At 43.1% G+C, this 72,089-nt stretch overlaps 1 protein-coding gene across 1 annotated transcript; it reads left to right on the top strand.

Moving 5' to 3' along the window:
* Positions 1-14,175: 14,175 nt before the first annotated feature.
* On the top strand, positions 14,176-51,396 carry MARCO (macrophage receptor with collagenous structure). The gene is made up of 16 exons (XM_036023629.1): positions 14,176-14,340; positions 26,980-27,081; positions 27,901-28,122; positions 29,445-29,480; positions 34,051-34,095; positions 35,284-35,328; positions 35,626-35,733; positions 38,964-39,062; positions 39,179-39,214; positions 39,684-39,782; positions 39,878-39,940; positions 47,534-47,578; positions 48,435-48,533; positions 49,072-49,116; positions 49,775-49,951; positions 51,137-51,396. Exons 1-16 carry the CDS (start codon positions 14,232-14,234, stop codon positions 51,265-51,267), a joined length of 1,461 nt encoding a protein of 486 aa, XP_035879522.1. The 5' UTR covers positions 14,176-14,231; the 3' UTR covers positions 51,268-51,396.
* Positions 51,397-72,089: the final 20,693 nt, after the last annotated feature.

The following is a 72,089-nucleotide window of genomic DNA, read 5'->3' as shown; positions in this document are numbered from 1 at the left end:
TGTTGGAAGCAACCTAAGTGCCCATCAGCAAATGAGTGGATCAAGAAACTGTGGTACATTTACACAATGGAATTCCACCAAACCTAAATTTAATATCTGATCTAATTGATGTTTCAAGCTCCCCTTAAAATTTAGCCTTAATCAACTAGTCTGGAATTTTCTGGTCAACACCAGTGAAGCAATCTGTCACACAGGCCCTCTCTTCACCCCCCACCCCCTAGACAAGGAAGAGACAATCTGCATGATAAAAACTCTTACACTTTCCTTCCCCCCAAAAGATGTCCTCATCCAAAAATGATCCTTTATTTTCTTTTGTTAATAACTCCTTTGCCTCACCCTTTTTCCTATAAAAGCCTTCCAATTTAGACAACCCTCAGGGTGACCTTCTGGTTCCTGGATGGGAGGCTGCCTGATTCATCGACTGCTTAATAGAGTCAATTAGATTTTCAAATTTACTCTGTTGAATTTTGTTTTTTAACACATTTTATAATGTGGTAAATCTGTGAATTAGATCCTCCCTCATCTACAAAGTTTCTGGAGTTTCTTTTGTTCATTTATTTTTTATTATTGTTGTGAGGTGTCTCTCTGCTGAACATTTCTTCAGGTCTTTTCTGAACCTGCCCCTTTCTCTGTCCAGGGTTCCTAGCACATAGCTCCTAAAATGCCTGTAATAAGAACACTAGGAGCACCTACTGTTCTAACATTTGTCTTTGACCCTATTTCTGACCAGGTTCATAAAACCTTTGTAAATTCCTAAGTGATAAGAACAGTAGGAACACATTCTTGTTTTATTGATGCAGCTCTGAGTGGGCTCCTGGGTGGGGGATTAATAACAAGAAAAAACAAGCCAAGATTAGAAGGGTGGAATTTTCAGTCCCACCCTTCATCCTCCAGAGACAGGAAAGAGGCTAGAAATTGAGTCAACTGATCATGACTACCTGAGGAAGCTTCCATGAAATCCCAATAATATGGCAGAGAGCTTCCAGATTGGTGAACACATCCACATCCCAGGAGGGTGACACCCCATGGGGACTGAAGTTCCTGCACTTGGGACACCCAAGACCTTACCCTATGCATCTCTTCATCTGTCTGTTCATCTGTATCCTTTATCACATCCTTTAATAAGCTGGTAAACATAAATAAGTGTTTCCGTGAGTTCTATGTGCTGCTCTAGTAAATTGATCAAACCCAAGGAGGGGGTAGTGGTCTTTGGAAACTCTAATCTAGCCAATTGGTCAGAAGCACAGGTAATTACCCAGGCCTGCCACTGGCATCTGAAGAGTATGTGGCAGGTGGGAGGGTGGGGGGAGGCAGTACTGTGGGACTGAGCTGTTAACCTGTGGGATCTGATGCCACTATACCTCTGGGTAGATAGTGTCAGACATGACTTAAATTGTAGGACACTCAGCTAGTGTCCAAGAGAATTGCTTAGTGTGGAGACAAACCTCCACACATTTGCTGACCAGAAGTAAAGTGTTTGTGTGAGTAGTAAAGAGGACTCACAGAACAGACAAAGACATAGTAGTGGGGAAGGAGGCTTGCCCCTACTAAGGAGGTAAAAAACTGACTTTCCTTTTACACCTGGACATGCTTTCTAAACTCCACCATATATTGGATTGTTTTGAGTGTCCAAAACAACAGGTGATATTCCTCTAATTAAATCTCTTGGATGCTAATTTAGCTGGTGAGTGTTGAAAAAATGGCATATAGCCTCCATGCCTTCTCCTCAGTAATATGAAGTAGAATTCATAGCAAAACACAGAATCCTGATATTTAGAGGACAAAGTCTTCGTTGACTCTTCTGGCTCCAGCAGATCATGCCAGAAATGTGGGTTGCTGTCTCAAATGCCTGCTATGTGGCTGAGGGCAGGTAGGAGATGGGTAGCTGCTACCATGCTGATGGCTGAAACTGATAGAAATTAACTGCAATTTAGCAGCCAAACTGTTTCCTGGAAGCTGTCTTTTTCAAATAAACTTCAGAGTTACAAAATGCAGTAGTCACCTTAGACTGTTTATGCCATTATAATTGCTGTCCAGCTGGAGAGATAGATTCCTGCTACTCTCTACTTTACCATCTTCCCTAACGTGACTCCTGACTTATGTCTTAAAAGAATAACTTTGGCTGCTATATTGAATGTGGGCTATATGGTAGCAAGGATAGAAATATGGACACCTATTAGAAAGTTATTGAAGTAATTAAGATGAGAGGTCATAGTGACTTGCACCACCAGAGTGATAACAGAGAAATGAAGAGAATTTGCAAGTTCTGTATATATTTTGAAAGTAAAGCCAAAGGATTTCCTAATGCATTGAATGTGGGGAGATAAACAAAGTGGGGGAGATAAAGAGAGTGAGAAAGATAAAGGAATCAAGGTTGACTTGACAATTTTTGATTGACATCCATCAACTAAGATGGAGGAAACATCAGAAGTTCAGTTTTAGTGTAGAGCTTGAGATGCCCACAGGCATGCCTTGGAGATATTGCAGGTTCAGTGCCAGACCACTGCAATAGAGCAAACAGCACAATAAAGTGAATCACAAAAAGTTGCTGGTTCCCCAGTGTGTATAAAAGTTATGTTTACACTATATTACAGTCTATTAACTCTGTAATAGCATTACTTCAAAGAACAATGTACATACCTTAATTAAAAATACTTACAAAAGAATTAAAGAAAAAAATCAACCAGAACAACTAGGCCTGTAAGGCAGTGGACCTCGCAGGCTGACTCAGAAAAACTGAGGGGACAGATCACGAGTGCGGGGCTGGTTACTGAGCTCGGTGGGCTGTGTAGGAGGGGGTGATTTAAGGGGAACACTGAGACTCAGAGCTGACTGTGGACTATGGCTGGGGTTGCCACTGTGGGAGAAACCCCCAAATCCATACGAGAGTTTGCTGAAAAGTGCACTAGAGACAAGCAGGCAAGGTTCATTGTTCCCTCTCTGACCCCTCCCCCACAGGCAGCACCTCAGAAAAGCAGGGAGGATTGCCCTGCCTGGGTGAGCACCTAAGGTCCTGCCCCCTTACAACTTATTAGGTGTGCTAAGACAAAGAAATACAGCCCAAATGAAAGAACAGAGCATAACCTGAGAAAGAGAACTAAACAATGAGGACATAGCCAACCTGTCTGATGGAGAATTTAAAGCCCTGGTAATCAAAATGCTCACAGATCTGATTGAGCTTGGTTGAAAATGAAAAAATGAATGAAGGATACCCAAAATGAAATAAAGCAAACTATTCAGGGAACCACCAGCAACAGGAAAGAAACCAGGACCCAAAGCAATGATTTGGAACAAAAGGAAAAACTAAGTATCCATCCAGAACAAAATGGAGAAACAAGAATTCAAAAAAGTGAAGAGAGTCTTACAAACTTCTGGGAAAACCTGAAACATTCCAATATCTGAATTATAGGGGTGCCAGAAAGAGAAGAACAACAGCTAGAAATTAAAAACTTATTTGAACAAATAATGAAGGAAAACTTCCCCAATCTGGCAAAGGAAATAGACTTCCAGGAAGTCTGGGAAGCTCAAAGAGTCCCAAAGAATTGGGACCCAAAGAGGAACACACCAAGGCACATCATCATTAAGTTACCCAAGATTAAAGATAAGGAGAGAATCTTAAAAGCAGCAAAAGAAAAGGAAAGAGTTACCTACAAAGGAGTTCCCATTAGACTATCAGCTGATTTCTCAAAAGTAACCTTGCAGACAAGAAGGGGCTGGAAAGAAGTATTTGAAGTCATGAAAGGCAAGGACCTACATCCAAGGTTACTCTATCCAGCAAAGCTTTCATTTAGAATGGAAGGGCAGATAAAGTGCTTCCCAGATAAGGTCAAGTTAAAGGAGTTCATCATCACCAAGCCATTATTATATGAAATGTTGAAAGGGACTTATCTAGGAAAAAGAAGATCAAAACTAAGAACAGTAAAATGACAACAAACTCAAAACTATCAACAAGTGAAACTAAAAGAAAAGAAAAACAATGAAAACAAAAAACTAAGCAACCAGGACAGGAACAGAATCAGAGAAATGGACACCACACAGAGGGATTTCAGTGGGGAGTGGGAAGGGAGGAATAGGGGGAAAAGGTACAGGGAAGAAGCAGCATAATTAGTGGGCATAACATAGACAGGGAGAGATAAAAAATGGTATAAGAAACAGAGGAGTCAAAGAACTTATATGTACAACCCATGGACATGAACTAAGGGGAGGGGAATGCTGGAGGGTTGTGGGGGGGCAGGACAGAGAGAGAATAAAGGGGGAAAATGGGGAAAATTGTAATAGCATAATCAATAAAAAATTCTTAAAAACAATTATAATAATTATAACAAATATAATACTAATTAAAAAGTTGAAAATATTGTTATAATTAACCAAAATGTGACACAGACATGAAATGAGAAAATGCTTTGGAAAAATGGTGCCAATAGATTGGCTCAATGTAGAATTACTGCAAACCTTCAACTTGGGAAAAAAGTAATATCTGTAAAGCAAAGTGATATAAAATGAGCTATGCCTTCATATGACATATATGTAGAAATATAAGTCTGAAATTCAAGAGAAAAGCCTGATCTAGAAATAAAAATTCATGAGCAGTGATACATGGGGGAATTTAAAACCATGAGACTATGTAACACCACCAAGGAAGTGAATATAGAGCAAAAAGAGAGCAAAAAATAGAACCCTGGGGTACTCTAACATCAAGAGGTGAGGAAAAAGAAAAGATTCAGCAAGATAAAAAAGAGTGACTAGTGAGGTAAAAAAAATATGAAGACAGTACTGTGTCTTAAAAGAAAACTGAAGACTTTTTTAAAAGATTTTATTTATTTATTTTAGACAGAGGGGAAGGGAGGGCGAAAGAGAGGGAGAGAAACATCAATGTGTGGTTACCTCTTGTGCGCCCCCTACTGGGGACCTGACCTGGACTGCAACCCAGGCATGTGCCCTGAACAACCCTTTGTTTCACAGACCAGCACTCAATCCACTGAACCACACCAGCCAGGTGTGACATCATTCAGCCAGGGCTGAAGACATCATTTTGCAGAGACAGTGAGCAACCCTATAAAATGCTTCTGATAAGTAAAATGAGGACAAAGACTTGACCATAGAATGACACCATATAGAGGTCATTGGTGATGTTAATAAGTGTAATTTTGGTTGTGCAATGGGGATGAAAGTACCACCAGAATGGACTTAAAAGAGGAGGGATAGGGAAAAGTTGAGGCAGTGGGTAGAGACAATTTTTAGGGAGTTTGTTACAGAGGAATGCAAAAAAAAATAGGTAGCAGGTTGTAGGAAGTGGGCAAGTGATTTAGAATGGGAGAAATAACTGTAGTATGTTTATCAATTGGAAATAACCCAGCAGAGACAGTAAAATCGAAGTTGTAGAAAACAGAGAAGACCTGCTGCTGGACAAATGTCCTTGAGTAGGTGAGAGGTGATGAGATTTAGTGTATATGTTGAGGGACTGGCTCGTCATATGATCTTGGAAAGTTTGTGATCCATAGCACAGGAAGGCAGGGGAATCCTCAGTGCAGATGCCAGTGGTGGCGGAAGTCTGAACAATTTTCATTTCTAATTGCTTGATTTTTCTCAGTAAAGAGGTGAACAATGTCATCAGCTAAGAGTGAAAACAGATGAAATAAGTGAAGACATGTATGAAAGAGTTCTTTGGGAGAGTGAGTTGAATAAAGAACTATATACTACAACTGTCAGACGGGATTAAAGTTCATTTGCCATTCACATCACTAGATTAAAACGGGATCATTGGGTTGGGGGCTGGGTGGAAAAATGAAGGAATCAAGCAAAAAAAAAAAAAAAAGACCCATATATAGACAAACAACAGTATGGTCATTACTGGAGGGAAAGGGGATGGAGGGAGGGAGGAGAGGGTAAAGGTGAGATAAATGGTGATGAAAAGAGACTTGACTTGAGGTAGTGACTACACAATACAGTATAAAGATGCTTCATGGTAGAATTGTACTCCTGAAGCCTCTATAATTTTATTAACCAAATTCACTCCCAAAAGCTCAATATAAATAAATAATAATAAATAAATAAATAAATAAATAAATAAATAAATGTTATGTAAAAAATAAAAAGACCATCAGCATGATCACATTGCAAGGTTATTAATTGGCCTAATTTTAATATTCTTGTGTCTCAGGGAGTAGGGAGGCCTGAGGAGAGGGAGAGAGATGGGAAAATGGATGCCTCCCAACAAAACTGGCTTTCTTCAGTTACATTCAGTTGAATGGAGAGTTGGATCTAAACTGCATTGTAGTTTTTGTCAAGTGAGTACAATGAAGCCAAAGAAGGGTAAAGGAGATGAGGATGTGTGCAAGGGGGTAGTTAAATTTAAGTTGATCAAGGAGGAGAGAGATGACATGGTAGTGGACTGTGTAATAGAGGCAGGACAACAGATCAGAAACCCTGGAGGCAAAGGATTATTCAAGATTGTTTACTATAGGGAAAGAGACAGCAAGTGTGGCCAGAGAGTGAAATGGATGAGTGATTATGGAGAATTTAGAATTGCTAAAAATGACAAGGCAGGGCATGGCCCCAGGAGCCTGTGACTAAAGTAGGATAAATAACAAGCTCATTGGAGAGAATAAAGGTCTGTTTTCTTTTCTTTTTTTTATTGTTGTTCAAGTACAGTTTTCCTTTCCCCCCCACCTCCCTCCCCTGTTTCCACCCCCCCTTGTTATTGTCCATGTGTCCTTTATAATTGTTCCTGTAAACCTTGCACCCATTTCCCCCTTTATCCCCTCCCCTCTCCTCTCTGATCACTGTCAGCCTGTTCTCAATTTCAGTGTCTTTGGCTATACTTTACCCCGAAACACCAATCCAAAAAGAACTTATGCACACCAATGTTTGAAATATGGTTTATAAACTACATATACAATTTATAATAGCCAAGTGCTGGAGGCAGCCTAAGTGTCCATCAGTAAATGAATGGCTCAAAAAACTACAGTACATTTACACAATGGAATTCTATGCAGCTGAAAGAAAGAAGGAGCTCCTACACTTTGTGGCAACATGGATGGAACTGGAGAGCACTATGCTGGATTAAATAAACCAGACGGTAAAAGACAAATACCATTTGATCTTACCATTAACAAGACCTTATTAATAAAATGAACAAGCAAGCAAAGTATAGCCAAAGACACTGTTTTCTTTTCTTACCAGCACAGATCTTGGGACACAGTAGGCACTGACAACTGACAATCATCTCCACAGCAATTTTGATTAACATTTTATCTTCCTTGTTTCATACCATTTGCTCTTAGCCCAGGATTGCTCAGGCAAAATTGTTTTAGATAAATGAGAATTAGCACAGGTGACTCTTGGCACAACAGTACAACCTGCAAAATTCCTAATAGTAGCTCTTGCTTATCTTTCTTTTTTAAAATTAGAGTTGGTATCTAATATTATATTGGTTTCAGGTGTACACAATAGTAGTTAGACATTTTTATATAACTCACAAAGTGATCCTCCCAATAAATCTAGTACCCACCTAGCACCACACATAGTTATTACAATATTATTGACTATATCCCCTATGCTTTGCTTTACCTCTGGTGACTATTTTGTAACTATCAATTTGAGCTTTTTAATCCCTTGCTCTTTTTCACCCAGTCTCCTAAACCCCCTCCCATCTGGAAGCCACTGATCTGATCTCTCTGTATCTATAAGTCTGTTTGTTTTTTCCTTTGTTCATTTATTTTGTTTTTAGATACACATATAAGTAAAATCATATGGTATTTGTCTTTCTCTGTCTGACTTTTATCTCTTAGTGTAAGCTGTCACAAATGGTAAGATTTCTTTTTTATGACTGAGTAATATTCCACAATGTGTTTTCAGTACATATTTAAAAACTTCTTGTGCAGAGACTCTGAGAGTCCTGGATGGTTCCATTGTCTCCTGCTCCTGCAATGCTCTAAACCCCAAACCTGCTCTGGGACAGGAATAATATTGCTCATTTTCACTTAAGAATGAATAAGCCACTGTTTTCTCTCCTAAAAAATAATACACTTTAATGGAGGGAATTAAAGGTTTGGCCCCTGTGGAAACATTACAGGTCTCAGGAAGGCAAAGCATAGTTACTAGGGGTCAGGAGAACTCATATTCATGAAGTCATACCACGGAGGCACAGCTGCCTTGTCAGTCTTTGTCTTGGGTGGGCCCTGGGTCAGTGGGAAAGTCTCACTATAGACCAGTTTGCTTCCCTTTTCTCTCCTGTTCTGAGAACACAGCCTGCAGTTCTGACACAGCAACCCCAAAATGCAAGTAAGGATCCCAACAGGAGGAAGAAAGGATGTGGGCACTTCATATGTGCTGCCCTGGAGGGGAAACACCCCCCTCCCCATTTACACCTGTTGCTGGGAGGCTGGCACCACCACCTCCAATGGCTCTCAAAAAAAGAACTTCTGTGAGTTAGACCAAGGTCCAACAATAATGATTTTTTCATCTTTTTCCTGTAATTTCTGTTTTAATTAATTTTATTGACATATAGTTTATAACTGTATCAATTAACTTTTTTGAAATATGATTTATAAACTATATACATTATATATACATTTCAAGTTCAGTCCACTTTGTAACACCCAAATCAAGATATAGACTGTTGCTATCACCCTAGAAATTTCCCTGTACTCACCTGTGGTCAGTTCTCCCCTACCACCACCCCAGGAAACCATAGCTCTATTTTCTGACACTGTGGGTGAGTGTTGCTTGTTCTGGAACCTCATATAAATGGAATCATATCATCTGTCCTCTTTGAGGTCTAGCTTCTTTCATTCAACACAATGGCTTTAAGATTTGGCCAAGTCTCAGGGACTTCTAGCCAAGATGGAGGCGTAGGTAGAAACCCTTCGCTTCCTCAAACAACCAAAAGGAGGATAGCAACCAACCTAAAATCAATAAACAACAAGAAGTGCCAGAAAATCAAACTGCATGGAACTCCAACAACCAAGGATTTAAAGAAAAAATTCAATCAGAACAACCAGACAGGTAAGGCGGTGGATCACATGCACTGGCAGTGGAGAAAAACACTGTGGACTTTGGGGGAAGGGCAGGCTGCAGCAAGGTAGCAGGCTGCCTGGCCTGTGAAGGCTGTGAGGGGGAGGGATGAGCTAAGAGGAAATGGACTCAGAGTTGATACCACAGTTGCTACATTGGGAAAAACTCCCAGGCTCACATAAGATTCCAACAGAAAGTGTGCTAGGGACAAGCAGGTGGACCCCGCCATTCCTTCTCTGGCCCTTCCCCCACAGGCAGCACCTCAGCACAGCAGGGAGGGTTACCCTGCCTGAGTGAGTGCCTAAGGCCCTGCCCCCTTACAACTTATTAGGTGTGCCAAGACAAAGAAATACGGCCCAAATGAAAGAACAGAGCATAACCTGAGAAAGAGAACTAAAAAATGAGGACATAGCCAACCTGTCTGATGGAGAATTTAAAGCCCTGGTAATCAAAAATGCTCACAGATCTGATTGAGCTTGGTCAAAAAATGAAAAAACAAATGAAGGATACCCAAAACGAAATAAAGCAAACTATTCAGAGAACCACCAGCAACAGGAAAGAAACCAGGACCCAAAGCAATGATTTGGAACAAAAGGAAAAACTAAGTATCCATCCAGAACAAAATGGAGAAACAAGAATTCAAAAAAGTGAAGAGAGTCTTACAAACTTCTGGGAAAACCTGAAACATTCCAATATCTGAATTATAGGGGTGCCAGAAAGAGAAGAACAACAGCTAGAAATTAAAAACTTATTTGAACAAATAATGAAGGAAAACTTCCCCAATCTGGCAAAGGAAATAGACTTCCAGGAAGTCTGGGAAGCTCAAAGAGTCCCAAAGAATTGGGACCCAAAGAGGAACACACCAAGGCACATCATCATTAAGTTACCCAAGATTAAAGATAAGGAGAGAATCTTAAAAGCAGCAAAAGAAAAGGAAAGAGTTACCTACAAAGGAGTTCCCATTAGACTATCAGCTGATTTCTCAAAAGTAACCTTGCAGACAAGAAGGGGCTGGAAAGAAGTATTTGAAGTCATGAAAGGCAAGGACCTACATCCAATGTTACTCTATCCAGCAAAGCTATCATTTAGAATGGAAGGGCAGATAAAGTGCTTCCCAGATAAGGTCAAGTTAAAGGAGTTCATCATCACCAAGCCATTATTATATGAAATGTTGAAAGGGACTTATCTAGGAAAAAGAAGATCAAAACTAAGAACAGTAAAATGACAACAAACTCAAAACTATCAACAAGTGAAACTAAAAGAAAAGAAAAACAATGAAAACAAAAAACTAAGCAACCAGGACAGGAACAGAATCAGAGAAATGGACACCACACAGAGGGATTTCAGTGGGGAGTGGGAAGGGAGGAATAGGGGGAAAAGGTACAGGGAAGAACCATAATTAGTATACATAAAATAGGGAGAGATAAAAATAGTATAGGAAACAGAGGAGTCAAAGAACTTATATGTACAACCCATGGACATGAACTAAGTGGGGGGGGATGCTAGAGGGTTGGGGAGGTAGGGAGGAGGGGGGATAAAGGGAGAAAAAATTGGGAACATTGTAATAGCATAATCAATAAAAAATACTTTTAAAAAATAAAATAAAATAATGAAAATTCTGGCAGAACACCAGTTTAAAAAAAAAGATTGGGCCTAATCTTATTTCTTTAAGAATTGCTTATTCTTATTATTTCTTTCTATGCTGATTAGTATCCTGTTGTATGGATATACTACAACATATTAGTCTTTATCTAGTTGCCTGTTAATGGTCATTTGTGTGTTGGGTTTTTTAATTTCTGAAATGAATCAGCAGTTAAGCTTCATTTGGTACCAGACACTGGGCAAGGCCCGAGGACACTGACCACCACTGTCATGCACAACTGACAGCAAAAATAGAATTTTAAACATTTGTCTTCTATATATTCTCTTTAGCACAGGTTCTTCTTCCATCTTGTCCACTAGTGAGCTAGGGCAGATGGAAATGGGCAGAGGCAAATGGCCAGACAGCTAGTGAGGTATGACAGGGGCTTGAGGATTGCCATGGAGGCTTGGCTAGCCTGCTTGCTGTGGGGTTTTTTTTGTTTGTTTTGTTTTAAACATTAGGGTCTGTGTCAGTGGTTTTTATATAATGCAATAACCAGGTTGCCTCAATTTTAAGCTGGAATGGGGTCACACAGGAGTTCTTGATGATCTTCCAGATGGCCCAACAACTAAACTAGTTTTAGACCCATGAGTTCATAGAGTCAGGTTCTACAGAGGCCACCAGGAGTGGGGCCACATTGGCCTGGAACTCCAGCCCCATTTTCCCATCTGTTAAAGCACTGTGAACCATGTGACTGTCATTCTGGAAGACATCAGAGTATGATATAACTACACCAGAGCCACTCTGAACACACATTTAAATTCTCCAACCCAATTATATGTACTCTGCTAGAAGAGTAAAGCCCAACCCTACATTTCTTGAACAATGTGGGCCCCAAATGCAAGTTGACCACTTTGACTGATGCTCAAGGGATATAACAGCCAAATCCTTGTTCTCAAAGATAAAATTATCTGAGTGGGACTTAGGAACAGACTGCACAATTATCCCAAATTGTGTGTTTTGTACTTTATGGAAGATCTAAAGGATTTTTAAGGGTAACGTGGACAATGCAGGCATTTCACATTATGAATGCAGCTTGATAGTAGATGCTATTCTACTGGAGCCCTTTCATTTACAAATGTGCTTACAGTTCTATTATTTTGTTTCATCCTCACATCCACCCTGTGGGCAGACACAGTGCCTATTGGCATTCCATTTTGCAATGAGAATGCTGAGGCCCAGGGTAATGAACAGGGCTGGGACCTGGTCGAGTGAGAGACCAGTAATTTGCAAGTGCAGCATGGGATCCTGTCTTTATTTAAAATGTTGACGTTTTGTTCACAATGGGCTTTTTGCATTAATTGTCAATTTTAAAAGATTGTGTTCACATATTATTTACCTTGATTACTGAATGTTTTGCACCCCATGCTAGTACCTCATTTGCCTCACTCTAGTCCTGGCCCTGCAGCTGGGTGTTTTCGCTTGCATCCTATGAAGTGGTTGTTTTATTGTATGTCAAAAGGGATCCAACCTAGTGGAACCTCTCAAGATGGAGTCCTGAGGGCCCACATGGGTCTTTGTGCTGCATGTGACCACTTCACTGTTCTGCACAAGAGTCCTCAGGCTGGCTGTGCATTAGAACCCACCATGGGGCTGCTATTAAAACCAGAGCCTCTGGCTGCAGTTGGGGATTGGCATGTGAGTTTTCAAAAAGCTCCTCTGATTCAAACCACTGGATTGCAGCTCCTGGATTATACTGGGTGTAGAGGCAGGGGATTCCAGATTTTAATTCTGTGTCATCGCATTCTAACCACAAGATCTGGGGCAAGTTACAAGTTGTTGTGAGTATTGAGTAATATATGTGAAGTCTAGCATAGTGCCTGGCACTTAATAAATCCTGGATAATAGTTAATGTTTCTACAAGCTAGTACTGTGTCTATAAGCAAGTTTGGGTTCCAGGTCTGTCTGACCCCATAGGCAGAGCCAAAACATCTACACTTGACATTCACTAAATGCTCCCTCTGAGGATGGTGGCACTAGGTCATGAGCACAGAATTTTCTAATGAGCTTCTTCCCTACCCCACAAATGAGGATGGCCTTGGTCAGAGCTGAACTGATCAGGCAGAGGAAGGAGGCATTGTTACCTAAGTGAGGCTTGGTTCCTTTGCCTGGGGAATTTCCCTCCTGCAGGGGAAACCCTCTGAAGAGTCTGTTACCTTGTGCCATCCACCCAAACATCTGGCTAAGCTCCCAGCTGCCTTCATTGCTTCACTTTCAGTTATCTCCTTTTAACCTTTTCTGTTCTGGCTTTTGTTCCTACCTAGCCCTGGGCCAAAACAGAGACTTCCTGAATGTTGACATTGTGGGCCTCACAAGGAACCTATGCCATGTGGGGAATTGCCAGTAGCCCACTTTTCTGAGTTTCTTTTTCCACCTCTGTCATGTCACAGGACAAAGAAAGTGAACCAGCCAGCCCAGCCTTATTTCCTGCTGCCTCTCATCCTCACCCAGAAGTCTGTGGTGTCCCTATCTCTGTGAGGCAGTATTTGCCATTTTTCCTACCTGCAGGCCCTTGCCTTATCTTGCTCTCCAGGTAAACATGTAGTCATCCCTTTAAACCCAGATTGGATCATGAAGCTTGTTGTGGTATTGACAACCTGCCTGCCCCACTTCCAGGCCACTTCTCTCCTCTCAGGTGCTTCAATTACCACCCCACTTAGCAGCGATTTTCTGGAGTTCAGTTGTTTTGACGTCCGTCCTGCATACTAGACTATAAACTCCTTTAAGACAAAGGCTGTTTCCTTCATCTCCATGGCACCCTTCATAACATCTCCAGTGATAACTGGCAACATTACCTTAGTACTCATTGCCACCAGAAGCCATCTTAGCCACCTTGCATGACTTAATTCATTAATACACATAACTCCTGTCAAGTTTCTCAGATCTTACCGGGACCAGAGCAAGTACATATGTGTACACAGAGAACGTGGGAAAACTGCAAAGGGGAATTGAATGCTAAAATGTGTGGCATAGAGCAGTGCCTCTCCAATACTAGCATGAACACACATCACCCAAGGATCTTGCTAAACCATACACCTAGATCCAGTTGTACGGGGTGGAACCTGAGACTTCATTTCTAACAACTTTCCAGGTGATGGAAATGTAGCCGGTCCATGGTCCACACGTGAGTAGCAAGGATGAACCCCAAGAGCAGAAGGTCAGAAGAAGGAGATTTCAGTGTGGGCTGGAGGGGTCCTGGGGCAGAGAGCTGGGTCTGAGATTGGGGGCGGGGGGGTGGGAGGAAGGTAGAGAAACAGCCTTCTGGGGTCATCCACCTCCCTGTTCACAGGAACCTGGGAACAAGGGGTGGTTTCAAGGACTCCACACAGAAAGCCATCTGGACCCACCCTCACCAAGCAGCTGGATTAAGCTGGAGCTCTGTACATGTGAATAGCCCGTTTTTGAGAAATGGCAGGAAACATTTTGCAAATTCAGAAATCAGAGCCAAAAGGAAGTGCTGCAAGGTCTACAACTAGCTACAGTAGTTAAATGGGAACAATTTTTCCCAACTGGTTCCTCATGTGGGAAGCATTTCTGCTGGCTCCAGGACTTTGACCATCTATAAAGCTTAGTGATGAAACATACAGAAATTCTCAAGGAGGAAGAGTTCTTGGCTAACATGGGAGAAAGAATTGCTCTGAACCAAACCATGTTTTCTACAATGGAGACCTTTGAACTCAGTGGTAAAGTACTACTCCCCAATAGCGACAGTGCCAGGTGACGTAGTCTTTCTGTTGGTGATGGAAGACTAGAGATGTCAATAGAAAGTCTAGGCTGGTACCATAGTTGAATGCTTCAATCTAGAATTTGTGTAATGCTAATAATAGATGCTGTACTTTCAGGATAGTGAGGGATTTTTAAGCTTCACAATTCCTTTCATTTGTATTGAATGTTTTCCTTTAGATTAAGGCTAATCCTTATTGTATGCCCCTCCTTTTTTTATTAGGGACTTGTTCTGACAAATAGATTGTGTGATGAAATAGCAGTGCAAACCAAGAATAATGAAAAAGTTCCACAAAACTGGAGCCACATGCCTTGTATTTATTTAATGCAATTCCTCTGAAATTCTGTAAGGTGACTTCTGTTACAATTGGTATGTTGATGGGAAGGAGCTTTCTCTATTTCCTGTTGGCTATATCTATCACTTCATAATTAGTTTGTTTAGGTTAAACTCAGATTTTAAAAACTCAGTCAACTCTGTTGTCTTTATTTTTTGCTCAATGTTACACAGGTGGTGCACTGTTTAAATCATCTAGAATTTGTAGCATTTAAAATCACCAGTGAGTGCTTTCCAGAAGGGAGCTCTGACCTCCCTTTCTAGACTACTCCATGTGAATCTTTTTCCAATTTGATTGTCCTTTCCCACTTCCAGTCTTTTCTGGAGGATGTTTGTTCAGGAACTGCTGCATTTCTCCCTGCTGGCCTCTCATCCAGCGCCCCTCTCATCCAGCTCCTGTTTGTGCAGATCGCTGGTTGGAATTTATGGGAGTACAAAAATGAAGAGTCTGGTGTGTTGCCTTTAGGAATTTATACTGTGGTAACAGAAAAGGCATGCATGTGAATGACTTTCATAAATGTTGGTTCTTCAGCACCTTGAAGAATGCAGCATTCTGGATACATGATTTTTAAGATGCTTCAATGTTCAAAGTCAGTTGATCAAACATATTCAGCACCCACTACCTACTGGGCACTGCGCTCAGCTCTGAGAAAACAGACAAGAATAAACACAGCCTCTGGCCTCAGGGAGCCCACAGTCTTGTCAGTGGTGGCAGGAGGGTGGCAGGGCAAGCCCACCAATAACCTATTTCTATACAATCCATGACTGTTCATAAGCGATATTTGTACAGGACATTATAGATGAGTCTGGTGTAGGGTCCTGGAGGCCAGAACTGAGACCTTTTCTACATTTGAATGGGCAAGCAGGGTTTATCAGAGAGTGGGTATATGGTGGCTGAGGTGGGCTAAGAAACCATATGTTTAAGATATATTCATGAGGACTATTCAGAGAAATATACACAGCTTGATGTTTTTGGACAAAAATTGGGTGGGGAAAGCTCAGTGGGGATTGAGACTAGGGCCAATTAGTAGGGACTTTATCCCAAGGGCAATAGGGAGCTTTGAAGGGATTGAAGCCTGGCTGAGAGGGGTTGGTTTGCATTTAAGATTACTCACTATCTGATGGCGACAAGCTGGAAAGAGTTGCGCTGAGGACAGAGAGGAGTGAAGCTTCAAGAAATGACGAGAAGCAGTGGTTGTAAAGAAGAAAAGGGAAGATGGTCTGGGGAAATATTAGAAGGCAGATCAGTGGGACTGTAATGGTGGGACCCAGCAAGTGAGGGAGATGCAAGGGTCAAGGGTGAATCCCAGATTTCTGAAATGGGTTGTGGATGCCACTGATTAAATATCTAACCAAGAAACAAAATTACTCCAGTTTACATGGAAGGAATATTTTCCTAAATGCATTTACAATTTTTTGTCTTCTTGTATAAAGATCATGGAGCAAATGGAACTTTCTAGATGACTGCCATTATGGACAGTAATCCCTGTGGGGCTTTGTAACATAGTGACCCCCTCAGGTCTTACTGAGATGAATGAGAGTACTTGTTTCAGCACTAAATGGCCCCAGGCATCTTCTTTCTTTGATTTAGTTCTGCAAAGCTTAGCTTAGTTTTCTAAAGAGGCTTGAGCCCTGAAGGTCCAACAAAACCCCAAGAGTTCTGCCCCTATACCAGCAAGCTCTGGCGGGCCTGCGGACTGTCATCTGTGTGACCTCTCACCCTAAGTTCCCACTCTTCCTTTCTTCTTGATGTTTCTTCCCACTAATTCTAGTCTAAAGAACTTCATTTATTTATTTATTTAATTTTATTTTTTATTGAATTATATTTGACATACATCAAATTGTAAGTTTAAGGAGTACAATATGTTGATGTGATACATTCATACTGCAGTAGGAGTGTCATTGTAGCACTAGCTAACACGTTTAGAACATCACATAGTTACCAGTTCTTTAGTGTTGAGAGCAATTAAGTTCTAGTTTCTTAGCAAGTTTGATGTTTATAATACAGTTTTGTTGCCTGTAATCATTGTATTGTGTACTAGGTCTCTGGGACTTATTTATCTACAAGTTGCAAGTATGCACCACACCTTCCACCCGCCTCCACCCTAGTCCCTGGTTCATATTTATCTTCACCTATCTTCTCCTAATCTTCGAAGAACATTCTTCTTGGCAGAGAAGACCCCCAAAAATATAGGTAGAGAAGTTATGGGTTTTGTTGTTGTTTGTTTTAATTAACATTAAGCATTGGCTCCCAGCTATGAGCGTAATATCTCGTCTTTCTGCTCTAAAGATAATTTTAAAAATTTGCCCAACACCTTAACCTTGGAGTCCATTCAGGGTCAAACTTGCTGACGTGGCTACTGTTGGTTCATGTCATTGTTCTGACTTTTTTCTTTGTTATGTCAGTATTTCTCAGCATCTTTTCAACATCTGGTCTTAACCTAGAGTTTTCATTAAAGATACTTTTTATTTAGAAATAATTATATTGTAGATTCACAGAAAGTTACAAAAAAATGTACAGGGAAGTCTCCCTGTACCGCCCCCAGTATCCTCCAGCAATGATGTTTTATACAGCTGTGGCACAATGTCACAACCAGGAAACTGGTATTATACAACCCACAGAGTTATTTATTTTTTTAAAGATTTTATTTATTTATTTTTTAGACAGAGGGAAAGGGAAGGAGAAAGAGAAGGAGAAAAACATCAATGTGTGGTTGCCCCCCACATGTCCCCAACTGGGGACCCAGCCTGCAACCCAGGCATGTGCCTTGACTGGGAATCGAACCTGTGACTCTTTGGTTTTCAGGACTGCACTCAATACACTGAGCTACACCAGCCAGGGAACCCACAGGGCTTATTTAGATTTAATTAGTTTTTCATGCATTCATTTGTGTGTGTGAATATAGTTCTCTACAATGTAATCATATGTATATATTTGTGTAACCACCACCTAAATCAAGACACAGAATGTGTGTTCAGTCACCACAAAAATCTCTCTTATGCTACGCCTTTGTAGCCATACATACTCCCCACTCCTCTGCCAGTAATGACTGTCCCACAACAACCAGTGATCAGTTTTCTCTTTCCGTAATTTTCTTATTTAAAGAATGTTATATAAATGGAACTACACAGTGTGTAACTTTTTAAGGATTGGCTCTTTTCCACATAGCATAATTCTCTTGAGATCCATCCAAGGTGTTGTATGTATCAATAGTTGGTTCATTTTATTAATGAGTATTTCATCACGTGAATGTACCACAGTTTAAGGGTTTACCTATTGAAAGACATTTTGGTTATTTCCAGTTTGAAGTATTACAAATAAAGCTGCTATGATTATTTACTGTGCATTTTTCAAGAGCACAAGTTTTTATTTCTCTGGGATAAGTGCCCAAAATACAATTGCTGTATCGTAAATGTATGCTTGGTTTTCCAACAAGCAGCTGATCTATTTTCCCAGTGTGGATGGACATTTTACATTTTCACCAACAACATACAACTAATCCAGTTTCTTTGCATGCCTGCCAGCAATGAGAATTATTGCTATTTTTATTTGAGACATTCTGATAGGTGTATAATAGTGATATCTCATTGTAATTTTAATTTGCATTTTCCTAATGGCTAATGATGTTGAATATCTTTTCATGTGCTTATTTACCATTTTTATATTCTCTTTGGTAAAATGTTTCTGTCTTTTGCCAATGTTTAATTGGATTTTTTAAATTATTGTTTACTTTTGGAAGTTTTTTATATATTCAAAATATGAGTCCTTTGGATATATGGTTTGTAAATAGTTTCTCCCAGTATGTAATGTGTCTTCTTCATTCATTTAAACAGTCTTTTGCAAAGCAAATTTATTTAATTCTATTGAGGTCCAATTTGTCAATTTTTTTTCTTGGATTGTGCTTTTAGTATGAAGTCAAAGAACTCTTCATCTAGCCCTAGGTCCTATGTTTAATTCTAAAAGTTTTATAGTTTTACATTTAAAAATTAAGTCTATGGTTTACTTTGAGTTGATTTTTTAATAAGATGTGAAGTCTAGGCCAAGGTTTGTTTGTTTTGCGTATGGATGTCCAATTGCACCAACACCTTTTGTAGAAAAGGCTTTCCTTCTTCCATTAAATTATTTTGCCCCTTGTCAAAAATCAGTTGGGTATATTTGGGTCGGTCTATTTCTGTGTTCTTCATTCTCTTTAAAAACACTTTATTTCTTTTTAGAGAGAGGAGGGGAAGGGAGGAAGAAAGATAGGGAGAGAAAGACCAATTAAACATTCCAGGGACTGGACCTGCAACCGAAGCATGTGCCCTGACTAGGAATCAAACTGGCGACCTTTTGCTTTGGTGCCCAAGCAACTGAGCCACATGGGTCAGGGCAGTGTTCTTTAATCTGCTCTATTGATCTATATGTCTATCCTGCACCACTACCACAGTCTTGATTACTGTAAATTTATTGTAAGCCTTAATATCACATTTCACATTTTAGTTTTCATTTTCAAGATTATTTTACCTATTATATGGCTTTGCTTTTCCATTAAATTTTAGTATAAACTTATCTATAACTACAAAAAACTTTGCTGGAATTCTATAGGAATTGTACTACACCTAAAGATAATTTTGAGGAGAACCAACATCTTTACCATGTTCAGTCTTGCAATCCACAAATATGGCATGTTTCTATATTTATTTAGATCTTTGATTTTATTTTTTAAATCAAGATTTTATAAAATTCAGCATATAGATACTGTATACACTTTGTTAAATTATATCTAAATATTTTATTTTATTTGGAGTGATTGTAAATGCCATTGTGTTTTAATTTTTATTTCCACATTTGCCAGTAGTATATAGAAATGTGACTGAATATGAACATGAGAACAGACATACTTGCCTTCTTCCCAATCTTAGGAGAAAAGTATTGTCTCACCATTAAGTGTCATATTAGTTTTAGATATTTTGTAGATGATTTGAAAAATAGTTTTTATTTATTTTAGAGTATTTTATTTATTTATTTTTAGAGAGAGGGGAAGGAAGGAAGGAAGGAAGAGAGGAAGAGAAACACCCAAGTGAGAGAGAAACATCCATCAGTTGCCTCTGGCACATGCCATGTCCGAGGACCAAACCTGAAACCTAGGCATGTGCCCTGACCAGGCATCAAATGGGTGACCTTTCACTTTATGGGGTGACGCCCAAGCAACTGAGACACACTGGTCAGCATGATGCTTCTCTTTTTTAAACTGAGGAAGTTCTTCTCTATTTCTAGTTTTCTGAGAGTTTTATTATGACTTTGTTATGTGAGAGTTACAGTCATGAATTATAAGAGCTTTATTGTAAATTAGATTTTGTCCCACTGCTTTCATGCTTTTTCCCACTGCTCAAAACAGTTCTTGAACTCATAGATCACTCATCATGAAATGGGCAAAATGCTTTTTCTGTATCAATTAGATGATTGTGTAATTTTTCTTCTTTATTCTGTTGATATGTTGGATAATATTGACTTATTTTTGGATATTGAACCATCCTTGCATTTCTGGAAATCGCATTTAGTCATGATATATACATCCTTTTTATACATTGCTTGAAATATTAGTAAACATGTAGTTTAGTAATATTTCATTGAGAATTTTTGTATCCAATTTTATGAGACATATTGATTTTTTTTGTACTGTCTCTGTCTTGTTTTCCTGTCAGGGTAATCCTGACCTCATAAAATGAGTTAGGAAGAATTCTCTGCTCTTCTCTTACCAACAGGATATTGTGTAAAGTGGGTGCTAATTCTTCATTAAAGGTTTGTCAAGATAATCCAATAAAATCATCTGGGTCTGGTTGTTTCTTTTTCAGGTGCTTTTAATTACAAATTAAATTCACTTAATGATGATAGATATTCATGTTATCTATTTCATATTGACTGAATTTTGGTGGCCTATGTTTCTGATAAATTGGCCCATTTCTTCTAAGTTGTAAACATAAAGTTAGCAATTTCCTTATTTTCTTCTTAAAGACTGTAGGATCTGTAGTAATATCCTGTTTTATTCCTTATATTGGTGATTTGTGTCTTTTTTTATAAACTTTTTGTCAGTCTTACTAGGGGCTTATTAATTTTATTGATATTATTCAAAGAACCAGAATTTTGTTTGTTAATTTGTGGGGTTTTTTGTATTTCTATTTTAAATCTCATTGATTCTCTCTGATCATTATTATTTCCTTTTTCTGGTTGCTTAGGGTTTACTCTGCTTTTCTTTCCTAATTTCTTGAGATAGGAATTTATTGATTTGAGATCTTTCCTCATTTCCATCAGTTCCCTCTGGCACATGCCATGTCCAAGGACCAAACCTGAAACCTAGGCATGTGCCCTGACCAGGCATCAAATGGGTGACCTTTCACTTTATGGGGTGACGCCCAAGCAACTGAGACACACTGGTCAGCATGATGCTTCTCTTTTTTAAACTGAGGAAGTTCTGCTTAGTAATGTCAACATTTAGTGCTATAAATTTCCTCTCAGTGATGCTTTAATTGTACCCCATACAATTTGATATGTTGTATTTTCACTTTCATTCAGTCCTTTTTAAAGAATTTTATTTGAGACTTCTCATGGCCCATCTATTATTTAAATTCTTTTAAGTCTTCAAGTGTTTTGGAGATTTTCCTATTGTACACAAGGGGAGATCCAAAAAACAGAATTTATTTATAATTGTGTATTTATTCTTACATATTTAAACTTCAGTTACCTTCAAAATACTCTCCATTTGATGCAATACACCTCTCAAGATGCTTTTTCCCATTGCTCAAAACAGTTTTTGAACTTGTCAGTTTTGATGCCTTTTAGTGCTTGTGCCTTTTTTTGTTTCACCTCTTCCACATCTGCAATACATTTTTCTTTGAAGATCTTTTTCATCCAGGGCAATAAAAAAAAAGTTGCTGGTGTTTGATTGGGTGGATAGGGAGGTTGGGGCACAGCGGTCATGCTGTGTTTGGTCAGAAACTGCTAAACACTAAGTGTGGTATGGGCAGATGCAGTCATAAATCATCCATCATGAACTGGGCAAACGAGTTGAAAGTCCTGAAAAAAATTCACTGAAGCTGAATGAAGCCTCACAACAATGCCAGCTGGTATACTGATACAGATGGGTTCCTAGAACATCGCCTACCTGGGGAAGCCAGTACTACAAGGGGCCCACCTTCTAGAAGATAATTCCAGGGGTTTTTTTTTGGGGGGGGCCTCATGTATGTTATTGGTTTCTATTTTGGTTCCATTGTCAGAGAACATATGCTATACAACATGTATGACTTTATATATTTTACATTTGTTGAGGTTTGTTTTATGACTCAGAATATGGACTGAGTGAATATCCCACACAACACGAAAAGAGTATGTATACTGCTGTTGTGTGGAGTATTACACTATCAGTGTAAATAAGCTCTGGTTACTGTATGGTGTCCTTCAATTCTTCTATACTTTTGCTGATTGTTCCGTCAAAGACTGAGAGTAAAGTATTCAAGTCCCCAATTATGATGGTGGATTTATCTATGCATATTTCTCCTTTCACTTACATCAACTTTTGCCTCATGTAAGTGGAAGCTGTATTTTTTTTGTTTCTTGTAGATAGTATATAGTTGGATTATGCTTTTAAAACCACTTTGCCAATATCTACTATCAATAACCTCTCTTAGTTTTTCTTCATCTCTTTATTTCCCATTCTTAACAGACATTTTCATTGAATATGAAATTCATAGTTGATAATTCATTTCTTTCAGCACAGGAAAAATGAAACTGCCATTTAATTTTCATGGTTTCAAATGAAAAATCTGCTATCACTCAAGTTGGTATGCCTTTATAGTTAATGTGCCATTTTTATCTTGGTTGCTTTCAAGAGTTTCCCTTTTTATTTAGATTTTTAATTTTTTGTATCTAGATTTTTCTTTCAGAATTTTACTTGTGATGTCTCTCAATATTGATTTCTTTGCATCTTATCATCCTTGGGTTTTCCTAACTTCTTAAATTTGTAGGTTTATGTCTTTCATTAAATTTGAGAAATTTTTAGCCACCACTATTTCTCTGAATATTTTTTCAACCTCACACTCTTTCTGAGACTTCAATGATATCAATATAATGTGTTTTGTTATTGATGCACAAGTCTCAGGGTGGGGGTTTTTTGGTCAAATTTTTTCAGATTAGGCAATTTTTATTATTTTGTGATTTTATTATCACACAATTGAGCCCATCTAATGAGATTTCAATTTTTTCAGTGTTTTTAAGTTCTATAATTTTTATTTGAATTTTTAATATCTTATTTTCTGTGAGATTAAATTTTTTAAATTTGTTTCAAGAGTATTTAAATTGATCATTAAAACATTTTTGTTATGGCTGCTTCAAGATCCTTATCGAATAATTTCTATATCTGTGTCATCATAATACTGACATCTGTTGATTGTCTTTTCTCATACAAGTTGTAATTCTCTGTTTTCTGTTCTCAGACTTTCCATTGCTTTTTAAATATTTTATTTATTTTTAGCAAGAGGAGAAGGGAAGGAGAAAGAAAGGAAGAGAAACATCAATGTGTGACTGCCTCTCATGTACCCACCACTGGGAACCCTACTTGCAACCCAAGCATGTGCCCTGACTCTGAATTGAACTGATGATCCTTTGGTTCCCAGGCCCATACTCAATCCACTGAGCCACACCATCAGGGGCATATTTTCCATTGTATAATAAACATTATGTATAGTAAATCAGGAGACTCTGGATCCTATTTAAGTTTCTATTTTAATATGCAGTTATAGGTTTATTACACAGATTCTGGCCTACTTTTGTGGGCTGTGGTTCCAAAAAAAATTTAGTTTTCAGAGCACTGACAGCTATTTTGGTCTGTTTTAGTCACCTGATGCTATTGGAATTCTTGCTCCAGCTGGTGCTGCCTGCAGAGGTAGAAGACACTTCTCCAAACTGCCCAGTGCTACTAGATGAGGAATGGGAGATATCACGTCCAAGGGCAGAGACTACTTCCCTGGTCTTGCTCACTAGCAGCCCGGTGCTTGAGGGCAGAGGCGGGAATGCCTCTGCTTGACTTCTACTAGTGATACAAAAGAAGAGGAATGAACCCACCAAACTAGCTTCTGCCACTGGAGGAAGGGTTGGGAAGTGGCAGGCCTGGGAACCCTAGAGTTTGTATGCAGCCTTTTTCTTCATTGAGAGCTTTTATAAAATTGAAATTTTATTTCTCTCTCAAGCTATGTTTCCCTGGTGCATCAGACAATAGAGTTGTCAAATTTCTGAAAACTGCTTCCCTAGAATCTTCATCCAAACTCTTACTATAGTTTATTTCAGGGAAGCTCATTCTTGTTCCTCTGAGCTTCTCTCTCTCTCTCTCTCTCTCTCTCTCTCTCTCTCTCTCTCTCTCTCTCTCTCTCCATCTCTATCTCTCTCTGTCTCTCTCTCATCAAGCAACAATTTCTCATGGAAAAATCCATGAATAGATCCAATCTAGAATAGATATTCCTTTGCAGTTCCTTCTATCCTGTAAGAGATAAAATGATCAGCATAGAGGGTATAAAATGTATCACATCCTCTGCTTTATACAGATCGAGTTAGATAATGCCCACTGATTCAAAATTACCAGTTTCTAAAATATCTTGCCTCTATGCCAAGTGATATGTCTGACAGAAAAAAACATTCTGGGGTTCAGTGAACATCCATAAACTACTCCTATCATTCTACCAAATCTGTTTTTTCTCTCATTATCCTTACTCAAATGCCTTCCACTATGCTCCTACTGTCTAGTTTGAACATATCTATTATCTTCCATAATGGCCCTCAACTTACCTTCTGCCTCTAACTTACCTTCAGGTCTGTGTCTCTGAAGCAGTTTATTTTTTCATTCCCATCCCATATTATGTTTCCATCAAGTTTAGTTCTATCTATAAATTATATTCACCACCCACCATCTTCTGTGAAATGTAGTTTCTCTTGTGTGTTACCCATCCCCACCATGATTGTTTTATGGATACCTGAAGCCCTAACTTGCATTCCCACATTCTTCCAATACTTCTAAACTGACAGAGGTCAACTCCACACATGCTCAGCACCCAAACATCTGCAACCATTCATTCATCCCTTCATGTATTCAGTCATTGTCTTTGCAGCACATACTGTGTGCCAGATACCATGCTGGTACTGGAATATAGCCCAGAAGCCTTCAGGATACTTGGGGAGACTAAGAGATAAAAGGACAGTGCAGAGCGATTGGTGCCATAGTGATGTGGGGAAGTATATCAGGGTCCCATGAAGCTCAGGGGAATGAGAGAATGTATCTTGGAGCAGAAGCTCCATGGTGCTCCCACAGGATAAGTAGGAATTAGTCATGCCATAGAAAGGAGGAAGGGCTGTATATTCAGAAGAGATACATTGCCCAAAGCAAGAAAGCTGTAACCATGAGTGATCTGGCCTGACAGTGGGTTAGCTTTTGTGTGGAGATGTTACAGGAGGTGTGGCCCCAGGAGAACTGGTTGCCAGGAGGGCTTCATGTACTAGGCAGGGAGCTGTCTGTACTGAGAGAACTGAGCAGCCCCATAGGGCTGAGGCAGGGGAGTGACTTAGCCAGGTTGTGTTCCAGGAATTGACCACTATCAATGGAGCCTGGACAGTTGTGTGGGCCTCTATAGGGAGATACAGAGCAGGGACACTCTGTGCTATATTGAGCATAACCAAGTGCAACTAACAAAATCTACCCAATGAAAAAAACCCACTCTTCTTGGCACTGCCAGAACCATCTCTAGACCACCATGCTTCAGTGATGATTAAACAGTACTCCTGGTCTTCAGATAGCTGGAAAGTATGTAAGCAGCATAACATAGGCCTCACAGGTGATGGAAAAGACCCAAGGTCATACACCACTATTGCAATAGTCAACTGAAAACCCACCCTCACCTAACTCTAAAGAAAACAGTGCTCACAACACTCCTTCTGTCCCCTGGGTTGCTCACTGTTAATCTCTTTTCCCCTCAGGTCTGCCCTGGGGCTCATATCAACTGCATTTTCCCAGAGTCAGAACTCAGTGTAGGCTAGTGAGGTGACTGCAGGCCTGGGAATCAGATGTACCTAGGGTCAGGAGCTCACTGTGTCACCTTTCCAGAACCCCAGGTCTGCCCTCTGTAGGATGGGATGATTACACCTATCTCACATCATTGCTGCAGGCATTAGAGATGATGTTGGTCAATTGCTGGAGCAGGGCAGGTGCTCAGTAACATGAGTGATGGGTCTTCCATTGGCCAGGCCCCTGCCTTGGGATACCTCTAGATAGGGAGACAGCTGGCCTGGGGAAAAGACTGAAGTTGGAGCCATTGCACCTTCTTTTGTAACACCCCAGACAGGGGACAGCTCATCAATAGGGAAATATTTGCATGAATTATAGCTTTTGTTTTTAAGGACTATTAGGCAGCTGTTAAAAAAGACTTACTAAATCTTTATCTACAAAGAAAACTAGAGGACTGTCCATAGAAAATCATTCATTGCAAAAAGCAATGTGCTATATTATATGTAATATGATATCACTTATGTAAAATTAAAAGAAAAAACAAGTGTATGTGAAAGTGTATGGGTATTAAGTTTCTGAGAGTAAGGGGGGTTGTGGGTAGAAGCAAGGGCCATACCCCAGAATGCTGACAAAGCTCACCTCCTCAGTTAGAACCTCAGGGGGGTTGAGGGAAAATCATTAACTCTTGTTATACTGTCAATGTTGTTTAATTACATTAAGAATTTTTTAACTGTTATAATTTCAAAATCTAAAGACAAAGAAAACAAAGGCCTGGACGTGAATTTCAGATCTGCATTTTATAACCTAATATGTTTTTCAACTTCTCCAAACCTTGCTCTTTGTGTATAAAATGGCAACAATCATCCTCTTTTCAGAGTTTTGAAACAAACACATCAATGTACTAATTCACCTGGTAAACACCTACCCAGAGCCCCCTGTGGCCAGGCCCTGTGCTGGGGCTCTGACAGTGATACCTGTTTGAAGGACCACCCTCTTCCAGCTGTGAAATGTGGCACAGGGGTTTGTTTGCCTGGCCACACAAATGAATGCCCACAGTGGCACTTCTTGTGCTGTGGCAAGCAGGAGGATTGGGGGGAGATTTGGGGGGAGTGGGCCTTTGGTGTCTTCTCCACACAACTTCACAGGGAGCCCTCTGCACTTACACAGGGAACTCCAGCCCAAGTTGGGGAACCTGTGCTCCACTCTTGACAGCAGCCACCTTCTTGTTGGTTGTGTTTCAGATCCAAAGCCTAAAAAGAGAAATGGGCTGAAGTGCTTCATGGTTACGGTGGTCATCTACCTGATTCTGCTCTCTGCCGGTGCTGGGTTGCTGGTGATAAAAGGTGAAGCAGCCTTGGTTCCTCTGGGAGTGACTGACAGAGCTCCAGCTGAGTGGAGAGCCCTGGGGCTGCTGCTGCCACCTGCTGGGAGAGAGCTCTCAGTCCCTTAGTTCATGGATGGAGGCAGAAGGAGGAAAGTGAGAAGAGAGAAGTGTAGGCTGCGTTTTGTGTGTGTGTGTGTGTGTGTGTGTGTGTGTGTGTGTGAAAGAGAGACAGAGAACACACGTGAGCCTGTATGAATCCAAAGCAGTGAAATGCAATGATTTCACACAGGTGTGCCATCAGCATCTTACATCAAGGATTTCCAGCCTCTGAGTTGGAAGGGGCTTTATCGGTGTTCATTTTAACATGGCTTTACTCTTCAAAGTGTTCCCACTCCTAATCTTAAGGTCATAAAGCAATTCCATCAGAAGACACTGAATTTACTCAAGAACATCGTGTGCCCAGCTGTCATAAATACATGTCACATGCATATCAAGGTCACATGAATAAGTCAGACCAGCACATTAGTTGTTATGCATTCGTGTCCAGAATATGCACAAGGATCTTCACTGCATGAAGATTAAAGGTTGATTGTGATGCCATGGGTACACAAGGGGATGTTCTGTGAACATTTAGTGTTGCCTCAGTGTGGAGCACACATGTGCAAGACAGAGAAAAGCTCTGTGCTCATGCTAGGTCTTCACAGCATATGAAATGTATTTATGCATTCAGGGCCTACAGGAGGTATGCACCAATGACACAAAAATGCCAGGAATGTGCTCAAATGCCTCATTTAAGGAGGTCCTAAAAGAATGCTGTGGGTCTGGGTGGGGTATCCAGTTCTTAATCTGCAGGAGCAGCTCAGGTCCCTGGAGATTTACCTTGGCAATGGAACACTGATCGAAGAGGACAGCCCATCCTTCGCCTTACTCTGGTCAGAGCACACCCCTCACCTGGCTGCAGGTGCGCGGAGCCTGCAAGTCCTGCAGGCGCAGCTCAGCCAGGTCCACACCAAACAGGAGCACCTGCTGCAGCAAGTGGACAACTTCACTCGGAACCCAGGTTTGGCCCTCTCCTCTCCAGATTGGGACTCTTCAGAGGAGGACAAGGAAGTACAAGCTATTTGTTCATAGCAAGAGGGTCTTTGGGCCTGAAACTCCTTCCCTGGCAAGGGGGTCCTCCAAAACTCTGGCTTGGCATGAAAATTTGAAGTCCAAGACAAGGAATAAGAGTCATATGGGGTGGACACGAAGTTACAGGTCCCATGGGTTGCAGACAGGGCTATAAGAAAGTGGGGCCAGGAACATAAGAACCTAAGGCCTTGTCCAAACAGAGTGTGACCTCAAGAGCCAGGGACTGGAGCAACTAGCTCAAGGTCAAGTCCAAGTCACAAAGCCTTCAGACCAATCCAGAATACTTAGGAGGTTGGGTAAGACCCATAACCTGTGGCAATTCCCAGGGTTTCACCTGTACAGACAGCTAATACTGGCCCATTGCTGGTAGGCAAGGCAATGTGGGAACTGTGGAGGGGAAATATCAGCTGGACCTAAAGGAGAAACATTGCGGCTTAGATGGTAGGGCTGCAGACAGGAGAAAAGGGAGCCAAAAGGGTCCTCCTTCCCTCTGTCCCCTCCAGGACTTATACCCACCACTCTGTAAGGTTGGCCTAGAAGGGAAAGGACTAACTTAGGCAAAATCAGCTCCTAGCTGTGACCTGGTTATTGCAGGGTTTACACCACTGCATAGAGCCTGGGGTCATTGCTCTGACCCCCGTGTCTTGGGTGAACTGGGGCTTAGGAGGGTAAGCCTATGGCCAGGGGCCTGTGCCCATAGGATCATGTGTTGTACACAGATGCCATGAAGGGCTGCTGCCTCCACAGCAGCACAGATGAGAGCCAAGTTGGGATGTGAGGCTAGGGGACAGTGTGGCAGGTAGGCAGAGTCCAGGCTCAGGTGCTGGGCACAGGAAGTATTACTCTTTCAATTGAGAGGTGAAGGAGGAGCTAGTGCTGATCAGCATGAGGACCCTTCCTCTAACCTGAGGCATTTTCCCAGCTGGTTTCACCCCACAGTCTCTGACAGTGTGGGGGGCTCTCCAGGGTCCCACACTTCTGGGACTCCCAGAGATATACAGGTGTAGAGCTCTCAGGTGTAGAGCACTAGTTACAACTAAACACCTGGCCCTTTCTAAGGACTCGTTCCTGGAAAATGTCCAGGTACTTGGCTCCTGTTGTCCCGTGCCCCTCAGGTCCCCCCAGTTTCCCCCAGCCCCCCTACAATCTACCTCTGTTGCCCACCTGGGAGGCACTAACTCAGCACCAAGCTGGGAGCTCTGGGTGGTGCCACCACAGCCCAGCCTGCAACCCATTCTCCTTTCCTTTCAGAGCTCTTCCGGATCAAAGGTGAACGAGGCACTCCAGGTGGGTTCATTTCCACTCTGACCCATTCTGTCCTCTCCACAACCTTCACCATGGTCCCCTTGGCCTGTGCCTTTCAGGTCCTCCACACTTGACCCCAACTTACCTTCCATGGGTCCCCCCTAAACTCCCTGTTCTTCACCTGGATTCTCCTCTTGATCCCCTGACCATGTTTGCACACCCACTATCTGGGCTTTTAAGCTGCTCCTTGCCTGAGATGGGAAGTGGCTCCTACCTCAACTCATCCCCCAAATCTAGCCACTTCTAAGATGGGCCCCAGTGCATCCCCTCAGCTGGCCTCTCCTCTCAGAATCCCAGCTGCCAGTATAGGTCACTTTCTTTGTTTCTCATAAGTGCTCTTTCCAGGTGCCTATTACCTGACACTTAACACTCCGCACCCATCTGGCAGTGGTCACCGTAATGACACGGGGAGGGACAGTGTGTAAGGTCAGACTGATCTGAGTCTAGTTGTAGGTCTGCCACTCACTAGCTGTATGACTTTGGGCCAGTTACTTAATTTTTCCAGAACATTGGCTGCTCACCTGTGTAGAAAATAATGGAGGAAATTATCCTTCCATCACAGAGTTGCTGTAAGATTCAAGTGAGGTGATGTGAAAAAAATATCTGCCAATAACAAGTGCCCTCTGAGGACAAAGCCTGTGGCTTAGTTTCCTTTTCTTTCTACCTCAACACACACATTTTGTTGCACATACATGCACATACTTCGCTGGCACTCTATTCCAGTCCATTAGTTCAGTCTTGAAATTTCGTCTTGAAAATAAATGTACGTGACATTCTTGGGGCAGAACTTTGTGGTCTCATAATTTTTCAAGTATGGCCCAGATCACACTACTGACCAGTGGGACATTGAGTAAGTCTTGCAAGTGCCAGGAATCTAGGCTTGGATGACTGGCAGACTGGAGCACAAACCCTAGCTCTGCCTTTCAGGAGCCAGGAGGCCTTGAACAAGTTGGTTCCCACTTCTGAGCTTTATGTCCTACCCTATAAGATAGGGGCAATGGTAGGACCTCCAGAACTGATGTCAAGATAAAATGATAAATGGGAAAGTGCTTAGTCCAGTGCCCAGTTCAGAGTGATTTCTCAATAATGTTCTTGTTACTGTGATTATTATTTGCTTCATTATTGTTGTTCTTGAGAAGATTAAATGAGCTGATACTTAGAGAGTCCCCAGCCTGAAGAATGTTGGCCCTTGCACTGTAAGGAGATGCTGTTTCAAAACCTCAATCACTTTAGTGGGCAGAATCAATGCTTAAACTCTTTCTCAACTCAGTGAGTTTAGTCTGACCTTTAATATCTGCTCTATCACCTGCTCCAGGCAGTGGTCCAGGACCAAGCAAGGAGTCCACTTTCTCCCACATCAGGGTGGGAACAGGCTCCCTCTGGTCCCTCTCTGTCTCTCTATGAGCACATGTATGTATATACATTTATAACCTTCAGACACTATCTCTCTGTGGTTCTCACTCAGTCTCTGACAACTTATTCTATCTGTCTTTCTCTTTCTCTTCTGAAGCCAGAAACTGGAGGCAGGAATTAGTAATTTCAGCAGCCTGGTCTACAGATCTGCCTCAGGACTCACTTGCTTCCCTGGAAGGCTGTAGCCTCTCTCCCCTCCCCCATCCTGCTTTGCCTAGTCAGGGCTCCACAAAGGGACATTTTGCTGGAAAACCTAATGGAGATCAGTAGGCTGGCCAGAGAGGACAGCAGGGTGCAGAGCTCAGAAGCTGGTGTTTTCATCCTGAAGAAGCCTGCTTGCAAAGCTGCACACTGGCCCAAGCTTCCTAAAACACAGTTGGGGAAAGTGGGAGAGGGAGCCATTACACCTAAGTCAAGCTTTGGGGAAGTGTAGTGTAGAGCCCATCTGTGCCTCAGTTCCCATCTTTTGTATGTCCCAAACGTTTTTCTTTCTTCCCAACAAATATTTATTGAAAGCCTCTTAAGGATGAGGCACTGACCAGGCAGTGAATCCACACATTAGAAGTCACACAGGACACCTGCCCCTAGGGACCTTCCTGTTTAGGCAGGAGATCAACTTGGAGAATAATTTGGTAGCAGCCCTGGCTACTGCTCTGAAAGGGGGACAATTCCCTGGGTTAAAAGAACATAGATGGGACCTGACTTCCACAGGTGCTAAGTAAGGCTCCAGAGCCACCTTTTAGCTAAGACCTGAGGGTAAGAGAAAGTTACAATGAAGCATGGGTCCCAGACAGCAAGAATCCCAAGTGTAAGGCTCTTAGGTGGAAAGGGAGTTTGGTGAGTAAAGGAATGCTGAGAATGACAATTCATGAGTCCAGAGTGCAAGAGCAGGGGAAATGTAGGTGGGAGGTAGGCTTGAGGAGTAGCAGGGACTAGGCAAACCTGGGGGTGGGGCCAGCCCCACTAGTTAACTGAAGGTACATTTTATCTGTTCTTTTGATAACTTCTCACACTAATGCTGAGTGGCTGTTGCTACCATCCCTATTTCACAGATGAGGAAAGTGAGGGTCAGAGGTATGTTGACTTGCTCAAGCTGAGCCAGGTAAGATTGCAAGAGCTGAGCTGGACTCCACAGTGGACCTGGGACAGTCTGTACAGCCTGTGGTGAAAGAGAGCTGCCTGAGGGGCACAATATTCTAGGGCACTTCTGAAGTGTCAGGGGCAGGAGCCTCCAGACTTGGTCTACTAGGATGAGGAACAGCTCTGCTGAGGTATTTTCTGTGTCCTGGGTCTCTGGCATTCTCGCCTCCTCCTTTTGGTAGTAAGTAGAGGAAACCCCTTTTACTGGGTTTCTACCATGTCCCACAACCTCATCAAGTCCCCTGAGGATCCTGTGAGGAGGGTGCTGCTATTCCCATGTGCAGAGGAGAGTGATGCTAGGCCAAGGGAAGGCCCTCACCCAGGTCACAGCAGGGGAGCCAGCTCTCAAACCCTGAACTGATCCTCACCAGACTCTTTCCTGAGACCCTGCGATGAAGTGAGGTATTGTAGTCCCCAGTTCTACTTCCTTCCCTCTGGACCCCAGTATTGTATATATAAAATGGATCTCATAGCATTACAGGTTCCACACACTGGACTGCAATTCTACTCTGAGATACACTCAGGCCTCCACATCCACGGTTCTGTATCCGTAGATTCAACCAACCACAGATTGAAAATATTTGAATAAAAATTCCAAAACGTAGATCCCTAAAGAATGCAGTACAATCATTTATGTAGCATTTGCATTATATTAGGTATTATAAGTACTCTAGAGATGATTTAAAATACATGAAAGGGTGAGTATAGGTTATATGCAAATACTATGCCATTTTATATAACAGACTTGAGCATCTGTGAATTTCAGTATCCATGGGGGTCCTGGAACCAATCCCTTGTGGATACCAAGGGATGACTGTAGAAGCTTTCCCACCATGATTCCCTGGCATGTGTACAGGCTTTGCTGTTGGGAGACCCAGAATCTGCTGACCTCTCTCCAAATATGTCACCTTAGGCAATGCTCATGGCTCTCAGAAGGCCATTCTTCTCTGTGGTGATGTGGGGATTTGCTGTGTTCTGAATGTGTCCCTCTGAAATTCATGTATCGAAATTCTAATGCCCAAGGTGGTGGCATTAGGAGGTGGGGCCTATGGAAGGTGATTAGGTCCTGAGAATGGAGCCTTTATGAATGAGATTAGAGCAGTTGTAAAAGAGGCCCCACAGAGCACCCTAGTTCCTTCCACCACGTGAGGACACAGCAGGAAGTCAGCAGGCTGCAAACCGGAAGAGGCCTTCACTAGAACCCAATCATGCCGGCACCTTGGTCTTGCACTTTCACACTTCAGAACTGTGAGAAGTAAATTTCTGTTGTTTGTAAGCCACCCAGTCTGTGGTATATTGTTACAGCAGCCAGAATGGACTGAGACAGGACAAGGAGCCCTGTCCTGCCCATCTGAATCATTGTGAGACTTGAGTCTGTGAAATAGAGAGGCCCTTGGAAAGACAGAGAACTGCAGAGGAATGGCAACAGTCATAGGTGCCATTTGTCCAGAGCGCAGCATGTTTCCACATGGTTTCCCTGTGATCACCTCAGGACAGCCCTGTGTAAGTGGTGCGTCAACACCATTGTACTGACAAGAAAGGTGAGGCTCAAAACAGGGAAGTGACTTGCACAAGGTCATTCTGCTACTACTGGGACCCAGGTCTGTCTGACTCAGTCCCCGTCAGAAGATGTCATCTATATAATTGTGTCTTGCCTGCTAGGCCATGCACTTCTTACAGAAAGCAGCTCTGTCTTTTTTTTTCCTTTTTCTTCCTTCCACACAGTTTGGCTGGTCCTGAGTGCTCAGTGACAGTTTGTTGAATGAACAATGACACTGAATGGCATTGTGAACACACCTGGTTGGTTGGCTTATTGGTGTTTCTGCTCCTCTTCCTCATGTCTTCTAGGTCAAAAGGGTCTTGACGTTCTTGGCTGAGAAGAAGGATCAGGAGGTCAAAGGGAACCATGGAGCTGCTGATACTCCCCACTTGTCTACAGGCACCATAATCCTTTCTCCTCCTTGTTCTGGCTGTATTCTGAATCTCTTTTCCTTTCCAGGCCCCCCAGGACTCCGAGGCCCACCAGGAATCAAGGGAGAGACAGGTAAGTGGGGGCCAGTGTGTGTGCTGGCACTCCCAGCAGGCTTTTTCAGAGGGGCTGCAGAGGGTTACAGACACAGACCCACTCCAAACACTCAGCAGGGTCTCTGTGTGAGGCTGGCTCAGTGTGACATCCTAAATGGGCTGGGAATGCTGAGAAGCACCCTGCATTGCAGAGAAAGTACCTAGATGGGGCTGGAGGGGTTTGGATGCTTCAGTCTCCTCTCAGGGATCAGGGATCCAAGTCTGTGAGCATCACTGGGGAGAGTCAAGATCACTGGTGCAGCAGGAACTCTAGAATCTGACATATCTGCCTCCACCATGGACTAGGTCTGTGACCTTGGGAATATTCTCTCACCTTTCTGAACCTCAGTTTTCTAATGTATAAAATGGGGATAAGTGTGCTTCAGAGGGTCACACGGGGAGAAGCATGATGAAAAGCCCATGACTGTGACTATCTTTTAGTATGTAGCCTAAACCCACCCAGCTGCCTTACAAATCACCATAGCATGGCTGGAACAGAGAATCTGGGGAGCTTGACTGCACCTCCCTGCAGAAGGAGGGAGACTAAAATATCAAAGGCCATGACCCTTACAGTCCAGTCCACTCTCTGCTTAGACTCTCCAACCTCTGGGTCCCTGGAGGTGCTGAGGCCACTGAGATGTACAGATGCCAAGACAGTGAGACATTGCTAGAGAAAGAGCTGGAAGAGAGGATTTACAAGGATGGGCAAGTAAACAAACCAACAGTGACTAGGTCTCCAGGCCACTGGGGTAGAAAGAAACCATTGCCAGTTATGGAGGGGAAACTTGTTAGCAAATAAAAATCTTTTTGGAGAAACTAATTTTGGGGAGGAATTTAATAGAAGAGATCCCAAAGAGTCTCTCATTCTAAGCCTCCAGCAAGGGTTTTTCCAAGGAGGTTTTCAGTGGTGAAGATAGGCAAGTAAACAATAAGGGGAGAATTTATTATGCAGCAAGGGACCCACACAGACACCTGCACACCCATGCTGTCACACACGCATGTCCATGGGCTTCTGTGTGTGTATGTGTGTGGGAGAGAGAGAATGAGATCTCTGCAGGGTGCTTTAGCAGGGAAGCTGCCCATAGCAGGGAGTCTAGAATGTTTGCTGATTGAAGAACTGAGACCACAGAGTGACTGAGATCTTCTTCCCCCGTGCCCACCCCCACAGGCCTCCAAGGACCCAAGGGTGCTCCAGGGAAGCAAGGAGACACAGGTGACTTGTGATTCTTCTGCTTGGGATCAATGATGCACTGGCTCAGGCACTAAGTCTGTTGTCCCCAGCATTTCGTCCCCTCAGCTCCTCCCCAGCCCCAGAGCATTAATGCCTCCTACAGTCCTCTTGAGTCTTACTGTACCACCTCAAGATTACCCAAGAGATGAGTTAACACACCCCTAGACTTTTTCTGGGGACTCCTTACTTTTCTCCCCAGAATGCCTCCTGCCTATCACATAGCAAGCCCACCCCCAGGAGGATTCTGGGAGCCCACCTCACTGACCATTCCCTTCACAGGCAACCCAGGACCTCAGGGAGAGAAAGGCAGCAAAGGCGATGGGGGTCTCATTGGCCAGAAAGGGGAAACTGGTGTTAAGGGAGACAAAGGAGACCGGGGTTTTCCAGGTAAGAGCTTTGCTGGTGTTCACCGGGAGACCTGGGGGGCTGGTCTCCCACTCTGAGCAACCATGTCTGTTCAGCACCCACAGAGGATAGGGCAATCCTTAGCCTACCAGCATCCCTGGATTGTAGATGTGGTTCCTTCCATCCAGGTGAGCAAAGGACAGGAATGTGAAAGCTAAGAGCAATATGAGAGAGGGGCAACAATGTCACACCAAGCATAACAGGTGGCAACTGGTGAGATAGGCAGGGCTAGGAAGTAGCAGAAAAAGAAAGTGAGACACCAGAGGTGGGCCAGGGGAAGGAGGGAAACCTGCATGGCAGTGAAGGCAAGGGGCTCATTCCAGACAGCCCCTCTCCTTTATGGCAGGTGCAGTACTTCTCATGCTAAGGGCCATGGGTAAGAACTACTTTCAGTATTTGTTCAAAATTCAGGTTGGACCCAACAGTATGTTTTAGAGGCCCTGGATGATTCTGACCCTGGAGGTCTAGTAGACAGCTCTGAGAAGCACTCCCCTAGGGGCACTGGCCATGACTGAGCACATCATGCTCTTTGTCACTTGACCTCTTTGTGGGCCTCTCAGGGTGGATCTGGGATGCAGCAGGGGGAATGAGGGCTGCAGAGCTTTCTGGGCTGGTTGCCGTCTCTGCTCTGAGCTTGTCCACCAGCATGACTAGGCACATAACTTAGCCTGCTGAGAATTGATGTCCTCATTTCAGAAAAGAATGATAATTAAATTAAAATAATAATTAAATTGTGTATACCACAGAGGGCAGTTATAAAGGTTAGAGGTCATATTTTCAAATTCTGCCACATGGTTGACACTAAATAAATGACTGTCGTTATTAATAGTAGTATTAGTGATCCTGTAAAGTAGGAAGGGAAGGATTTCAGTTCCAAGATCAGGCAGACCTGGGTTAGACCTGGGTCTAATACGACTCACTAGCTGTGTGACCTTGGACAAATAACTTAACCTCTCTGAGCCTCAATTTACTCACCTAAAAGAGGAGGATATTAATAGTAACCTTTAATGAGGATTAATTACAACAGGAGTATGAGACACAGAAGAAGTGTGATACTGTCACTACAAATGGAAATTATTTACATATAAGAAACTAGGTACACTTGCCTTCAGGAAAAGAACCCTTAGCAGGGAACTCTCAGCCATCTTCAAATATTAGAAAGGCACTTGTGGAAGAAAAAATAGACTTGCTGTAGTGGTGCCCAGTAGATGAATGAGCACCAATAGGCAAAAGTTTCAGGAGAACCAATTCTGTCATGGTGAGGGAGGAAGAACAAGGTAAGACTTGGGGCCGTCCCATGGTGAAATGGGCAGATGACGGCCTTAAGGAGCAGCCTGCCACTGGAGAAGGGAAGAATAGGTACAGAATTCTCTTGGGTGGGACTGGGGTTGGTGGGGGGGTCCTTGCATTAGGCAGATGGTTGGACAGTTGACCTGTAAGGATGGTTTCCAAAGTAGCAGTCTGAGTTCTCTTTGCAATAGGAAAGGGAGGACCAAACTTTTCTCAGGGTGGTTCTGCCAGCCTCAAGGAAGGGGACAATAGCCAGGCCTTCACCCTCCAGCCCTTTCCTATGGGTGTTTTCCATCTACACTCACACACTGCCCCATAAGAGGGCATTGAGCCCACACGCAGTTGCAGCCTGGGAGCACTGTGGCTGGTGAGAGGAAATGCAACAGACTCAGTTCCTCAGAAATCAGGACGCTGATCTCCCCCTCCTCTTTCTAAGTCTCCTCTTCCAGGATCTCAAGCTCTCTCTTACCCACTGCTTGCCAAACCAAGTATGACCCACCCTGGTACTACTGAGGTTTTCCACTCTTCGTCCCAGCAGATGGGTAATGCTAGAGTGGTGAAGTTCCAGGAGTCATGCTCCATCTTTAGCTGTGATTTAGAAGTTCTGAAATCAGACACAGCTGTAATTGCTCAGTTGGTGCCAGAGTGGTCTTTTCACTGATACTGTTCTGCTCCCAAGGTTGTCCCCTTTGATGGAGATATGGAAGTCATAGAAATACAGACTCAGGCCCAGGTCATACTCAAGAAACTTTGTACAGCCAGGAATGATGGGCCTGGCTGGCCCAGAGCAGTGGGACACCAACAAATTCCTTCCAGGAAAATAATTTCTAGTCCCTCTAATAAGAGACATTTGTTCCTTCTGTCACAGTGAACACTCTGAATGACAAAAACTGCCTTCTTGCTGTTTGCACCTAGGCTGTTGTAAGAGATCTCAACTCTAAACAAGTTCTTGAGAGTTGTTTTGTCTTCCACCAAGAACTAATCATTCTTTGTATATCCAAAGCATCTTCAAGAATCTGATTTCCAAACCTTACCGCTAACATCCCTCAAAGCTTATACCCATATAGGTTTGTACGACAGTTGTTCCTCTTCAGTCCATTTTGTCTCCTTTCTTGATTCACTGGAGAGAAAGCTGGTGGCCTTCTGAGTCCTCTCCAGTTCTGATATCACATTAATGGAATTCTATCCCAACAAGCCATCCCCAGGGCCCAAGGGAGTTGCTCTGGGTGGGTCTTTGCAGCTTCCTGAATATCAGCCATCCCATGGGTTACTGATGAGCAGGTCTGCATGGTGCAGCTGGCAAGGGCCAAGCAGCCTGCTCACAAACCAAAAGCACACTTTGGGAAGGGGTTGGTGAGTCCTGCCTTGTGAGGAGCTGCCCTCAGTTGATATGTGCCAATCAGTGGCAGAAAATGGGAGGGAGCAAAGGAGAATCAAGGAGTGGATAGGCTGGGACAAGTGCTGATGACACGGGGTAAATGTGAACCCTTTGTCACAAGGAAAGCCTGTGGCCAAACAGCTGACAGGAAAATGAACTGCCACATCTTTCTCCCCATCGATGCTCAAATTTTCTATTCTCAGCATTTTGTGTCTGCTTTCTGAAATATTCAGATTTCAGTTTGGGAGACTTAAAAAAATAATTCCCCAAATAAGCTGGGCAGCGCAGGTTGAGTCTGGGCTGTGGTCCCTCCCAAGTGGACCCAAGTGCTGACCTGGGCCCTGAGAACCTGGCTTCCAGACCTTCCACTGTCAATCAGCCAGGCCAGGTCACCTTGTCAATTTTTCGAGTTTATGTCTTTGGGGCAAAGAGGTATGCTTCTTGAGGGCAGCTATCATCTCTTTGAGTGGGACAAGTCAGAGTGAGACCTGGTGCCCAGGTTTGCCCTCATGTCATGCCTGACTATGACTTCTTGGTTTTTTAGGAAGCAAAGGGGATATGGGCATGAAAGGAGACATGGGGATCATGGGACCCCCTGGAGCCCAGGGGAGTAAAGGCGACTCAGGGAAACCAGGCCCTCCAGGTAAGAGGCTGTGTGGGCAGGTCCACTGGCTTGTAGGTATTCCTCCTCCCCCCCCCCCCCCCCCGGAAAGCTGAGCTAGAGGCAAAATAATTCCTAAAAGTCCTTCTTAATTTTAGGTGTGGCTGGCATTCCTGGAATCAAAGGAGATCAAGGTAAGAACTGTAGGAATCTGTACCCAGTTCCTACTCTTTCTGGACAAAGTCAAGCCCAAGACCTGACTCTCCTATCTTGTATTTCATTGCAGTATTAACCTAGAGTATCTGGGGTTTCTAAAACCTGGCCCCTCCTAAGAGTAACAAAGCAGCATGCTTAAATGATATTCCTCTTTAGAGCTTCACCCCACTCTGCCATCCAGGGTTGGAGCTGGGCATTTGCAACCCAGGGCTCCTAGTAAGTTCACAAGACCCAAACTGCAGCAGTGAGTGGAAAAAAGTAATAAATTGCTGAGACTGTATTCTCTCCCCTTTTGCCTCTGTTAGGGCTACTTCTAAACCTGCCCAGGGAACATATGAGGTGTTAGGATATACTAGTCTCACTGCTGAGAACAGATGTATGTTGAGGGGATGGCAGCTGGGCCCTCTGCCAACCATCCCAGCCTTGCAGTCATGACTTAATTTTCAGGACCGCCTGGAGCAGAAGGTCTCCGGGGCCCTCAGGGTATGGCAGGATCCCCAGGTGCCAAGGGTGAGCCTGGCATTGCTGGCACCCCTGGGCTAACAGGTGAGGAGGTCCTTCATCCTGTGGTGGGTTTGGGGAGTGGTATCTGAAGATCCATCTACCCAACTCTTACGCCCACTGTGGTATCTCTTGTATAGGACCACCAGGGAGACCTGGGAGTCCAGGAGCGGAAGGTGTGAAAGGAAGCAAGGGAGATACAGGTAACAAAGGGTGTAGGCTGAGTGTGTGGGTAGGTTTGTTGGGTATCATAGATGAACAGGAAAGAGGACCAGCTAGCTCCCTGTGGATCCACTAGAAGGTGGCAGAGGGTATCCCATGCTCTGCCCCCTGAAGGTCCTAAGGCTGTTCTTCCTCTGCCCAGGATTTCCTAAAGGCCTTGAATGTCATGACCAAACCTCCAACATCAAAGAGGAGAGCAGGGCACCTCAGCCACACTGTCTGCTTGTTCTGCCTTCCAACTGTGGGCATAGTTTTCACTCTTTTCTGCTGATTTGGGATTCAGGCAGGGAGTATCAAGAAATCCCTTTTTGCACATTCTTTCATGGTTCTCAGGCTGGGAGGAGTGACCCACAGCAAATGAACTCACAGAGACCTGCTTCTAAACCATTGCACCAGCTTTGCCTAAGGTATAAATTGTCATGTCAGTTTTGTCTGTGTTATAAACCATTGTGCCAACTTGGCCTGGATACTGAAACCAAAATACCAATGCAGTCTACTTTATAAATCACTACACCAATTTTATCTACGTCACTATGCAAGTCAGGGTACCTGCAATGTTCTAGAAACTCTGGGCCACCGTGTTAGGTGCTGGGTCCCCGTGATGCATAAGACCTAGATCCATTCTTCAGCCATACAGATTGGAGCAGGAGATAAACAGACTTTTAACGCACCATGTCAGGCACACTTTGATGTAGGCATTTGCATGGGGAACTGTTGCCCACAATTTAGAAAGCCAGGTGCAGGTGTGAGGGCAGTTTGAGGCTTTGGGAAAGGGCTGCATCTCTTCCCAAGATGTCTATGGGCAGTCTGCTGCAGTCCCCATCTCTGCCAGAGCAAAGCTCATGCTGGTTTTAGCAAACCTGGATGGCCTCACCCCAGAGTCATGCTATGAACCTGCACCAGAGGCAAGACCTCTCAGTTTTAATTGATCAAGTGTTTGACTGATTAATTAAACAAATGGGACTTAACCCTGTTAATGTGTCAGGTTAGCAGGCACCGGAGACTGGTGGGGGTGGTGAAAGGCAGACTGATGCAGGGGTGGTGTAAGAGCTTGAGCTGAGTCTTGGAGGATAAGTGAAGCCTGGACATGTGCAGGAGGGGAAGGGAAGTCTAGAGAGAGGGAACAGAGCAGGTAAAGTCATGGAAGTGTGAGAATGGGCTCTGTAGGGTGCTGTTCCTGGCACCTAGTTGGTGTCTAAATTTGGTAAGGGGGGAGTCAGGAGCTCTGGTCAGAGGAGTAGGTGAAGCCACCTCCTGGCCAGCTTTGACATCTGAGGTTTTATGGAATGTTGTCAGGAGCCATGGCACGGACAGCTCCTGCACTCACTGTTCTCCCCATCCATCCAGTCTTGGAGCTGATTTCTTTTTCACAGATAGTGTGTCAGTAGAAGCAGGGGCTCTGCTACCTAATGCCACCTGAAGGCTACCAGCAAGGTCTCACCTTTCAGAAAAACTCCATCTGGGTGTGGTGGTCAGGTGGCCCTGACTTCTCAGCTCCCTCTTCTGATCTTATACTGCCCTCTTTTCTGGAGATCTTAGGGTATCTGACTTTGGGAACTGAGGATGTCTTACCCCTGAGGTTTCCGTTTGGCTTCATGAATATGATAGCTTTCCTCCCTCAGTCATAAACAAAGAGTATACCTTTTCCTCCACCTCCCACATCCCCTCCTGCTAGACTAAGCAAAAATATTTGCAGTTAAACATGATTTTACCCAAAACGTTTCTGTGCCCACTCCCCAAGCCCTAGTCTTTGTTTCCTGCTGTCTGAGAGCAGAGTATCTTGCCCTGCAGTCTGCATCCTTGGAGGGTTTGCATAATGAGAGCAGCGTCTGACAGTGAGCATCTCTACAACAAATAGTGGACTGAGTAGTCTTGGGAGTTCTGTTTCACAGTAAGAGGTGTGGGCCAGGGTTCAAATCTGAGTAAAGGTTCAAATCCAGGCTTGGCCTATATACAAAGCTTGGGCTTTATCCATCACACTTTGTCATGCCGTCTTCCTCCCCAAGCAGCCTGAAGTGTCCCCTTTTCCAATCAGGACATGCTGATGAGTGACACTTCTCCCCCTATTCCAGTCCAAAAGGATTGGTGGAAGTTGCAGCAGCTTTTTCCACTGTTAGGAGAAAACCAGAAACTCTCAGACTCTGTTATGGCTCTTCCTTATTTACCCCACCCCCATTTTAGCATTCAGTCTGGGGATTATTTTCACTCCATCATCGAGTCCTTGTCTGTTTGCTGAACACCTTTACATGCATCTCCATCAATAAGACCCAGTGGTAAATGCCAACCAGGCAAATTCTAAGAGTAATTCCTTAATTCCCACTGCCCAAGTAAACATGGTGAATTACATTTTTATTTTGAAGCATGTGATAATTACAACTTATGTAAATTTGCATAACTTTCCCACACAAATCCAAATGCTTGTCTTGAACAGGTAGCTGATGGTCTACATGGACATCTCAGAAAGGAATTCCTATAGAGAGTACCACAATCTGGCCCATCATAGCCAGATCTATAAATCATCCTGAAGTAAAAGATTAATGAACTTTGGGAGAGGTTAGATTTTTGGAGTGTGGAAGAAGGAAGGCTGGGGGCTGAGTGCTGGAGAGAGCTCATCATGGAGATAATGCATATTTTTTAGTGTCAGGACCCTGGTATTCCTCAAACCAGAGGTCCTGTGCTTTTTGCCCAGTTTTGATTGTATGAAGCCAGTTTTTCAAATGGATGTTTTTCCATTTTGTAAATAAAATAATTAATAATTAATCTTTCAAGTGGATATCTAACTGCATTGGATAAAAAGAGAAATTACAGGGCCTTGGCTTGGCCTGGGTAACAGCTAGCTTTCAATATTGTGCATTAATAATAAAAACAAGGGGCTCTGTTTATTATCAGCAATGCCTCTAGGCCAGACACTGTGCTTGGGATGCTATTCCCATGATCTTAGTTCATCTACCCACACACTTGAGTTTCATCATCCCTCCTACCATATAACCAAGGAAGCAAAGTCTCCCAGAGGGTACACGCTTTCCTCAGGATCTTACAGTTAATACACATGGAATCCAGGAGTTAATCTCAAAGTCTTATTCCAAATTTGTACTTTTCCAGACTTTGTTGTATAGAATAACATAGAGTATAGGACTCAAGATAAATCAGAATCACCTGTACCTCTTATCCCACAGTAGAAGAGTAAATCCTGGCTTAGTCACCAACTATCTCTGCTTTCACAGTTATTAACCACACTCCAACCCATTCTGGTGAAATATTTCCTCTTGGTCCCACCTCTTGAGAAAAAGGTGGCAACTCAGATGAGAGGTGGTGACGAGAAAAGTTCTTCCATTCTGTTGGAAAGATAAACTGCTTAGCTTATTAAGTATTATCACCCAGTAGAACTTTCTCTAATGGTAATTTCCTTTACCATTCATAAAACAAGGTTTTACCAAACCCCCAAAACTAGTTTTTCTCACTTTTGATCTTTTAAATAATTGTAAAATCACTAAAAAATTTTTTTTGCAAAAAAAAATCCCACAACAAAATGAATTTTATCTCAAAACTTTGTAAAGTTCATTTGGAAATGAGGAAAGGCTCACTTCAACTTGTAATAATGGCATTTCTCTATTTCTACCTCATGGAATGATATTAGCAGCAACTTAAACATTTAAGCTCCAAAACACTGATCTAATCAGAAATTCTGCAACTCAACAGCCTTCAAATCTAACATATAGCAAGAACTTAAATTTTCTATGTATTTTTATTGTCCTCTTGAGGCAAACCCAATGTGCAAAATAACTTGAAATCTATTTTTTCATCTGTAATGGTTTACTTTACCAGATAAGCAACAAAAAATAATTCATAATAGCAATAAAGCCCTATATTGTGAATTTAATTTCTCAGTTAATTCCATTCCCCATATCTAACTACTGAGCCCAAGAATGTATTAAATTCTATCAAGTCATATTATTAAATTGTCACTTATGAATTTTTCCCTTGTTTTTCTCTGAGTTTCTTAAAGGTATTTGCAGAAGCCTGTGTGCCTCCCATTTTTAAGTCTGCTACACACCCTCTTACTTTTTGACAAACAGCTCAATTTGTCAGTTATTAAATTAATCCTAAATTTGCCGGGCTGCACTCAGCCTGTATATCAAAATGTTATTTAAGGAAGTTTCCTAATTTCCATACTGGAAATTTCTGTATTCAGGAGACCTGTACCTCAACTTAGACTTGCCACTGACTAGTTTGGTACCAGTGGGTCAGTACTTGACCTCCCTGGGCCTCAGTTTCCTCCTCTATGAGGTGTGAGGAAAAGTCTAGAATAACATGTGGATCTTGCCAGCTCAGCAGCACTCTGGGTTTGAAATAGGCAATTTTCCCGTGAGCAGGAACATTCTAAGATTTTAGGCAGAAAACTAAGCAATAGGAAGGCATGTGCTTTCTAATGAAACTATTTTGGAGAAAGAAATATCTTCCCTGAGTAAAAACCTTGCAAATAAATATGTTGGGCCCACTCAGCTTATAAATTTGTGATACCCAAGTAAACCCAATTTGCTTGTGGTTGAGAGGAAAACCCAATGTTCATTGACTTTCTAGTATAGTTTTGTATACACACCTAGATCCTATTTTTCAACCATTTTCTCTCTCCCTGGTCCAATCAGGATGCTGCCTTGATTTATAGTGAAGTAATTACTAGCCCTTTGATCAAATGCAAGGCATAGGCACTCAGAGAACATCCTCTAGAGTCCGATGAGGCTTAGAGAGAAATCAAACAAAACTCAATTTCAATTTCCTCCACTCGAAGTGGGGAGTTTTGAAGACAAAATCACCACCCATTATGCACACACACACGCACATATCAGAGGGCATTTTATCAAGGGCCAGTGGTTCTGGGAGCACTCAGACATGGGAGGGTCTGGGACTTCCTCAGAGACTGGAACACTGCCCACAGGAACTAGTACCTGGACCATCAGTATCAGCATCACCTGGAAACTTATTAGAAATGCAGAATCTCAGATCCTGTCCTAGATCCACCCACTGAATTGGCTACTCTGGATGGGGCTTAGCATTGTTGCTTTTTTAAACAAACCCTGTACAGGTGATCCTGAGGCACACTCCAGTGTCACTACTTCTTGAGAAGAAAGAAATGGCCCACAGCCAGCTAGGCACATCTTCAGAACCAGGTGAACAGCCTTACTGAAACTCCATGAAGCAGTGAGCTGGCAGCTACAGGGCCTAAAGGGAGGCCTAACCTGAGATCCAACCACGATTTCCCCTTAGACAGTCCTGTCATGTCTTTTTCCTCCTCTGTAATGAGGGAAATTGCCCTGCCTTTGCAGCACAGCTGAGAGATGAATCAAGGAAGTATAGGTAAAGTCCTTAGCACAGTGTCTGGCACAGTGCAAGCAGCAGCAGACACTGAGTCCCCGGGCCAGGAGGTGAGAAGCTGGGAGGAAAGGTATGAGAAACAAAGTAGGGAGGGTCAGGCCAAAGGGATCAGGGGCCTAATGAATAAGGGTTTTCCTATGGCTCCGGTCTGTACAGGGTGTTTGTTGATCAGTGCTTTGGAGACAGCTAGAGAAGGTAGTTCTTTGGGGGTGAGGGGAACAATAAACGGAGATCATAGTACCTGGAGTACCTGAACCTGGCTTCTATGGACAGGATCTTCAGGTAGAGATTTCTGCAAAATGGTGCTCTCTAGAATATAGACAGAGAGGGCCAAGAGTCTAGACATGGAGCATTTTTAAATTTAATAATAACCAAGGACATGTTTCTGAATGTCTTCACCTTCTTCATCTTGACACATGCAATTCAGATGCAGGTAAGCAAAAAGAAAACATCTGCCACCTCTCCTGGGTGACCTCAGGTCAACAGCAAACAGGGGCCATCTGGGAAGCAAATGAGGAGCTCATGCAGGGCTTCAGCCCCAGAGGAGGAAAGGGAGTCTCAGGGAGGAGGACACCTTGTTCAAGGTCACAGAGATGGACACAAGCTCAGGGCATCTGACTTTAGCCACTTTGCTGCCTTGGGAGGAAGTGTGCCATGAGTGGGCAAGGCCAGAGAAGGCTTCACAGTCTATGACATTGGACATTTTAGCAGGTTTTACAGGCTTGATTGGAGTTCTCCAGGGGACCAAAGAAGCGAAACATTTTACACAAAGATACCAGAGCACAAAGAAATGGCCTGGGTGAATGGGGACTGCCAAGTGTCAGGCCTGTAAGATACCTCCAGCTCCTAGAAGAAGCTCTGAGCCTGAGTCTTGTCTCCATCCCTCAAATGAAGTGCTGCAGTTGTTGCCCTCTCAGATCATTCCAGTGCATCCTGCATCTCTTGGCACTGAGACATGTAGTGGCAGCTCATGGCTCCTTGGCCCTCTGATCCTCCTCCCCAGTGGTGTCCAGCCTCAGGCAAGACATCTGAAGGCTGCTGGGAGCCACAACTCCCTTCACTCATTATTCCAAGAAGTTGTCCCAAACAATCCTACCAGGCCTCTGGCTAGCTCTCCACTGACCAGCACATAGTAGATGCTCAGGAAAGTCAAGAACTGAGAGGCAGGTACTTCCTCACGTGAGAACTTCCCCCAAACAATTGGCAATGAGGGTAACTGTGGTTTCTGTTGAATATCAAAAGGCAAGCCTTTGGTTAAGGCTGGACTTGCACTATGGGAGGGACATCAGTCAAGGGCATGATGATAAGCACCGCTGCTGTCTATATTCCTACTGTTAACCTCTAGTAACTGTTACTTTATATCAATATCAAACTTTCATTTTCCCAAACCTGTGTAACTGTCATGAAGAGTCCTGTTTCTCTGAAATAAAGATAATTTTGGCCCTTAAAATCAAGAGACCATGATGTGGCTACACCAATAAATTATTATTCCATGGTGACCCAGTCTGGTGCTGGGAACAGTGGACATTCCATGGAAGTTAGTAAATGAAAGGATGAATGGAAGAAAAGAAGGAAGAAAGAAAAGAAAAGAAGAAGGGATGAAGGAAAGGAGAAAAGATACTACAAATAGTATCATCACCAATAATTGCAGTGATTATTTTTGCATTTTCTGAACATGAGACCCTTTAGCTACATGAATCTTCAGCCACACTGGGGAACTAGAATGAAATAAACCAACCAAACTATTGAACATCTACTATGGGTGAGGGCCTCCAAAACCCCTGGTGGTCACTAAGTATACTTCACAGTCTTTTGGAAATAGAGATAACTTTATTCTCAAATATCAATTCTTTTCCAATAAAATGCAATAGAAAAGGATGGAATTGGATTTAGACACCAAGTCAGGAAGGATATCACTGGCAAGGAAGGCCAGCCAGGAAGTTTGGGGTCTGTCTGTCTAACTCAGTCTTCCGTCCAATACAGTCCCATTTTCACCCCGACATACACATCCCTAAAAGGATACAGACTGCTTCTGTCTCCATTTACACTCTGCTGAAGAGGCTTTAAACAATCATGAAGAACCAATGTCTCTTTCCTTTCCATCTGCATTAATCAGGCAAAAGGTAGAGGTTTTCTGAGATTAAAAGTATCTAATATCCAAGTTTTATTATCTTCTCCCCTTTTTTGTATTTTGGTCTTAGGACTTCAAGGACAAAAAGGAACAAAAGGAGAATCAGGAGTTCCAGGTAAAGGGCCAACTTTGTTTTAATTTCCTCAGAATGATGATTGCAAAGGCTCAGGCTTGGAGGGTAGGTTGTTTGACTTTGAACACACCGCTGTGACCTTCCCCCAAAGTGGCCAGGGCCCAAGGTGATTTGAGGCTAAGACTCCAGGATTCTGTCACTCAAGCCTAAGATTTTCTTCCTGGAAAACCTGAGGAATTACAGGAACTCAGTGAACGGAGGGGTGTAGGGAGAGGGCTAGTATGGAGCATAGTGAAGTGTCAGAAGAGCCAGTGGTCAAGTAGTGGCTTCAGGCTGCACAGCCACCATAGTATCTCAAGCACCTACCCTCCTCCTTCTTCTGACTAGACTATTATTATCATCCTCGTTCACTAAGTCCCTGCTTGTAGTTGGTTACTGCACCCCTGGCACTTTCCATACAGCTTCTCCAGTGTTCTCAGCAGCTTGAGCCTAAGGAGTGCTAAGGCAACAACACTTCTCAGACAAGCTGCTTGAGCAGTCTTTCTTCTTCACAAACTGTCCACTCTATTCCTATTTTAACTTACTAAAGGAGAAATTGAGGCCTAGAAACATTCTAGTAAATTCTTCCAGAATGTCTAGAACTTCCACCCAATTTTGTAGTCTGATGAAGAACAACAACCCCTGGAATCTTGTCAGCAAGTTTTCAACCAGCATTTACCCTGGAGTCAGATCTGAGCAGCACCATGCCCCCCTCAGTTGGACCAAAGATACCAGCCAAACATCCAAACAATCAAATTCACAGGAGACACCTGCTAGGGGACAACTCATTCATTAAACAAGGCTCTTGGTCCCACTTGCAGAGCAGAGCTTCTAACAGAGTGGTCTCTCTCCTCCCTAGGCCCTGCAGGCATGAAGGGAGACAAGGGGAGCCCAGGACTGGTAGGCCCCAAGGGTGCATCTGGACCAAGTGGCCAGAAGGGAGACCCAGGAATGAGAGGTAAGGCCTCTGTTTCTTTTCTGTGGTTGTGAAGAAGCCCTGATGTAAAGGGCTTGGGTGTTTTCAGGACCAGAAGGGTCAAGGTCTCTTGAGTTAGTGGACAAGTCCTGAGCTGGGATTGGTCTCAGCACTGAGCCTACAAAAGTGGATAAGGCACAGTCCAGAACTCAGAGAGGCAGACGTGTGAAATTGTACTTATACTATGCCCAGCCATGCCCCCAGCCACTCTGGACAGTTTCCACAACTGACCAGATCTTTCCATGAAAGAGATGCTTCCCACTCCATGTCTCTGACCTTTGCAATGTCCCTCGCTAATCTAGCTTAGATCCTTCCTGCTGTGGATTAGGTCCATTTTTTTGTGCTTAACTGATGGTGTCCATGGAATGCCCTGTCCCCATAATGCCAGATCACTGGCAAAACTGGAAAGAGATTCTGACCTTCTTGGTACCTCTCCAACCTCCTGCCCATGGATTGCAGAGGAAGGCAAGAGGTCTGGCCTGGCTCCCTTCAATTTATGTGGTTTTTCTCCTTCTGACAGGATCTCCTGGGTCTCAAGGAGCAAAGGGAGAAAAAGGTCAAAAAGGTAATTTCTGTTTTTATTCTCTTTAATTTGTGCTTTATAGTCAATTCTATACTTGAAAATTGTGTGTGTGGTAGGGGTAGAGACCCTGGTTCTCAGAAAAAGTTCTCATTTTTTAGAAAGGTTAATGAGCTCTTTTTTTGAATAAGCCTGATCATAACAATAACCACAGTACAACAGTCTCCCTTCCTTCCTCCCTTCCTCTCTCCCTCCCCCCCCCCCTTCCATCCTTCCTCCCTCCCTCCCTCCCTCCCTTCCTTCCTTCCTTCCTTCCTTCCTTCCTTCCTTCCTCCCTCCACTTCCCTTTCTCTCCCCTTCCATTTCTCTCTTCTTTCATCCCTCCCTCCTTTCTTTTTTCTCTCCCTCTTCTTTTTCCCTCCTTCCTTTTTTTCTCCCCACAACACAAGGCAAAACATGGTCAGCTGGACTTATAAGACCAACTACAGAGGCCCCTGGTTCTATGGCATCATACCTGCAGGCCCAGAGGTACGAAGGCTGCGTGCCAGGTCATGTTGGTGCCATACGTGGGATATTCCTGGCCAAGCGAGGGGGTTTCTTTCCCCTAGCTATAGAACTCCCCCAAATGAAAAGGCAGAGTCTACATTCACACAAAGCACTAGGCTGCCTTCCTCGCCTCTCTTATGTGTGTTTTTTCACCCAGGCGAATTCCTGATACCTGTCAGGATTATCGGCTCTGTGAACCGAGGACGGGCTGAAGTTTACTATAGCAATTCCTGGGGGACAATTTGTGATGATAGCTGGGACAATTTGGATGCCACTGTCTTCTGCCGCATGCTGGGTTACTCAAGGGGAAAGGCCATTTACAATGTGGGACATGGTAAGTGAGTCCTCAACCAGCAGCCCCTTTCCTTAAGGAGCTGACATGGGCTTTCTCTCCCTTTGATTGCAAGTTATTCAGTGTGGTTTGAGTTAGAATAAAAAGATTGGTTTAAGCAACTGAGAAATTCTACAGCTCAGGACCCTAGGCTTCCATCCTTCTAGCTTGGCAGCCATTGAAAAAATATGACCTTTCTTCTCCAAGATTGACAGCAAGGCTTGGTTAGAGCTCTGGCTTGGCTTGGTTTGGTCAATATCTGTCCATCCCTTGAGCCAGAATGCAGTATGGCTGATAGTGTTTCAGAGGCATGACTCTCCAAAGATTAGCTGAGGTGCTAGTGCTTGGAGAATGGAGAAAAGATGCAATGCAGGCAAACATGGGCATTTATTCCAACTGTCTGGAAACTAGAGGAAACTAGTGGGTCAGGATTGTCTGTTCTGTGATCACCTTTAAGGAGAAGGTATGAAAGAAGAGAAAGTAAATCAGAGCAGGGGCTTCCTAAAATCCATACGGGTTGCTAGAGACTCAGCCTGTGTCTTTCAGCAAAAGGTTCAAGCTTTCAATAAAGGAGTTGAATCCTCAGACTGAAACCATTTCTTTGGCTGTAAGGGCTGATCTGGCAGGGACACTAGGCCCATTTTTCCTGCTCCCATCCCTAAATGCTCTCTGCCCTTACTCCACCCCAAAGTGCATAATTATTCCTTAATCTGAGTCCAGGTGGATTGTAAAACAACTTTAAAATACACATTTCCCTCATATAGATTGTCACACTGTGGTGTCAATGTTGCAGTGAAACAATCCAACTGTTTTCCTCTGAGCTCTTGATCTGAAATCAACTATATCAGAAGAAAGGAGGGTTGAAGAAGGTGAATGCTTGGGAGGAATATGGATATTCTCTAGTGACCTAGCAGGAAGAGATGAAGGCTGAGAGACTCCCAGGAGGAGATTTCAAATAGTGCATGTATTAGTATTAAATACTTGGATGAGACTTTTGTCAAAGGGAAGAAAGCAGAACAGAGGCAGAACCATTAAAAGAGAATAGTCCAGCCATCAGCACCTTGGGCCTGAAATGATGTCAGAGAAATTGATAGTCTACCACAAATGGGTGCCCCCAACCATCAACGAGTGACTCAGCTTTGAGCCTAATCCCAAGCTCCTTTCCCTCCTTGATTTCTCTGTGAATAGGCACTGGTTTAATTTGGCTGGATGATGTTGCATGCCAAGGCACAGAGACAAGCCTGTGGGACTGCAACAAGAGCAAATGGGGCTCTCACAATTGTAACCACAATGAAGATGCCGGTGTGGATTGCAGCTGACCTGCTGTAGCCCTTACATTGTTCTGCTCCCAAGGTGCCTGCAGGACCCACTTGGGGAAGGCCAGTACTCTCTGCGGGGTTCCTTGGAAGTGGGGTTATTAATAAAACTCAAAGTGCTACTTGGCAACATAAATGGCCATGGCTGAAATCACTCCATCCCTTCTTGGTGTACCCAATCAATGCACAACCTTGCACTGAGTCCTCAAATGCCCCTGCACAAAGGGACAGTGGAGTCTCCACTTATAGACAGGAGGAGGAGGGGGGCACAGGAGATCTAAATGAGATGCAGACAGTGAAGACCACCTGTAGTCACAATTAGTCATGATCATTCCTTCAATCATTCAGATGGAGCATCTCTCATAGCATGCTCTCCCTCCAGCACTGGAGCTGTTCAGCATGATATATAGGAATTAATTTTACCTTTAAGCATGAACATTAGTTCTTATTATGATGTGGGCTCCAGAAATACAGGGACTTTTGTCTGTTGAATCCATTCCTATAGGGGCTCAGCAAATTATTGCTCAATGAATGACTAAATTAAACCAACATGGTAGAGCAGCCCACCCACTCTGAGAAATTTGGCTTCTGGCTTCCTTTTCATTCTTCCCCTGGGACAGATATTCTTTTGAGTGCAATCACATTTTCTCTCTTAATCTCTCTCTCTCCTCCCCCCCTCATCTCCAGGGGTTATAAATGATTCAGATGAATGTTGAATTTTGGAGAGTGAATGCATGCATGATGTGACTCTGATGTACCACCATTCATGCTTGACCCATGAGTTGCTCAGCTTCAGGGAATTAGGAAAATTGCTGAGGGTCACTTGTAAATGGTAAAGCCAAGGTTAGAACTTAGAGAGGAGCAGTGGGATGGTTGGGAGATGGAGTAGCCACAGCTCTGGCTGTTGCCCAGCACAGGCACAACACAAACAAGTGGCCCCCACCAGGACACTTCAGGGTTTCCCTTGGGAACTCAGCCAACCACCCAGAAGCAACAACAATTTCCGAGGCTGCAGGTTCACAATTCTAGAACAAGTCTCAGAGCTTCAGGGGGACAGAGGGGAAGGGACCTTAGCAGGGAGGGGGGGCTTGAAAGCTGGCTGTTTTAACTTTGTAGAAAACTCTGTAATGATGCACCTTTTTCTGTCATGTTGGGATGGGGGAATGGTTGGCCAGGGAGAACTTAAAATGTGAAGAAGACATTTTAAGCCATATCAGGAGTTCTGGGATATAATATTTTGAAAATGTATGAATAGAGTGTTTTACCAGCATCCAGCATCTCTTATCTCTCAAATCTTTATGCCTGTTCTTTATCTCCCAAGAAGTTTTTTTGTTCAAGGGAAGGAAAGAGCTAGTACTGTTACCTGACAGGAGACCTGGTCCTGAGCGGGTCAGCCTAGGGCCAGCTGGTAGTGTGTGGGTTCTTTACTTTGTGCAGGAAAAAATTCACAACACAAGTCCATGTGACTAGGAGGGTGCGTTTATTAAAACTGGGGAGAATGAAACAAGGAGGGACTTTGCATAGAAGAAACAACAGAAGAGCCTAGGATGGGCTGCTTTTGCTCACTAGGAAGTCAGAGAAAAGGGGACAAGTTCAGGGAGTCAGCAGGGGATGAGCTACCACTGCACATTGCTCCCCTGGTTGTAAGTCTTCTAGGGCCCTGTAGAGTTTGGAGATATGCACCTGTAGGGGAGAAGTGAGGGAATTAGAAAGGAAAGGGAATGACCAGGCTGCTCCCTAGAGGGAGAGTGCTGTTGTGTTCTTTGTCTTGAGCCTTTTGTCTCTTTCTTGGAGTTGGGAATTCATGGGAAGATTTCAGCAGAATATTCACCAGTTTTCCAGGTGTGCTCTTTCAGGGTCATGGTCTCCACTGATTGGCTAGTGCCAGGGGAGTGCCAGGGTCATTAGTCATTGCAGCTGGTCCAGGCATCGCCCACCTGGTTTTGCTGCTTTTCTGGCTCAGGAACTGAAATACAACTGAGACCTAGGTGTTACCTCTAGGGAGATATCTCTAGTAGATATCTCTACTTCTGTGCATGGCTGTGAACTACTCAGTCCATTTGTTCAGCTCTCTGTCTCACTTTCCCTATTCCTCTTATCCTGGCTTACTGGCCTATCTCAGCACTGCCTGAAACAGAGATGTCATCTCTCCCATCTGAATCTCAAATGTGACTTTCTGAACCTCTTTAAAACATGACCACCATGAAAACAGAGTTGAAAGCAGAACTATTTTCTTCCTTTTAGCTTATCAAAAGCCAAGCCTGGCTGACTTGATTATAGCATTTTAAGGAAAGGAGGTCTGACCTGAGCCAACAGGACAGTCATGAGGTAAAAGCCTCCCTACCCCTTGCCCAGTGGATTGTGGGAAAAGAGGATCAGGAGATAGAAGTAGAGTGGAGGGCCCTCCTGGTACTCTCAGAGCCAGCTCCTGATTTTTTATTTTGTGTCTCAGAATCTGCCTACTGCGAGAATGATGGACAGTGTGACTGCTTGCTGCCTACAAGACCCCTGCTGCCATGCTCAGAAACCTATTGGCACTTGTGCATTCTCTCTCTCTCTCTCATACACTTGCGTGCACGCGCGTGCACACACACACACACACACAATCTTTTCACAGGAATGAAAACAGTTTATAAGCACAGAATAGCCAAAATCCTTGCAGAGAATGAACCATCTATGCTGCCAACCCACACCCAACACTTCCCCTCCATTGGAACTGGTTTTTCATCTCTAAGCTGTGGATAAGGTGCAGGTCTGTCTCCTGACCTCTCGTCATATGCATCTTCCTGCCAACTTCCTTCCACACAGGTATCTCAAAGGTCAGGCAGCTAGAGCCTGACCCATCATCCACCCTTCCTGTGTTCTTCATCTCAGCCAATGTGTATTCCCTCCATCCAGTGCCCAAGATAAAAACTGAGTGTCAAATGCCATGTCTCCCTTCTGTTACCCCTCATCAACCAGGCACCAAATCCAACTAATTCAACATCTCAGATATCTTTCTAATGCACCTCCTCATCTTGCCACCACAATGGTCTTGGACATAACATCAATGGCCTGGATGCTAGGAGACTAATCTCCTAATTAGTCTCTTCCCTCCACCACACTCCACCAGCCACTCACTCATTTATTTCCCACAGAGCAGCCTAAGAGATCTTTAGAAATGACAAAGCGAACTATACCACTCCCTGCCTAAAACCTTCAATGACTCTCCACCCTCTTATACAGTGGGGCAGATTAATCACAGTGGCTTACAAGGAAGTGACCTTGACAATTGATCTCACATGGCTGTCCAACAACCCTAATGTTTCTTTTTTTTAATTTAATCTCTATTGCATTTTTTCCATTACCATTAAGTCTCCTTATACCCTCCTTTCTCAACAACCTTAATGTTTTAATTCCTATTGCATCTAGTTTTTGTTCATGCAGTTTTTCTTATGCAATGTCTCCTATACAATGGCTCTTGATGAGTGATTTCTGATTGACTCCCTGAGTAAACAAATGAAGGGATGCCAAGCAGAGCACTTAGCTTCTCTGTGCTGGGATTGCTTTATGGTCTTTCCTCAGACAGGAGGTGCATCCTTGTTGTACCTTGTACTCTAATTATTTTTACTAAAGATTCTGACTCAGTTTCCCAGATACAAAGAAATGGTTTTCATCAAGGCAAATCTAACCTTTGACTTTTTACATCTTATAATGTAAAGCTTCAAAACAAAATAATGGGGCCCATGTTTTACTAGGTATGTTGTTTTAAAGATTTTTTAGTCTTTTCCTGCTTCCTCAACATCCCCATGAACAGGCTATGAGTACAGGCCCAGGTGACCAGGTACATCAGGGTGAGAAGGCAGGCCCCTGCCACAAGAGGCCTTTTTGTAACTATGACCTAGAGACATTCAAAGGCACCAGTGAAATCCTTTTGTGCTCTTTGCTTGTGAACCCAACTTGACCCCCAATCAAGACCTTTGCCCATGAATCCTTGCTCTCTCTGCTCCCTGCCTTCAAGGTTGATCCCACTCCCTGGCACTTCTTTTGCATGATCCTCTCTCTCTGTAGAACCATGAGTATAATCAACTTTGTTTTCCCATATCTTTCCTGTGCCTACTCTTGTGGCTGCAACTGACCTGACCATCCCCCAAGAGAACACAGAGCACTAGAATATCACATGATATGAGTGAAATTATTCCCATTTTGTAAAAAAGCAAACTGAGTCACAAAGAGCTTAAGTAACATGGTATGTTGGCTTTAATTCACACTCTTCTGTTCATGGCCTTCACAACGTGACTTTGCAGCTCTTCTCAGCAGAATCCAGGTTTGTTGCTCTTTCATTCTCATTTCTCTCCCTCTCCCTCTCTCTCTCTCTCTCTCTGAATTCCTGCCACCAGGCTGTGGGGTGGTTTGTCATACAGCAATAACCACCTGATAAGGTTAACCTGATGGAAAACACACAGCTGGTAAGAGGCAGAGGGGGATTCAAACCCAGGTCCACTTGGCACAAGTAAGATTAAGAGATAAAGGACAGTTGCTGCCATCTGTACCTCTGTCAGGCAGTTCCTCTGATAAGCTCTCAGGCTGAGCTAAGCTGAGGAAGCTCCCCCTTTCAGGTACACAGGGGCCACAGCACATGGCAGCAGTGTGGGCATGCTGGTTCTGTGGCTCACTGGAGGCTGATGTGGGGCTGAAGAGGAAATGGGTAAAATTAGCATACCAGCATCCTCAACTTCCAGAGAGCAAGCTGGTGTGGGGCTGTTCCCTCTAAATGTTGGGCATGGCCTCCTGGCCTCTGCATGACACTGTTGCCAGCGACTTGACCACTGGAAATAATTCTTCCCTCTTGTTTGTCCTCCTGGAGACACCATGACCTGGCTGAGGCCTATGGGACAGATACTGGCACTGAACAGACTGGTTGGGCAAGACAGAAACAGCAGGTCCCTTAAAGGCCCTCTGTGCACAAGCCCCCATTATTCCCCTGCCCAGTTGTTTCCCAGAACCCAGCTGTTGAGGCACAGCTAAGCATAAAGGTTCAGGAGCCAGACTGCCTGGGTTAGAATCCTGATGCACCCATGTAGCAGGTCTTTACCTGGACAACCAAGTTATTGAACTTCTGTGAGCCTGGTTTCCCAGTCTTAAAATAAAGATAACAGTTCTTCTCTCTCAGAGTTCTTGTGAGGATTAGCTGAAATGAGAAGTACAAAGGAAGCGTTTGAAATGGTGCCTGGCACATGGTAAACAGTGGTAGTTATTGCGATCCTTCAAGATCCTTCACAGTTCACCCCTTGCCCCCAACACTACCCCACTAAGCCCTTTGTACCAAGTAGATAAGTCATAGATAAGTCTTCTAGAGCCCTCTGATCCATACGAGGATTGGGTGTTGGGTGATGAGGATGATGTGACTGTGGGTCCTCCAGAAGCCAACACAGAGGGAGTTGGGAGAGGGAGAGGTTTACTGGGAGTAATGCCTGTAAAAATGTGGAGAGAGCAGGAGTGAGCAGGAGAGCCTCAGGCTAATGTGCAAATATGACAAAGTCTCAGCCAACTCTACAAGGAGTTCTGGAGCAGAGAGAACTAGCCAGGCCCCAGTACAACCTTCTTCAGTCCCTGGCCAGGGCCTGCTCTGGAAGTGCATGAACTTGACCCACAAGTGGAAGTGGATCCTGAAAGTGCTGTATAGAGGCTGGAGGCTCCTGTGCTCCCACAGCTGAATGGCAGATTCTCTCTTGAATCCAGGAACTTAGAAGCACCTCCATGGCTGCTAGAGATGGTTTTTTGAGTCAAATCCCAGTACCAATGATCAATTCCATGGCTTTGGGGAAGTCACATAACCTCCCTGAATTTCTGCTTCCTCATTTATAAAGTGGAAATAATGATGATGATAAAAATAAAATACTTCCTTATGTATATTAACTGCTGTGCTCTTGGCATACAGTGGAGAATGACAGACAGTCGAATTTATTGGAACATCTTCTGACTCCAAGCCTTGTTCTAAGCCTTGTCTCCATACCCAGAATAGCTTCCACTTTCCATTCACCACTCCAAAATTGTCCCCACCCTGTAACACCCAGTTCAACTTCTTCTTCTTTTAGGAAACCTTTCCCAAGTGCTCTCACTCTAAAGAAATCTTTCCTTTCTCTCAATCCCTTCCTTGTAAGGAAGGAAAAATCACTGCAAAACTGATTTTTAGAGGGCCTACTGTGTGGTAGGCACCATGCTACATGCATTATATTTTTGCATGATTACCCATAATCTTATTTATTTTACACAGTAACATTGAGTGAAAGTTTCCATCATTATGTCCATTTTACAGATGGGAAAACTGAGACTGGGAGAAAATAAAATGAGTTTCCTTTAGTCATTAGAACTCTAGGTCTCCTAGTTCTGAATACTTTTTAACTAGTACCATGATAGACTCAGGAAGCATTCAGAAAATATATATTATTGCAACATAGGAACCTGCATTATTAAAATAGTATACAAACAGCACTTATCTGATAGGGTTGTGTTAAGTCTGCAAGGTTGAGGAGGGGATCAGAACTCAAGGAATACATGTGTTCAAACCCTCTTGTGCTCCCTTCTGTGGTAAACAGTCAGAGGTGAATAAAATCAAATCTCAAGGATATAAACTATCAATCCACAGAAGAGAAACCAAAACTGAGCCCTGGCCAGGTAACTCAGTTGGTTAGAGCATCATCCTGACACACCAAGGTTTGGATTTGATATCTGGTCAGGGCACATACAAGAATCAACCAATGAATAAATAAATAAGTAAAACAAAAAATCGATATTTCCTTCTCTCTTTCTTTTCCTTCCTTTCCCTCTCTCCAAAATCAATAAATAAATTTAAAAAAGAAAAGAAAAACCATGGGCCAGTAAATATGTTAAAAAGTGTTCATTCTCACTAGTAACAAAAATTGCAAAAACAACAACAACAACAAAACAAATCCTGGATCATTTCTTTGCATGTCAGATTGGCAAGAAAAAATCATTGGTGTTGGTCAGGCAGGGGAGAAACAAGCTCTGTTACCCACTGTGAATACAAATATAGATAGATTTCCTGGGGGCAGAAGGGATTTTGCAAGGTGTGGAGTGAGCTTTATGAAACAAAAAAAGAAACTACATTTCACCCTTGAACAACATGAATTTGAAGTATATGGGCCCACTTATATGCAGATTCTTTCAAAAATATCTTCTCTTTCTTATGATTTTTTAATAACTTTTTATTTTCTCTAGCATACTTTATTATGAGAATACAGTATATAATACACAACATGCAAAATAGGGTTATTCAACCATTTATGTTAGACTATTAGTAATGTATTTTTTTTATTAGTGAAGTTTTTGGGGAGTCAAAAGTTACACTTGGATTGTTGTTCAAGGATCATTTATAATTAGATTCCTACTGTATTGTTGGGAACTGCCCTGCCAGGTTTCAGAAGCTGTAATCCCCCATGGCTAAGGCTAAGTGAGAGACCTTGAGACCATAAGCCACTGAGGAGACAAAGCTTATCTCCCTGGCAGGGGCACTGCCTCTGCCTCCTTTAATTTACTCTGCTTGGCCCCAAGCCTGGCTGGTAGCCAGTGACGGGTAAGATTCTTCAAGGGAGGAATGACCTAAGACAGGCATGGTCACAGGCCCTCAGGGAAGGACATGGGAGCCTATAGAAAAGGGGGTTGATGGACCCTTGCTCCTCAGCTTTAGCATAGCCTGAGTCCTCACTCTGTCTGTGAGAAGTCTCAGTCTCTTGGCTGCCTTACTTCTCCTGCCTGACTTAAGCCTGAAACAACAACAGAGGGCAGTGCAGCCCTGTGCTGGAAAGGGCAGGTTCCCCAGGGCAATCAGGCCTAAGAAAGAATACATAAAATCCTGTGAAACCTGCTTTGCTAAGAATGCTCTCAATTTTCTGATAAAGGTCCAAGCATGAAATGTGTTTGTTTCCCGAAGTTTTATAGCCCTTTAGCTAACAGACCCTGACTCAGAATAAGCCCTTGTAGTTCTTTGTGTGTTATCTACTGTTTGATCCTTACTGTCTGACAATGACTGATGAGCTTTACCTGTATTCCTGTGCAAATTGAACCCAGTATAAGCCCATTAAGGAAAAGGCTCTTGGTCCTTCTCCTTTCAGAGATTGGCCACCTTTCCAACCCAAGTAGATCATGTCTTGGTAGATTGATTCTCATCCATGGTGGACAGGGGGCTCTATAAGCAAAGCTCACCTACACTGTATTGGTTAATTACTTCTGCATAACAAATCACACCAAGACTTGGTAGGTTGCAATTATTTGTGCTCATTCATGTATCTGCAGGTCAGCTAGGGATGGGCTGCTCTAGGCTAGGCTTAACTAGGCAGCTCTGCTTCAAGCTGCAGGTCCAGCTTGGTTTGGCTCCTTGCTGTGGGTCAGACTTAGGCTGATCCATTGTGTTCCCTCCAGAACTTGCATTCTGGTGAAGCTAGCAGCACAAAATGGTAAGCAGGAACACATGGTGCCTCTTAAGGCCTATGCTCAGAGGTGGCACTCTGCCACCTCTGCCCACATCTCATTGACCAAAGTAAGTCACATGACTGGGCCCAAAGTCATGGGGCAGGAAAGTTCCCTCCTGCTCTAATGGGCAGACAGAGAAGGGCAAAAGGCTGTGTGGGAGAGATGCAGAACTGGAGCTAATGAGTCACCTACTGACCCACAGAAGTGAACTGAAGTTCTTTGGAACATTGTGTGTAATGGTGTGGAGTCACACAGATGTGACTTTAACTTATATAAATTCAACTACCTATGCTCAGGAAAATTAAAAGAAAAATGGCAATTTAAATAGAGGCCTAAAGTTATATTTTGTACATAGCTTCTTTATCAGATACCATACATTATGTATTTACATATACATATTACTATACATATCAAAACAACAAAAAACTGTACTTGATAGATGACTTAAAAGGTTTTCAGAGGTATTTTGACCATACATAATTTACCCCTTTGCTTCTCTTGTAAAAAAAAACTGTAGCCCTGCCTGGTGTCACTCAGTGGATTGAGCACTAGCCTGCAAACCAAAGGGTCTCAGGTTTGATTCCCAGTCAGAACACATGCCTGGGTTGTGGTCTGGGTCTCCAGTAGTGGGCTCTTGAAGGGCAACCACACATTGATATTTCTCTCTTCTTTCTCCCTAACTTCTTCTTTATCTAAAATTAAATAAATAAAATCTTAAAAAATTTGTAAATAATAACTGATGGGAGAGCTTTGGCTAACTAAATGGCAGTACGTAAAGTGCAATTACAGACTACTTGACCATTATTAACCATATTAGAGAGGATATTTAGGAATATGAGGAAGTATTCATGCTATATTTATTTTGAGAGAAAAGAGTTATAAAACAGTACTACAGAAGGACCACAATTTAACAAAGTTGCTTCCTCCTTCTCCTCACCACTTCTACCCCAGATTCAATCAAGCACTTAAAAACATGTGAGTTCTCCCTCAGATGTTTCCTGGGTGTGTCTTCATCTCTTCACCTGCCACCCCTACCTCCACCATGGCCTGTGCCACACTGTCAATGGTATAGATAATTATAATAGCCCCATGTGTGAGGGAGGGGGTCTCTCTCCCTTCACGCTTATCTCTTCCTAGCCATTTATCTGAAATAGCCAGAGTGGCCTTACATCTTGTCCTTCTCCTTGTTTCAAATTATTTAAAGACCACTCACTGCCATCACAAGGAAGTTTCTACCCCAGCCATGTTATAAGGGGCCTTTGGTCATCCAGCCCATGACATCTCAGCCTTTGAATCACCACCGACAATCTAGCCCAAATTTACTCTCCAGCCTGAGGAAGTCCATTCAGTCCCTCAGAACAGCTGTGCTCATTTATCTCCCCTTCCCTCCACATTTTCTCCCACCTGTTTCTTCTGAGCCTCACACACCTGTGTTCATCCAGCATGACTGCATTCAGCCTAGTTTAAGAGACCTGTTTATTGACTCACTCTGCTCAGAGGGCAGGGACTGTGTCCGTTTTGCTGTGCTCCTATTATTAAGAATATGTGTGTGTGTATGCATATATACATACACACACCCACAAAACTATATGTGTATATGTGTACACATGCATATGTATACACACATATAAACATATATAAACATATATGAGGTCTGTCCAGAAGGTATCCAGCCATGTAATATGAAAAATAGAGACATTTATTGAAGAACATTCAAGATACAAGAAACATTGTACATAGGACAATGATGCCTCAGTCTCCTTTAAAGTAGGTACCTTTGGACCTCACACAATTCTCCCAATCACCATCAGCTGCCCCATCATATTTTCCTGAATCTCATTGACAGCCTGAAATTTCTTCATTTTTAAAGGTGACTTTAGTTTTGGAAAAAGCCAGAAGTCACAGAGTGCCAAATCTGGGCTGTAGAGGGGCTGAGTCACCTCGGAGATTTGATGTTTTGCAAAAAAAAAAAAAAAAAAACTGCACTAGATGTGATGCATGAGCAGATGTGTAGTTCTGATGAAGCTGCCCATCACCAGTTGCCCATAGCTGCGACCTTCTGAATTATCCAAATAGTTTCTGCGGAGGAATGGTCAAGCTTAAAGCAAAGTCTGATGCAGATTTGTTGCTCTACTTGCTCAGTCATTTTGAATGTAATGGCCACACAGTACACATGCTAACTCAATAGCATCTACCACCCCCATGGATTAGAACAGTGAAGCTGTTATTATTCACACATACATATTCTAGTCCATTCTCCTTGGCTGCCAGGTTACATTGATGTTGCACAAACCATTCTCAATATATTAATAATGGTTGGACTTTTTCTGGATTATGTCATATGCAATATGTATTATATATTAAATATCTTTAATAACTGAATTTTTAAAATTTCCTAAGCATTTCCTAATGCTTAGGAAAAACACTAGAAAGAAACATACCAAAATGCTTCTCTTTGGCAGTAGATTATGATTAATTTTTAGTTTCTTTTTTATAATTGTCCATGATTTGGGGTTGCCTATCATGAGTATACACCAGTATTTATAAGCAGAAAAGAAATCGTTATATAAAGTAAACAATAAAAGTAAAACATGCATCATCAAAGAGCCCAGGATCTTCCTGCTCCTGAGCTCAGATTTCTAGTCCTCTGTGTCACTGTGTGTCACTGGTGTGCAGACCCCTCAGAGCACAGGACGCATTGAGTCCAAAGACACTTCTGCTGCATTGACTATGAAGAGAAATAGACTGCAGCTGGAGGAAGGCAGTTGGGATGCAGGGGAGCACTTTATATTTTATAAGAAGATACAGTAAGTCTTTTTTGTATGCTGATGGGAACAGCCCAGTAGAGAGAGAAGTTAATAATTCAGGAATAAGGGCATAATTTCAGGAGCTAAGTCCTCACAAAGGCTAGAGGACAAGAGATTCTGAGCAATTGCTGGGAACAGGAATAGTTTTTCTATGATGGCAAGAAGGAAGGAGAAAGTATGAATAAAGATGCAGAAGCCAGTGGATTGGGCAATGGGAAGATGAGGGAATTATCATCTCACTGCTTCTGTTTCCTCAAAGGGCATGAGCCAATGTCAGCAGCTGAGCAGTGGAGGGAGGAATGAGCACACGGGGTGTTGAGGAAGACGGAGCCAGCTTTGGGGCATGGAGGGCTGCACTGCTGCCTTTATAGGAAATGTAAGGAGTAGTCAGGCAGCCATCCACTGAGGGCTCACCCTGTGCCAGGCACACTTTCTCCATTTAATCTTCAGAACAACCTGGCAGTTAGGGATTCCTGGACCACTGTGCAGAAAAGAAGCTGTGTGTTCAAGGTCACACACACAGCTAGTAAGAGGCAGAGACTGGATTTGAAGCCAGATGTGCCTGAGGACAGAGAGGAGTGGCCATTTACATACTGTGCTCAAGACAGCTCTGTGGAGCCTTCACACCCTGCCCCCCATTCTGCCCAGCTGGGCAATACCTCATGCCATGACTCACCCACCCCCTGGGAAATTCCTGCTTCCTGAGGCCCAAGCAAACTTAGGGACTTTAATACACGAACAGCTGTCAAAGGCTTAATGTCCTACCAGGGGAGCTTGGTAGTATTTTAAAGAAGGCCCCTCACTCTTTACTTACTTTCTTATTTACTTTACTTATTTAATCTTACTGTGTACCTCTGTTTTCCTTTTCACCTGTCACAACTTTGAATTTTCATCTGCATTTTTCAGCCTGTGCCTTCTGCAAGTGAGGCACCCTATTAGGCATTGCAGACACAGAGATTAAAGACTCAGTGTCTCCAGAAATCAAAGGCATTTCTGTACACCAACAATGAAACAGCAGAAGCAGAAATCAAGAAAAAAATCCCATTTGAAATAGCAAAAAGGAAAATAAAATACCTAGGAATAAACCTAACCAAAGAGGTAAAAGACCTGTATTCAGAAAACTACATAACACTGAGGAGAAAAATCAAGGAGGACACAAACAAATGGAAACATATACCGTGTTCATGGATTGGAAGAATTAATATCATTAAAATGTCCATACTACCAAAAGCAATCTACACATTCAATGCAATACCGATTAAAGTACCAATGGCATATTTCACAGACATAGAACAAACACTTCAACAATTTATATGGAACCATAAACGACCCCGAATAGCTGCTGCAATTTTGAGAAAGAAGAGTAAAGTAGGAGGAATCACAATACCTGACATTAAACTATACTACAAGGCCACTGTAATCAAAACTGCCTGGTACTGGCATAAAAACAGGCACATGGACCAATGGAATGGAACAGAGAGCCCAGAAATAAACCCAAGCCTCTACGGTCAATTAATATTTGACAAAGGAAGCAGCAACATAAAATGGAATAAAAATAGCCTCTTCAACAAATGGTGTTGGGAGAACTGGACAGCTATGTGCAAAAAAATGAAACTCGAGCACCAACTTACACCTTATACAAAAATAGATTCAAGGTGGATAAAAGACTTAAATATAAAGCGTGACACCATTAAAGTCCTAGAAGAGAACGTAGGTAGGAAAATCTCAGATATTTCACGCAGAAACTTTTTTACTGACTTGTCTCCTAGAGCAAGGGACATAAAGGAAAGAATAAACAAATGGGACCTCATCAAAATTAAAAGCTTTTGCACAGCTAAGGAAAACAGTATCAAAATAAAAAGAGAACCAACTGTATGGGAAAACATATTTGCTAATGATACCTCAGACAAGGGTTTAATCTCCAAAATATATAAAGAACTTACGCGACTCCACTCTAAGAAGACAAGTAACCCAATTAAAAAATGGGCAAAGGACTTGAACAGACAATTCTCCAAGGAGGACATACAGAAAATCCAAAGACACATGAAGCGATGTTCAATATCGCTAGCCATCAGAGAGATGCAGATTAAAACCACAATGAGATACCACTTCACACCAGTCAGAATGGCCATCATAAACAAAGCAACAAACAACAAGTGTTGGAGAGGATGTGGAGAAACGGGGTCCCTAGTGCACTGTTGGTGGGACTGCAGACTGGTACAACCATTATGGAAAGCAGTTTGGAACTTCCTCAGAAAACTAAAAATGGATCTGCCTTTTGACCCAGCAATTCCATTGCTGGGACTCTATCCTAAGAACACTAAAACACCAATACAAAAGAACCTTTGCACCCCGATGTTTATAGCAGCACAATTTACAATAGCTAGGTGCTGGAAGCAACCTAGATGCCCATCAGTAAATGAATGGATCAAAAAACTATGGTACATTTACACAATGGAATTCTATACAGCAGAAAGAAAGAAGGAGCTCATACCCTTTGCAACAGCATGGATGGAGCTGGAAAGCATTATGCTAAGTGAAACAAGCCAGGCAGTGAAAGACAAATACCACATGATATCACCTTTAACAGGAATCTAAACAACAAAACAAAACAAAACAAAAAACTAGCAAAATATAACCAAAGACACTGAAATAGGGGATAGTCTGACAGTGGCCAGAGGGGAGAGAAGAGGGAATTTCAGGGGGGAATGGGTAGGGATTACAGGAACAAATTTGGAGGACACATGGACAAAAACTAAGGGTGGGGGGTAATGGGGGGAAGGGGGGAGGGTTGGGTGGAGGGGCTGGAACGGGAGTAGGGGGGAGAAAACTGTACTTGAACAATGATTGAAATAAAAAAAAAAGTGAATAAAATAATTAGGACTTTCTTGATTGTTATTAAAGATAAAGACTAAAAATATTAGAAAGAATCAATTAAAGTATATTTTCTTTCCAACAAATCTTTTCTCAGACATTGTCAGAATGATCTCAACAAACTTCATCAGCAAGTTCATGATGATATATTAATAATAACTATTTAAATGTATATATGTATTGATAATTTATCAAATAATCTTTTCTTTATTCTTAGAAATACAATTGTGTAGATGGTTCAAATAATTAGTTAAAAACATCCTTTATCCTCTTTACATTTATTTGTAATGGAATCTCAAATATGTCTTAAGTATGTCTTTCTTTTTTGTAATCATTGTACTTTTTGATTGTTATAGTCATTATAATTTATCTGAAGTAAAAAAAAAAAAAAAAAAAAGACTCAGTGTCTGCCCCCTTAGCTCAGGGTCCATAGAAGAAACCACAAGTGAACACAGCCTTAGGTACAGAGTGATGGGCTGGGCTGGGCTGGGCTGGCCCAGGAATGTGGAGGCTAGTGGGATCTCTGCTCTGAACCCCCACCAGGCTCAAGGCCAGATTGTGATCCCTTTCCTCAGTGCTGCTCTCCAAATCTATATAGTAAAATCTTAATGAACACATACAAAATAGCTTTGTGGTGTCTCCTCATTAAATGCACTCAAAATCATACAAAGGAGAAGCAGGAAATTTTCATGTTTGTTAAAATATATATTAAGATGTCATTTTTCTGAATTTTCTGATTGTAGTCCTCCAGTAAGCTGAGGGGAGCTCTTCCTTCTCTGGTACTCTGCACCATGGTCAGGGCTAGGAAGAACATAGTAAGTGCATGATGGAGCGCAGTGGGTGCTTGGTACATATAGATTCTTGGCTTCCAGGGAGAACTTTAGATAAACACTGGGCAATGAATGGCCATTGCAGGTGGTGGCAGGGCTGCGACTGGGGAACAGTCTGGGGAAGGGTCAGTTTGAGGTCTAACAAACCAAACAAGGCTGCCTCCTCTTCCATGTCTGTGGGCTGGGCCATGCTTTCCCTTCAGGACACAAGGTCTAGGGGCTTCATTACCTGCTGACGTTTACACAGTTTGGAAGGTTGCCTTCTATTTCTGGGCACGAGGGGGCACTGCTGGTCTGCTCAGCCTACCAGGTGCCAGGCTCTGTCTCTGCTCAGCTCTGTGTGTCAGGACCTCAAGAGGCTTCAATCCAGGTCCCAATACTGTGAAAGTCTTCAGGGTGTGTGCCACCGGGACCCAGCCCACCAGCCTCATAAGAAATACACCCTCTTCATTAGCAAAACTACCTCCTATGCCCGCTTTTGAGTACCCAGTAATGAACCATTTACTCCTGCCCCTGGACAGAACGCATGCTAAAGGGTATGCTCAAAAGTCAGTACCCTTAAGGAGTAGGGAAATTTCCATTTATTAAGCACTGATTGTGAACTGCTATTGTGTGAGGTTCTTCCAATGCGTTATTTTCTTGGAACAATCCCATGAAATTTTATAGCTCCCATTTTATTGAGAAGACAACTAAGCTCAGAGAGGTTAGGTTATTTGCCCAGGGCCACAGAGCAAGTTGAAATGCAGCAGAGCTAGTGGTCCAAACCCAAGGCTGACCCAGAAGCCCATGTTCTTCCCCTATACCTGCCATCTGCTTCCCATGACCACATCCCAGGGTAAAGAATTTGGGCAGGAGAATGTGGCTACTCCAGCAAGTTTGATGGAGGGACTTCTGAAGAGGTTCAGGGAGACTGAGAATTTGATAGTGTAAAAGCACCAGCATAGTCAGGAGACCTGAGTTCTAGTCCCTCCTCAGTCAAATATTGGCCTGGGACTTTGGCTTCCAGTGCCTGATTTCTTGTTTGAACAAGGAAGGGTGGGACTAGGTCATTCCAAATGCCCCCCAGCATCTCCAACAGTAGTACATAGTACATGGAAGACTCCCTGATAAGGGTGTGCCTTGTGGGATCCCTGGAGGAGCTGTCTGTTTGGCATGGACAGCAGGGACCTGTTGTGGCTGCCTGGGCCTGCTGAGAAAGCCCTCTGAAGGCACCCAAAGTGTGGAGAGTTCTCAAAAATAATTAAAATGATTCTTTGATGCTGATTGTGGCCCCTGCTGTCATTGATAAAAGAGGCTGCAATTAATTAAAAATGAGCCTCCTCATCTGGTAAGCAACGTTTAAGATGCTCCCCTGCAGCACCTGATGGCCCTTTATCTCCTGGATGAATCAACTTGCCTCTCCCAGAGTCTCCCAGGTGATGCCTGAATCCCCACTGGACAAGTGGGCCAAGGGTTCACTGCTTACATCATTTTGCACAGAGAGCCCTTTCTACCCCCAATCATATAGGAACCCTCCTGGGTTTGTTCAGTCAGAGTGAGACATGTGGGCTAGATGACAGCTTGAGACAGAGGCAACACTACCTTCCAAAGCCTGCAGGCCTCTCAGGCCTAGCTGTGGCAGGAAACCACATGGGTACACATGTGAGACAAAGGAGGTGTATTGAGCAGCTTCTCTGTGCCAGGCGCCATGCCAGGTACTGAGGATCAGGAGGTGAAAGTGATAATCCAGGAGGACTCCAAGGAATTCACAGTCTAGGAGAGGATACAGAGACATCAACAGAAAATTTTACCAGTGTGTGATGATACAAATGCCCACCAGCCAGAATGCTGATATAAATGCCCTTAAGAAGGAGGTGAAGAGGTAGGCATTCTGTGTTCTTCTATCATTACTTTCTGGTACGGTTATAAGAATTTCCCCAAGGGCATGTGCCTCCAAGACTCAGATTCTTCACCCCAGGGTGTTACTCCAGCTCTCCCTAGGTTCTACATTTTCAGATGCTCTACAGGTAAAGAAATGGATATAACAAAGATTTGAACACACAACCTTCTGATCTGCAGTCAGACGTGCTACCACTGCACCACAAGACCACCTGGATAGAACAAAGATCTGAGTTGGAGTCTAGAAAAAATGTAGAAAAACCAGAATGTCTGGGCTGTGAAGATTGTTAGAGGTCATGACTTGAGTTGAAGTCCTTCAGTTTCAAGACAGTAATGGCAATGCAATTGGCCCCAGGATACAGTTGTTGAGTGCTGAGCTGTATTATAATCCAGCTCCCCTGGACCCAAATTTAGGGTTCCTTCCACTAACCAAGCTATGCCACTCATCTTGGGACACACACAGTCACCCAAATTAGTGATTAGTGATTCATTCTATCTTTGACCAAAACAATACTTTGATGTTTGGTGATCCCAATGAAATGCAAATTTCTCAGAACAAACCCTTGTCACGGCTGTATCTTGAGGCAAAATGGAGGGGACTTTTGGGGGGATTTACATCTCAGCCATCTTACAGGGAGTTTTCCTAAAGTCCTCCAGGGACAATGTGCAGTGACAAAACAACTTGACAAGACAGAAAAACAACATGGTGCAGATGGGCGATCTGAGAGAGCTCCCATCCCAGCCCTTGTTGGCTGAATAGGCCATTGGTGTTTCTCACAGGTGTCCTTGGGCCAGCTATTCAGTTATTGCCTTAATATGTAATTTTATTTAAAATCTATTATAAAATAAAAGTAATACAAGCCCATAATTAAACATTTCAAATAGTGCTAAAAACATGAAATAAATAATAGCAGCCTTCCTTTCTACATGGAGCCCCTCACAGTATTCCTCCCAAATATACATTAAACTCAGTAGTCAAAAGCCAGATTCATAATTTCCACCCAAAAACATGCTCCTGAATTTCTCATCTCACCTGATGAAACAACCATTCATATAATGTCTCAGAATAGACATGGTTACTCATTTTACATGTATCCTTACAAAAAATTAGTATATTCCATATATAATATGTATGCTTTTTTTTTAATCAACATATGACAAAGTGCTAGACACACTGTTCTCTCCTGAGGTGGTCCCACTGATACCTCATCCTTCCTAATGATATTTTATAGTGCAGATACAGTATAACTCTCTACCCAATCTCCAAGTGATGGATGGTAGGTACTTTGCAATCTTTGCTCTTTCAAACAATGCTGCAGTGAACACCCCTCCCAGTACCCCTTCGTTAGCTCTGCAAGGCACCTATGGAGATCATTCCTAGTGGTGGAATTGCTGGGTCAAACAGGATGTGCACTTTAAATGCCAACATAATCCTAAATTAGCTTCCAAAAAATGTACCAGTTGGCTGCTGCCAGGAGTAAGAAGATACCTCTTGCCCCACAGCCTGGACAGCACTGAATAGTAATGAGCATTTTTATATCTGCCAATCTGAGCTGTGATTATTGAAGTCTTATTGCATTTTGAGTTACATTTACCTAATTATGAGTTAGCTTGAGAATACTTTCATATTGGCTTTCATTTTTAAGAACTTCCTGTTCACATCTGTTCATTTGGGGTCTTTCAATGATTTTTTCAATATGAACTAAGGAAATGATTTTGTCTGTCATATGCATTGCAAATACTTTTATAGTTTGTCCTGAAGATATTTTTCCTCTGTACTAAAGCTTTTAATTTTTGTGTATTCAGATTTATCAATCTTTTCTTTTTGGCTTCAGGGTTAAGCTGTTATTTAAATATTTTATAGCTAGTTTCAGTTTTTACCCAACTAATAAAGTGTAATGTGTTTTAACAGCATTACCTGCATATTCTAACATGATTTTAAGCCTTGTGCTTGACAGGCATGACTTAAGTATTTACTGATTAGATAGAAGGATAGATGGATGGGGGTAGGTGAGTATGTCAATGGTGGGGGGCGGGAGGAGGTATTTGACAGTGCTAACCATTACCTCTTTTCAAAAAAAAGTCTTTAAAATTAAGAATGAAGTCCTGGCACGTATGGCTCTGTTGGTTGGAATGCCATCCTGTACCCAAAGGGTGGCCAGTTCAAATCCCAGTCAGAGCACATGCCAGGGTTGCAGGCTGGATTCTGGATTGGAGCTTAAGCAAGAGGCAGCCGATTGATGTTTCTCTTTTGCATCAATGCTTCTTTCTCCCTCTTTCTCTTCCTCCCCCTTTCTTGAGTCAAAATAAAATGAACCTTTAAAAATTTCAAAATGCCCTATATTCTTTGTGAAACATAAGCTCCCCTTCATTTTCTCAACCTTCTTTTGGAGTCTTACCTACTTTTCTCCCTGACTCCCCCTCAGCCTTCCTTCCCAGCTCCTTTCTCTTTGCCCACCCCTTTGAAACTGACATTCACTCTCTTCTCTCTTCAATATCCACATGTTCCCTAGCAGAGATGACACCAAGGGGTGGCTGGGGGTTAGTTACCGCCCCCCCCCCCCCAACTCCATCTGCTTCCTCCCAAAGCCATCTCCAAAGCTGGTAAAGAAGAGGAAGAAAGAAAAAAGTAAGTGAAGTATCTGTTTTCTTATTCTTCAGTAAAGCTTGAATAAAAATGTCTTAGGAAACTCTTATTTCTATTGATGTAACCTAAGCAAGAACAGCACGCTGGACATGCGCACACACCCCAGCCCAGCTTGGTCCAGCCCTCCCAACATTGCAGCTGCTGCTCTCTCCCCTCCTGGAGTCAACCCTTCTGCCTGGGTCACCTCACCCACCCTCGGCCACTTTCACCATCCTCTAGAAGCACCACAAGTGCCTTCAACTGCATAGTCCCAAACTAGGGCCAGTGTTTCCCTATCATATACTTTCTCTCACTTGAAGATGTCACTCAGAAAGAACACAAAGGGCTCACTCCAGATCCCCTAGGCCTTTCAATTTATTCCACAACCAAGTCATCCTCAGACCCTTCCCTCCTCCCAGCACTGGTCTAAATCCAGATCTATGTCCTCTCTACCCAAACTGACCTCCAATTTATCCCCTGCTTCAGTTTTTACCTGCTTAATCTCTGTGCCCCCTGCTGTCCAAGGGGTTTTCTAACATTTAAATCTGACTTTCTCATTTCCTGGGGCAAAACCCCAGCCCAAAACCAGGTGGAGGGTGGACATCTGACAAATGTTTTGCGAGTCTGAAGTGAGACAGGGGGACTCTAAGAGATGGGGCTTCAGTGTGTGCTCTTCCTATCCCAACTGGTTCCTACATATATTTGTTGAATAAGGGAATGATTGCCTGGCTAGTCTTGGCCTGCCCCCACCTCCCTTCACATCCTACCTCCAGCCATATTCTGCTAGCTGCCCTTGCCCAGGTCTCTTAGCACAAGGGCCCTCCAGCCAGCCTCCCAGGGCAGGGCACCTGCTGCTGCAAGTGTGGGCAGACTAACTCTTCCCTGCCCTGGGGCACCTGTGAGGGATGCCACTGGGGCTACAGTATAGATAGAGCTTTTGGGAAGTGATGGGTGTTTATAGGTAAGACACTGAAGATTTCATTTCTATCTTTTCCTTAGCTAGATTTTTTAAATTGAAAAGTTATTTTCAAAGATAGTAAAAATAAATAAAATCGATACAACAGGATGTATTATAAAGAGTAAGTCTCACCCAGATTCAAATCCTGGTTCTCATTCACAGCCTCTGTGAACAGTTACTTATGTGCAGTCCCAATTACATTCTACACATACTGAGGCAAATGTGCTTCTGTTTCCACACAGTTGTCAGCTTACTCTTCATCCTGCTCTGCAGTTACTTTTTCACTCAGTGGAGTGTCTGGGAGATGGATCCTGCTGATTACATACTGCTCTCTGTGTTCAGAGCCTCGGTAGCCTGGGATTCCACTAATCGATGTACTT

This window comes from Phyllostomus discolor, chromosome 4, assembly GCF_004126475.2.
Source record: "Phyllostomus discolor isolate MPI-MPIP mPhyDis1 chromosome 4, mPhyDis1.pri.v3, whole genome shotgun sequence".
NCBI lineage: Eukaryota > Metazoa > Chordata > Mammalia > Chiroptera > Phyllostomidae > Phyllostomus > Phyllostomus discolor.
Note: the sequence above shows the minus strand (reverse complement) of the source record. Positions and strands in the feature narration are given on the sequence as shown.

Bases quoted from the DNA above. Each gene is read 5' to 3' on its own strand.
- MARCO (XM_036023629.1), top strand. From the start codon at position 14,232: ATGAAACATACAGAAATTCTCAAGGAGGAAGAGTTCTTGGCTAACATG. The intron at 14,341-26,979 runs GTAAAGTACTAC...GTTGTGTTTCAG, and splicing joins GGAGACCTTTGAACTCAGTG to ATCCAAAGCCTAAAAAGAGA. The intron at 34,096-35,283 runs GTAAGTGGGGGC...CCACCCCCACAG, and splicing joins AGGAATCAAGGGAGAGACAG to GCCTCCAAGGACCCAAGGGT.